The sequence below is a fragment of the Schistocerca cancellata genome, chromosome 9 (assembly GCF_023864275.1).
Source record: "Schistocerca cancellata isolate TAMUIC-IGC-003103 chromosome 9, iqSchCanc2.1, whole genome shotgun sequence".
NCBI classification, from domain to species: Eukaryota; Metazoa; Arthropoda; class Insecta; order Orthoptera; family Acrididae; genus Schistocerca; species Schistocerca cancellata.
The window spans coordinates 68,147,389-68,219,477 of NC_064634.1; the positions used below are offsets into that span (position 1 = coordinate 68,147,389).

Consider the following 72,089-nt stretch of genomic DNA (forward strand, 5'->3'; position numbering starts at 1 on the left):
CTCTATTAAAAAATTACAAACATCTGCTTTCTTGTCTCTATCGCAGTATTCTTTGCTCTTAATTTTCGATGAACATGTATAACTCGTATATATTTCGGTAAATTCGGCAATGAACTCTCTAAAGGACTGACTTGTTCTGATATTTTAAAATCCACTGTGCACACACAGGCGAGAAACTCTAGAAACTTCTGACTCAAACATGTTTCGCGCGCCAGATTTGCGTAAATCTCCTGCGCACGTGCTGCACCTTGTCTACACAGATATGATTTGAACCCTCAGATTGAGTAATTTTACTCAAACCTCCAACTTCCCCGTTTCCGCTAATCTCATACATGCGCAAATCTCCTGTTCACACTCGATGATCTGTCTGTGCCGATGCGATGTGTATTTGGACGGGCCTTTACATTTGATTTGAAACACATTTCTGGATTATCATTTATAGCGTTAATGCGTAGACCCTAAGTCATTTTAACGTTGCAGAGAAACTTACTCCTGTTTATTGTTATTATCCTTCAGAATATTAAAAATTTTTCAACTCTAAAGGGAAATGAGAAAACAAGTCAAAGGTCATCTTTACCAGAAGAGAAGTTGGCAGCGCTGCAATAGGAAATGCTGTTCGCAGTTGTTGACCTTCTGAAGGTTGTCGTAGGATTTTGCTTGAAACCGGCGTTCCGCTTGTGTACAACTTTTCGTCAGAGTATTTATTATCTGGAACGCAATAACATGTCTTTGAATAAATTGAGCATTGATAAGGTAGACCTGACGGGTAAACGAGTTTTAATGAGGTAAATTTTGATAATATATAAACCGTGTTAAATGTAAGTAGTGTCTTCACAGAATGACAGTTTACGGCATTATTTCAGGGTGGATTTCAATGTCCCTTTAAAAGAAGGGAAGATTACCAACAATCAGCGTATAGTGGCTGCATTGGACACAATAAAGTATGCCCTTGATAACAAGGCAAAGTCAGTTGTTCTCATGTCACATCTTGGACGGCCAGATGGACACAAAGATTTGAAGTACACATTACAGCCGGTAGCAGAAGAGTTGAAGAAACTTCTAGATAGGTATATCAGCCTTGTCACATTTGTAGTGTTAGATGTTGTTCGTTAGACTTCATTCCTGACGGTGTTTTCTGCAGGGATGTACAGTTCCTTAATGACTGTGTGGGGCCCGAGGTTGAAGCGGCCTGTGCGTCGCCTCCAGATGGATCTGTTATTCTTTTAGAAAATTTGCGATTTTATGTTGAGGAGGAGGGAAAAGGCGTAGACGAAGCAGGAAACAAGGTATTAAGCAGCTAATTTTCTGTAATTAGGTTTCGAATTTATTTAGCTTGTTTTGTTTTAGATATTCCACAAAGTAGTATTTAGTGGCTACAATTAATGAAGCCTTAAATTGTAGTATAGTACAGTAAGGTGAAGCAAATAGTGGGAAACATTTGTCGGTGATGAATAGGTTGTTCGAAGTAGCCATTATCAACAGTTGATCTATAGTGGGATGAAACTGTGAGAAGTAGGAAAACGACAGTCAGTGATAAACAAGACCCTTAACCCTGCTATGTACATGTAACCTGTGATGCAGATACGAATTTTAATGTGGCTCTTCAAAATGAAATTGTAAAGAAATCTCTCCCATTCATTACTAGTTAATGCAGATTGACCATCATACTTGTATGCGATTGAAAGAACATTCGTAGTTAGAAAAAATGTATTGGTTATAGATCATAAAGTAGACCTGATCAAAATGGAAGGGCTCTTTTTGTGTGAGATATGCCAAAGGATTAGTTTTAACTTAGTTATCTATTAATGTGGTTGTATCAGTTTTGAAAGCAACATTAATAGCACACTAGTCCCAAAGTATATTTCTCTGGCAGTTGCTGAGGCTTAGTTATAACCTATCATTCTATGCGTAAACAGAATATCCAAACTAACAAGCTGAAAATCAGTAGTAATGTTAAACTTTTATTGTTGTTTACGATTTGTGCAAAGTTTTTATAGGCTATGGTAACTTCCAACAAGCCTTGGGTATTGGAAATCACGCCCTCACTGTGAGCGATATACATCAGATACTATACTGTAGAGGCAGGAATTTGGGATGTTGTGTATATTGACAAATGAATGTGGTATAACATTCTTGATGGTTATGCTTTTTTAATTAAATCATGGGGCTAAGGTAGGTGGATCAATGTTTATGAATAAATTGAATGTGTGGCTGTTATTAATAAAGATTGAACCTTGGACCTCCTCCTGTGATATAATTATAAAACATCACACCACTTATTCAGCGTGCTTCAACAGTCAGGCGTTTGATATATATCACCCGTAGTGAGGGTGTGACTTCGATACCCAAGACTTCTTGTAAATTACCTACACTACAGATCCAAGTTCCATTTGCAGTTGGCAAGAATAAACTGCTAGCAGGTATTCTGACAACAAAAGAATAGGTGTGGTTTAAGAAGAGTTCTGCACTAGGCTTTGTGCAAGTGTGTGATAAGAGCTGCACTCCCTCTGTATCTGTGTTGAGATAACACCAGTCTTTATTGTAGTTGAAAGTTGTAAGTTATGTTGAAAGTAGTGAAGCAAAGTACAAATTGTGGTAAGATATAATAGCATCGTAGCATAATGTTTACAGTTATTTCATTTTGACAAATTTTAACACAATACAGACACTATGCATGCATAAATTTACTCATATATGTTACAGGTCATATACTTAGTGTATATGGCAAAGAATGCAATACGATGAACCAGCTGTGACTAGTGAACAACAATTCATCCACAGTGTTGTTATTATTATTATTATTAGGAGAATGATGTTGCATAATCTGATAGGTATGTTGTAATGATGAAAGTCCCAGGGACCCCTCCCCTCTCTGCCCCCATGGGAATATATGGAATTTATTAATATCTTCAAACATATCAAAAACTTGATATCAGACCACAGTAGAAAGACAGGGTTGCCACAAGCTCTGGAAATCAGGGAAATATCAGGGAATTTCCAATATGTCAGGGAAATATAAGGGAAATTTGAAAAAAGCACTGGAAAAATTTTGTTTTTGTCTCAGTAGATGAAATGATTTGTTTACTGAGATGCCATGCATCATTGCTGGCTGGGCCTGCCAGTCTGAAGCCTATCAGTTCTCCCTAATGTGCAGGTCCTGCCTGTCAGATCTAGTTCACCGATCTGCCTACAGGTCGGGTCTGTTTGTGTGTGGCATAATGCGGTGGATTTTCATGGTTTATCTAAGGACTCGTGACCACTCTGCTCCTCAGCAGGCCAGAGGCCATAGGCGATTGTTTTTAGGAATTGTGACACAGTCACTGCAAATACATTGTACAGTGCAGTGTTTTATAATCATTTTATTTATTCTAGTACATTTTAGCACTTTGGAAATACTGAAATTTGTATATTAAGTGTGGATGATAACAAGAAGGAAATTGTGGCCATCATTTGCAGTTTGTGTGGTATGTACTCACATACTTCTCGAAAGAAAATTCACACAATACTCGTAAAATAATAAACACAACACAGTGGGTAACAGCCAACAATAACAAACATAGTAGAACCAACATTTTATTGGTGATCACATATAGTTTTGGTTTATGCAACTCTTCCCTGCATTATACACTTCTTTCAAGAGGCTTACTTTTTTCTGAAATCAGTGAAGGTATTTTAAACCTGTCTTGCAACTCCAAGGAAACGTATATTTTCTTCACCAAACGTGTTTTGTTTTATTGGAGTAACAGGTGGCCTTAATGACTGTTGGCTTGCTTTCACCATCTAAAAACAGTTCGTTACAAAATATGTTGATGTTAGTACTTGAGATTTTTGTTGACACTGGAGAGAAATACAGAAGTGCTACATTTTTGTCAACTTATGTCATTGCTTACCTTGATATCTCAAAATTTGAGGGAAAAATGCTCAAACTTATCTGGAAATCAGGGAAATTTCAGAGTGTTTCACTTGGCCAAACTTGTGGCAACCTTGATATTAGAGGGATGTGCAGTGGATAGATTCTCATGATCCATTCGTTAGCTTCACTGACTTTATACCAAACTATTGCTTCCAAAACTAACTTAGATACCAGGCCATGCTATAGTTCAGTCTGTCATACCCTTCACTTCAAGAAAATTGCCAGCAATAATGTCCCTGCTCAAAGCAGTTACAGTAATGACAACTTCTTTACATCATAATTACTGTATTGCAGAAGACCAAAATTCTACTTGGAAATATCGTATGTATTGTTTGCTGGTTTTCTAATGAAATCCCAGTAACTGACTACATCTTCATGTCATTGTATTAATCTTTGTTTCCCTCATTGACCATACTGTTCCCTCATTGACCATACTGTGTAGTGTACCTTTTTTTCTGGATGTACTCAGTATGTTAAGATAGCTTTTGTGCTCAGAAAAACTCTAATTCACTGGTATATACTGTGAGAGATTTTGTACACAATGACAAGGAGGGTTGGACTACAGAGTGGTGTGGTGACAATCATTGTTTGAATGCTGGATAGGTGTAGATTAGCGAACAAGAATCACAGAAGACAGAATATTTACTCAACTAGTATTTCTCAAAGTGTACGAAGACTTATTGCAAATAATGCAGCAAGAATTAGTCCAGCTATAACAGTGTCAATGAGGAAGAGACTCCTTAAAATTACCACAAAAGAGGGTGCTGTAGCAGAGACCCCAATCACAGGTAACTGAGTGGCTGCTGCTGGCTGTCCTGTATCGCAGTGGCGGAGGCCACTTGTGGTACAGAATACGGGAGACATGACTCAGTGGATACTTAAACAAAAGGTGTGCCAGATTCCACCCGACCTCTGTTGGCATCAGAGGGGAAACTTGTAGCTCCGTTGCTATGACGCCTGTGATGGGCTATTAGTATATGGTACCATATCCTTCACCCACTCCCCCCGCAAACCACATCATCATCGTGTAGTATAGACGAGCGAACAACAATGGGGGGGGGGGGGGGATGCTGAATGCAGGTGACAGTGAGGAGACAGGAGTCAACACAAAGGTGCCAGGCCCTGCTGGCGCCCCAGCTTACACCCTGGGCCCACCTTGGAACAGTAGTTGAAAACCCAGGCAGAGGGTGCACACTCATATCCAGAACTGGAGCAGTAAACAAGGACAGATGTATCTCCATGGCTGCAAAGGGACTCGAGGCAGCATGAGGGGCAACTGCTGAGAAGAGAGCCCCATCCCCAGATGATGGCAGCTGTCGAGGCAGCAACAAAAGTGAAAGGGTGTCGGACGTCCACTGGCTCCGGAACCAGCACCGACGATACAGGGGGAGGAGCGGGGGGGGGGGGGGGGGTTGCTGTGTCCAGGCAGGCATGGAATGTGGAAGCACAAAGTCTGTGGCAAGTTCGTAAAATTACATGGATGAATTTGATTCTGGTGGCGTCTCAGCAATCCTCTCGGTCCTCACAGTAAAAAGAGAGAATATCCAAACAAATGTACAATGGTGCCTCACTCCCTTCTCCTCCATCTGCCGTACAATCTGTAAAAGACAGTCATGAGTCTGATGCTTTGCCTTTCTGGGCAGAGTGGGTGCCACCCACTGTGGCAGGTGCAGCAACTGAAGCAAGGTGCAGTGGTGCCATCCATCTAACAACTCCACCGGTGATGGTCCTTTGTGGCAGAGAGGCATGTAAGACAAGATCATCAACAGAGCTTGAGCTCATATGTGTGTGTGGCACAAAGATTGTCCATCTGTTGCTTAAATGTTTGTTCATAGGATTCAGCTTCACCATTGGATTGCAGATGGAATGGTTCACTCTTGATGGGCTTCGGGCTGGAGGCAGTGCAAAACTGTTCAAACTTGGCAGCAACAAATTGAGGTCAGTTGTCAGTCACAATCATTTCAGGCAATGCCTTGAACCAAAAGATCAACAAGAAGACCTGGATTGTGGAATGGGCTATAGTAGAATGCATAGGAACCACGGATGGAAAATTGCTGAAAGTATCAATGACAAGAAGCCAATATGTATTCTAGTAAGGACCCGTGAAACTCGGGTGCAATTTTTGCAAATCTGCTTGAGGTTTGGGCTATTCAGAGAACTGCAGAGGTGGGGCTGACTGATGTTCAGTCAACTGTTTAGTTTGTGCATCCAGAACATGTAGCAATCGAAGCACTTCAGGCTGGAGACACGGGGGACCACAACACATGACTGGTCATTATCGGTGTGAAGCAAAAAGACGCCTTATTATACATGGTGAAAGAAAAAATATTGACAAATGACAGAGCTACAAATCTGTCTGGCTGAACATGGCCAACCTGTGTGGACGTAGTGCAGCAGAATCTGCTGTGGCGTGGGCAACTTTCCAGTGATCAGCGAACTATTTAAAGTGTCAGTCTTCTGCACCAGTGTAGAAACAATAAGCAGAGGACTTGTTGAGTGTTGAGTCTGGACCAACAAGGAGGCGGAGAGAGCATCTTCATCCATTCTTCAAAGTGGACCGTTACCCAATCTCGTATTGCTAATTTGGCCAAAGATGAGTCCATCATTGCAGCTTCTATGCTATCAGAGTTGGGGACTGAGTGAGAAGGGCTAAAAAAAAAGGGGGGGTAGGGGTTATACTCTGTCACAGATCAAAAGTTCCTGCCAAAAAGACACAGGTGAAACTTAGTGACACCATAGACAATGGTGGGCGCATCCTTTTGAATTTGTGAATAATTACATTGAGCTCTTTTCAACAATTTTGAAGCAGAGGCAGTCAGCCTGTCAACAGCACTAAATTTATATGACAAGACTACACCGATGGTGTAAGAGGAAGCATCCACAGCCAAGACCACAGGTTTGGCTGGATCAGAAAGAACAAGGCATCAATCACTAGGCAAAGCATCTTTCAACTTCTAGAAAGCAGACTGACAGTCTTTTAACCAAACAAAAGGAACATTCTTCCTGCACAAGCAGTGCAAGGAAATTGCAATATGAGTGGCATTTGGTATAAATTGGATATAATAAACAAGTTTACATAACACAAACTGCAATTACTGCACATTGTGTGGGGGTAGTAGGTCACAGATAGCAAGCAGCTGTGATTGAAATGGGTGAATACCCTGGCAGTTAAAGATATAAGTTCCCAAGTTCAGTCTGAAAAAGCAAGCATTTGTCTCTGTTCCATTTGAGACCAGCTGCAGATAACACTTGAAACAGTGCGAAGATTGCTCATGTGTTCTTCAGGAGTGTGACCTGAGGACAGTGTCATTTAAATAATTTGAGCAAAAAGGAACATTTTGAGGCAGCTGCTCCAGAAAGTGCTGAAATATGGTAGGTGAGGAAGCACTGCCAAATGACAGTCTCAGAAATTTGTTGAGACCCACATGAATGTTAATGGCAAATTGTTGCATCTGGTTGTCTAGAAGTATTCGCAAGTAAGCTTCGTGCAAAACAGTTTTTGAAAAGTAACAACCGGCATCCAATTCATCAATCAGTTTTTCTGGGTGTGACGGGATAACTTTCAATGACTGTTTGAGGTTTGTTTTCTTAAAATCAGCACATAGCCAAAGTCTGCCAGACTTTAGAGTAACAAGAGGGGACATCTATTGACGCAGTAATGCGTGCTACGATCCCATTGTTTTCCAAAGCAGTAAGTTCCTGAGGCCTCTGTTCTTGGTAAGCCTAAGGGACAAGACGAGCTGTAACAAAATGTGGCTGTGCATTGTCCTTCATTGTGACATGGGCAACAAATTTACTGGCTTTGCCTACCCCCTGAGAAAAGAAATCATAAAATTCTGCATGTAATGTAGTAACACTGTCCTAAGGAACAAAGGAAGAAACAAAAAGTAATTTGTTCTAAATGCTTAACCCACACAAATAAAGAGAGCCTATCTACAGAACAGATAGGTGCTTCCTCAAAATTGTCTGCTGCACTTTTCCAGAGATCTTGATAGCCCGGAATCTGGAGAACCTGTTGTAAGGAAGGGTCCCGGAATCTGGAGAACCTGTTGTAAGGAAGGGTCTGGATGTTCAGTGCAAGTGGACTGAGTGGCTGCTGCTGGCTGTCCCAAATTGCGGTGGCAGGATACGCTTATTGTACAGGGCCACTGGAGGCCTGGCTGAGCAGGTGTGCAGCATTGTGCCCACGAGATCCCGCGTGACTGCTATTGGTGTCAGACGCAAACTTGAAATTCTGTTGCTGTGACGCCCATGGGGGTAGTTTGATACGTGATAACACAGTATGAAAAAATCATAACCAAAATTTTTCATTTGGGAATTATGTCAACAGTAGCAACCGTTCAGATTGCAGCAGATCGCTTGTTGAGATTGATGTTAATGTATGAATGTAATAGGAAAGTTCTGATAGACTAAATAATTTAAGAGTAAAGGAGACCTTCCACACAATAGCAGAAGCATTGTCACCACCATACACACACAAAAGAGAAAGAAAACTCAATAACGTTTAAAATGAATCTGTTCTCGGTCTAGAGTAAAAGTACAGAAAACACAAACAAGTATGTGTCCTCTCTCTCTCTCTCTCTCTCTCTCTCTCTCTCTCTCTCTCTCTATGCTGTTCAAAAGTATCCAGCCTTGTTTTTTATACTTGAAACCAACAACTGTATCGGAGCACATGTGCTCTCTAGATTTGAAGAAGTACAAAGTGCGCATGCCTGATTTTTTCATGACTGCAGAAACCAGTCACTGCCTAGCCATAGGCAAGTGAGGACATGTAAGTGGTAGTCGGCAGATTTTGCATTGTGGGCAATATGACAGAAAAAGTGGAACAACGTTGTTGCATCAAATGTTTTAAGCTAGGTGATTCTCAAGTTGAGACAATTCACTAGATCAACAAGTGTTTGAGGACGAAGCAATGGGTTCCACACAGATAGAAGAGTAGGACAACCCCTTCTCATCAGTGAACAGTGAGGCATTTTCAGATTTACCCTCAACATCTGTGTATGAGGTTGTTAGTGATCATATAAGGACCGTGGTGATACGGTACAGATTAATCATGGCCAGAGAAGTTTTTAGACAAGATTAAATTAGTTTTGGATCCATTCATTCCTTTCTAATGGAACATTTGGACGTCAGGAGGATCTCAACAAAAATTGCCAAAGTTGCTAACAACTGAGCAGGAGCAACTTTGGAGGTCACACAGAACATGCTGGATACTGTGAACAGTAATCTCAACTTAATACAGTGACCATTGGTGGTGAGCCCTGGGTTTATGGGTATGATGCAGAGACAAAGTTCCAGTCATTGCAGTGGAAGCATCTGGCATCTCTGAGACCAGAAAAAGCATGGAAAGTCTGCCGCAGTGTGAAAGTCATACTGACCTCCTTTTTTGACACCAATGACATGGTCCTTTACGAGTATATCTCATAAGGCACTAATATCTGTAAGGAGTACTACCACAGAGTTCCGCGTCGCCTTCATGGAGCATTGAGATGCAAGTGACCAGACTTGTGCGCAGCAGGCAGTTTGCTCCTTCATCACAACAATGTGCCTGCCCATCATTCTCAACTAGTTAAAAATTTTTTGACCAATCACACCATGGCTGAGGTTTGTCATTCTCTTCATTCCCCTGACCTAGCACCAAGTAGCATTTTTCTAAAGCGAAATAGACTGTGAAGGTGACCCAATTTTAGAGCAGGGAAGACATTATGAAGAACTGGATGGACCTGTGTACCACACCAAAAGAGGCTTTCTGGCAGTGGCAGCAGCATTGGGAAAGATTTGTAGAAGCTGAAGGGGGCTACTTCAAAGGTGGTTGTAGCGTCAGACAACTGTATCAGTATAAAGACTGTTCTTATAAATAAGCCTGATAGGTTTTGAAGAGCCTTGTGTTTAGACCTTGTAGCTACCAACAGTCCTGACCTTATTGATGGTATCAGAATGGAGGCAGGGATTAGTGATCATGACGCCATCACAGTGATGATGGTTACTAATGTTAACAAATCAGTCAAGAAGGCAAGGAAAGTATTTTTGCTAGAAAGAGCAGATAAGCAGTTGCTAGCGTCCCACTTACAGTGGCTGAAAATCGTTTTGTTCCAGTATGATAGAAGTAGAGGAAAAGTTTAAACAGACTGTAAGTTGCGCTCTGGAGAAGTGTGCAATGAGTAAGCAGATTAAGTATGGAGAAGACCCACTGTGGTTTAATAACAAACTTCGAAAAGTGCTGAGGAAGCAAAGATGATTGCACTCATGGTTCAAAAGAGAACACACAAATTATGACTGGCAAAAGTTAGCAGAGATTCATGTGATTAAAAAGATAAATGCACGACGCGTGCAACCAGTGTCACTGCCATACTTTAGCAAAGGAACTAGCCAAGAACCCGAGAAAATATTGGTCCTACGTAAAATGGCTAAGAGGGTCAAAGACTTCCAACCACTCTCTTGTTGACAGATCTGGTGTGGTGATAGAAAATAGCAAAAGGAAAGCTGGAGTTTTAAATTTCACATTTGAGAAATTGAGGATTGTACAGACATAGTGCCATCTTAACATCGCACAGACTCCCATATGGCTCATGTAGTAATACGCCTCCCTGGCGTAGAGAAGCAACTGACAGAGTTGAAAACAAGTCACCAGGTCTGGATGGAATCCCACTTCGCTGTTACAAAAAGTACTCTGTGGCATTGGTCCTGTACTTAGCTTGCATTTAATGTGAATCTCTTGCGAAGCTCAAAGTCTCAAGTGACTGGAAAAAACTTGATGATTCTTGTATATAAGAAGGGTAAAAAAAATGGACTCGAGTAATTACAGACCAATACCCTCAACTTCAGTGTATTGCAGAACTCTTGAACATGCACCAAGTTTAATACATTTCCTTGAGACGGAAGAACTTCTGTCCACTTTCAGAAAGGATCACTCGTGCAGAATTTGGCTTGCTTTTTCTCACTTGATATACTGTGAACTATGGATGAAGGGCAGCAGGTGGATTCCATATTTCTAGATTTCCAAAAAGTATTTTGACATGGTGCCCCACTGCAGGCTGTTAATGAAATTATGAGCATACAGAATAGGTTCCTAGATCTGCGAGTGAATTGAAGACTTGTGAAATAATAGGACCTAATACATTTTCCTCAACATCGAGTGTTAGATTAATAGATTTGATAGATGAAATAGTGAAAGTAGCAGAGTATGAAACAGGGTAAAATACAAGGCCTTGTAGGAATCCTTTGATATCACAAGAGATATTCAGCGTAATTGATGAAAGGTGAGAATGCAAAAATCAGCAAATGAAGCAAGTGAAAGAATATAAATGTGTAAAAAAAAAAAAAAAAAAAAAAAAAAGATTGACAGTAAGTACAAAATGGCTAAACAGGAATGGCTAGAGGCAGAATGTAAGGATTTGGAAGCATTTATCACTAGGCAAAAGGTAGTAGATGCCACCTACAGGAAAATTAGAGACATTGGAGAAAAGAGAGGCAGCTGTATGAATATCAGGAGCTCAGGTGGAAAACCAGTACTAAACAGAGAAGGGAATGGTGGAAGGTGTATAGGGAGGTGCTATACAAGGGAAATGACTTGAAGGCAATATTTTGGAAAGGGAAGAGGAAGATGACATGGGAGATATGATACTGTGAGAATAATTTGACAGAGTAGTCAGATACCTCATTCAGAACAAGGCTGTGAAAGTAGACAACATTCTGTTAGAGCTGCTGATAGCCTTGGCAAAGCCAGCCATGACCAAACTGTTCCATCTGGTGTGCAAGATGTTAGATATGGGCAAAATACCTTTGGACTTCAAGAAGAATTTCATTTTAATAAGTCGTGATCGCAAAGTAGTAGTACAAATTCTTTACAGAAGAGCAGAAATACTGGTAGGAATTGACCACAGGTGAGATCAGTTTGAATTCCATAGAAATGTAGGAACATGCAAGGCAGTACTACCCTATGACTTACATTAGAAGATGGGTTAAAGCCTACATTTATAGCTTTTGAACACTTAGGGAAAGTTTTTGACAATGTTGATTGGGAAACACTCTTTGAAATTCTGAAGATAGCAGCACTAAAAATAGAGTGCAACGCAATTTACAGTTTGTACAGAAACCAGATGACAGTCTTAGAGTCCAGGGGCAACAGTTAGTTGGAACAGAGAACACTTACACAATACCAAAGAAAGCCTCATTAACAAAGAGGCTCATTACTTCCTGTGAGAGAAGTTTGGATTGCGTTCCGTGTAACCCAGTTAATGTTTAGTAGTGATGACCCTAGCGGGAGAACCCTCTGCAGGTCCTGGGGTTAGAATAGGCCCGAGGTATTCCTGCCTGTTGTAAGAGGCGACTAAAAGGAGTGTCTCACTTTTTGGCCCTAGGTGTTCCGGTCCCATATTATGGTTTGACTTTCCAAATTCTACAGAAGTGCGGCCCATATGGGGAAGGACGCCGTATGTGGTGCACGAGTTATCCATAGTGCCCTTAGATATGATCTCCTGAACCTCTCGTCATGGTTTTGCATCTCCACCTGCGATTCAACTATTTGGGTGAGGACACTTTCCGGGGTATGTCATCTTCTTCCATTGTCTCCCATCCTGTTGCCCCCATAACAATATTGGCTTTCTCTGCACCCAATATCCAGCATGGTAGTAAATCCGTTGTGGTGGGGCCACCATGTACCCATTTGGTGGTAGCCCCCTGACAACACAGGGATCGCACTGCTGATGCCTGTGCTGTAAACTCCTCACATATGCCAAGGAGCAGATGCTGGTCTTCCTGGGGCATCAGGACTCCCAGCAACGGTCATCATGCCAGTTGCCCTTGGCTGTGGCTGGGGGCCGCCCATGGGAAGAGCCCCTGATGAAAGTGGGTGTCATCAGGTCAGATGACCCGCATTGAAGTGGACTAAGTCATTTCTTGCTTGTGACCGTATGGCACCAGCAGTCTCTAAGAAGGGCAAGATTGAATACAATGCCAACAGGTATGGCCCTAAATTGTTTCCCTCCCTCGCTACACCATGGGAGGAACGTAGGGCTACAGAACGGAGAGAGCCATATTCGCCTCGGTTTTTAGTCTGTAGCATAACTGATGAGGACCCTTTCCTACCTACAAAGCCTCAATTTTTCGTTGAACACCTCGAGGATAAGTTTGGAGAAGTGACAGCGCTGTCAAAGATGCAAAATGGCACAGTCTTGATTCAGACAGCAACCCAGCCCAATCCTGAGCATTACTCGCCTGTGAAAAGCTGAGTGATATTCCATAAAAGCCTCAACATGGTCCAGGGGATCATTTTCAACTACATCTACATCTGCACTCCACAAACCACCTGACGGTGTGTGTCAGAGGGTACCTTGTGTACCTCTATCGGTTCTCCCTTCTATTCCAGTCTCATATGGTTCGTGCAAAGAAAGATTGTTGGTATGCCTTTGTGTGGGCTCTAATCTCTCTGATTTTATCCCCGTGGTCTCTTCGCAATACATACGTAGGAGGGAGGAATATACTGCTTGACTCCTTGGTGAAGGTATGTTTTCGAAACTTCAACAAAAGCCCGTACCGAGCTACTGAGTGTCTCTCTTGCAGAATCTTCCACTGGAGTTTATCTATCACCTCTGTAACGCTTTCGTGATTACTAAATGATCCTGTAACGAAGTGCGCTGCTTTCGATTGAATCTTCTCTATCTCTTCTATCAACCCTATTTGGTACGGCTCCCACACCTGTGAGAAGTATTCAAGCAGTGGGCGAACAAGTGCACTGTAACCTACTTCCTTTGTTTTTGGACTGCATTTCCTTAGGATTCTTCCAATGCATCTGTCTGGAATCTGCTTTATTGACGATTAATTTTATATGTTTGTTCCATTTTCGATCACTCCTAATGCCTACTCCCAGATAATTTATGAAATTAACTGCTTCCAGTTGCTGACCTACTATATTGTAGCTAAACGATAAAGGATCTATCTTTCCATGTATTTGCAGCACATTTCACTTGTCTACATTGAGATTAAATTTCCATTCCCTGCACCACGCGTCAATTCGTTGCAGATCCTCCTGCATTTCAGTACAATTTTACATTGTTACAACCTCTCAATATACTACAGCATCATCCGCAAAAAGTTTCAGAGAACTTCTGATGTTATCCACAAGGTCATTTATACAGCAATGGTCCTACGACACTCCCATACGGCACACCTGAAATCACTCTTACTTTGGAAGACTTCTCTCCATTGAGAATGACATGCTTCATTCTGTTATCTAGGGACTCTTCAATCCAATCACACAATTGGTCTGATCATCCATATGCTCTTATTTTGTTCATTAAACGACTGTGGGGAACTGTATCGAACGCCTTGTGGAAGTCAAGAAACACGGCATCTACCTGGGAACCTGTGTCTATGGCCCTCAGAGTCTCGTGGACGAATAGCGCGAGCTGGGTTTCACATGACCGTCTTTTTCGAAACCCATGCTGATTCCTACAGAGTAGATTTCTAGTCTCCAGAAAAGTCATTATACTCGAACATAATACGTGTTCCAAAATTCTACAACTGATCGATGTTAGAGATATAGGTCTATAGTTCTGCACATCCATTCGATGTCCCTCCTTGAAAATGGGGATGACCTGTGCCCTTTTCCAATCCTTTGGAACACTACGCCCTTCTAGAGACCTACGGTACACTGCTGCAAGAAGGGGGGACAAATTCCTTCGCGTACTCTGTGTAAAATCGAATTGGTATCCCATCAGGTCCAGCAGCCTTTCCTCTTTTGAGCGATTTTAATTGTTTTTATATCCCTCTGTCCTCTATTTTGATATCTACCTTTTTGTCATCTGTGCTACAATCTAGAGAAGAAACTACAGTGCAGTCTTCTTCTGTGAAACAGCTTTGGAAAAAGACATTTAGTATTTCGGCCTTTAGTCTGTCATCCTCTGTTTCAGTACCATTTTGGTCACAGAGTGTCTGGACATTTTGTTTTGATCCACCTACCGCTTTGACATAAGATCAAAATTTCTTAGGATTTTCTACCAAATCAGAACATAGAACTGTACTTTTTAATTCATTGAACACCTCTCGCATAGCCCTCCTCACACTACATTTCGCTTCGTGTAATTTTTGTTTGTCTGCAAGGCTTTGGCTATGTTTATGTTTGCTGTGAAGTTCCCTTTGCTTCTGTAGCAGGTTTCTAACTCGGTTACTTCCGTAGCAGTTTTCTGACTCGGTTGTTGTACCACGGTGGCTCTTCTCCACCTCTTACGATCTTGCTTGGCACATACTCATCTAATGCATGTTGTACGATGGTTTTGAACTTTGTCCACTGATCCTGTACTTGAGAACACTTTCGTGTTGAGCTGTCAAGTGCTCTGAAATCTGCTTTTCGTCACTTTTGCTAAACAGAAAAATCTTCCTACCTTTTTTAATATCTCTATTTACGGCTGAAATCATCGATGCTGTATCTGCTTTATGATCGCTGATTCCCTGTTCTGCATTAACTGTTTCAAATAGTTCGGGTCTGTTTGTCACCAGAAGGTCTTATATGTTATCGCTATGAGTCGGTTCTCTGTTTAACTGCTCAAGGTAGTTACCAGATAATGCACTTAAAAACTAATTTCACTTGATTCTTCGTCCCTGCCACCTGTTATAAGCGTTTGAGTCTCCCAGTCTGTATCTGGTAAATTAAAATCTCCACCCAGAACTATAACATGGTCGAGAAATCTACTCGAAATGTTTTCCAAATTTTCCTTCAGGTGTTCTGCCACAATAGCTGTTGAGCCAGGGGGCCTACAGAGACATCCAATTACTATGTTTAAGCCTGCTTTAACAGTGACCTTCACCCAAATTATTTCACATTTCGGATCTCTGTCAATTTCCTTGTATACTATGGCACTTTTTATCAGTATAAAAATGCCTCCCCCTTCACTGTCCAGCCTGTCTCTGCGGTATACATTCCAATCTGAGTTTAGAATTTCATTACTGTTTACATCTGGTTTCAGCCAACTTTCCATCACTAGTACTATGTGGGCACTGTGACCGTTTATTAATGAGAGCAGTTCTGGCACCTTTCTATAAATGCTCCTGCAGTGTACTATTACCACATTAATATTGTCATTCCCTGTTGCGTTTTTCCTACTGCTGCCTTGTCGCATCTCAGGAGGCGTCTTGTCGGGCCTAGGGAGGGAATTCTCTAACCTAAAAAACTCGCATGTGCATTCCACACGTACTCTGCTACCCTTATAGCAGCTTTCTGCATGTAGTGCACGCCTGACCTATTCAGGGTGACCCTACATTTCTCCATCCGATAGCGGAGGTCGAGAAATTTGCACCCCAGATCTCTGCAGAATTGTCTGAGCCTCTGGTTTAAGCCTTCCACTCGGCTCCAAACCAGAGGACCGCGATTGGTTCTGGAAATGACACTACAAATAGTTAGCTCAGATTCCATCCCATGAGCGAGGCTTTCCACCTTCACCAACTCCGCGAACTGCCTGTATGAACTGAGGATGATCTCTGAACCCAGATGGCAGGAGTCATTAGTGCTGACATGAGCAACAATTTGCAGTTGGGTGCACCCAGTGCTCTCTATTGCCACTGGCAGGGCCTCCTCCACATCTTGGATGAGACCCCCTGGCAAGCAGACAGTAAACACCGGCCTTCTTCCCCGACCTTTCTGCTATTTCCCTAAGGGGCTCCATCACCCACCTAACGTTGGAGCTCCCAATAACTAATAAACCCCTCCCCCCGTGTGCCTGCTCGGACCTTGCTGAAGGAGCAGCGACATGTCCACTCACAGGCAGAGTGGGCGATGCCACACGACCAGCCTCCACATTGACCCTCCGCCTCGTGCGGCGTGAACGCTGTTGAACCCGCCACTTCCCTTGGGGAGAGGGTGGCCCAACCGAACCTGGTACCCATGAAGATGTCTCGACAGCAGGGACAGTGGGTGAAGCATGTAACACCGGGGGTGTACCATGCGATGCACCAGACTCCCCACTGCCGCTACACTCAGAGGCAGCAGCCTGAAGACAGCTGACCGCGGCCATCAGCACGTTCAGCTGTTCTCGAACAGTGGCCAGCTCCTCCTGCGTCTGTACACAGCAGTCACACATCCTATCCATCCTAAGAAATCAACAAATTACTGTAGAGTATTAAGTAATCAACTTTTAACTAGACTGCTGATTCACTAAAGGCGACTGATAGCTGACCAAACTGTGGTTACTAGACACTTCTTGTTGGAAACAATGAAAATAAGCACTAACTGTCTCTGCACTGTATTCAAAACACATGAAATATACGGAACAATATTACTAGTATTCGAAAATTAAAGCGTCCTAAAAGCAAAAACACACGGAAAAAGAAGTGACAAGTAAGAAAAACACAGTTAATACTTAAATTTACATAGCTTGCTGCACAGCAGCTGTGAAGCAGACGGCAGTTAAGACGACATTTTCCATCGCAATCTCCTCTTGCAGTCTGACAACGAGCTCCGTGCCAATCTAGAACGGTGGGGTCTTCATTTCATCCAGTGCATTTACAGTGGACCTGATGCCTTCATCTTGGCCTTTGAAGGTGATTCATTGCCTGAAAAAAGGTCAAGGTGATGGTTTACCTCTGTGACTTTAAAACACTACGTCCCTCCCCATGTGCAGTGCTTTAAGTGCTGGAAGTTCGGACACATGTCTTCCCGCTGCACTTCCAGCACCACATGTCAAGACAGCGAACATCCACTGCACCCAGATACTCCATGTGCGCCACCTCCCACTTGAATCAACTGTGGAGAGCACCACTCGCCCCGCTCATCAGACTGCCCAGTACTCCAAAAGGAGCGGAAAATCATGGAGTACAAGCCTTGGACCGTTTGACTTATACAGAGGCTAAACGTATATTTGAAAGATTATACCCCATTCGGTTAACATCGACATATGCTGTAGCTACGTCACTGTCGCTGTCCCAAGTGCCAGTGGTTCCCTCCAGGCCACCAGAATATATCCGCCCCCTTGTTGGCAGGGGACAAGCTTCCTCTGTTGCTCCCAAAGCAGCTACTTTGGGAGCAAGCCGCCCTTCCCCCCCCCCCCCCCCCCCCCTCCCCAATGCAGGGGACATAGATGCCCTCCCCCCTGCTGGAGAAGCAACAGTATCCTTTCGGCGGGAGGGGTCCTTTGGAGCCATCTCTCCCAAGGTCTCCACTAATACCTCAGTGGACACTAGTCAGTCGCTCAAGGAGCCAAAAGCTGCTGGATGAAGAGCTTCACGGTCTTCCTCCATGCCTGAAGCTGTTTCGGATAAATCTTCCCAGCAAGCCTCTAAAGAGAAGCGAGCAAGTAAGCAAACTAAGTAGTAGTCTGCTAAGAAACAGGACCCTCTGGTGGCCCCAACGCCACCACTATCTATCAATTCTGCATCTGAGGATGCAGTGGAGATCTTAGTGTCCCCTGTGGACCTGGATATCACTGATGCCTCATCCACTTTAGAAATGGCTACAAATACTCACTCGGTGGCAGCAGGTAACCCTAGGGCATAACATGCCACCTTGGATGCTTCTTGCCTTCCCAGCCTCACGGTAATGCCATCTTCCAGTGGAATTGTGGTGTTTTTATCCACCACCTGGCTGAGCTACGGCAACTCTTAAGCTTTACACCTGCTTTCTGCATTGCGCTCCTGGAAACCTATTTCCCGGCAATGTGGACCCCTGCCCTTCATGGCTCTAAGGGATACTACAGGAACCATAGTAACTATAATTGAGTGTAAGGTGGAGTTTGCATCTATGTCCTGAACTTGGTATGCAGTGAACCTGTGCCCTTTCAAACCTCTCTTGAAGCTGTGACTGTCAGGATAAGGACGACACAGGAAATAACTGTCTGCAGTGTATATCTTCCTCCAGATGTTGCAGTACCCCTAATGTATATCTTGGTGCAGTACCCCTGAACACATTGGCTGCACTGATTAACTCCCTAAACCTTTCCTACTTTTGGGAGATTTGATCGCCCATAACTCCTTGTGGGGTGGCACTGTGCTTACTGGCCGAGGCAGATATGTCTAAAATTTACTGTCACAACTCGACATCTGCCCCTTAAATACAGGTGCCCCCAAACATTACAGTATGGCACATGGCACATGTTCGGCCGTTGATCTCTCGGTTTGAAGTCCTGGCCTTCTCCCATCTGTCCATTGGAGAGCACTACAAACTCCTGATACCAAATGCAAACCATCACACTGCCATCTGCACATCCATTCTTCTTATGCAACTTTTTTGCTTCACATGTGGCATAGGTTCAAAGGCTTCAGAAATTTTTGTGCGCTTCATAAAGATGATTCAAGAGAGCTGCGGCAGTAGCTTGCGAACTGTGGTTTTTCAGATTGCAATCTCTGTAAAGGCTACGTTGTGATGTCCAGTAGCTGGTCGGAAAAGAATCACACTTATAGCATGTTTGTCTGCTACCATATTGTTGTGCACAATGAACAATACATGCCTATTTGTACAAGTGGAAACATTCGAACAAAAGCAAAATGATTCAGTTTTCGCTCAGGCATGTGACTTCATTGTTTTCAGTGAGAGAAATAGGATACACAGGTGAATGTGAGAGGGAAGCATTTACAGACAAGTACATATAGGTATTGCCCTGCAACATGAAATAATCTCCACCCACACTGGCAACCCATGGGCAATATGTTGGCAACTACTTTGAACATCAGCAATGTTGCCCAGCTATCCTGCAGAAGTGCTGTCTATTGGAGCCACATTGCAGCATTGTTGGCAGGATCACTATTACTGCAAAATACTGCCATAAAATATAGTTCATCTAAATGCACCTTTGATTTAATAGCCAGGGTGCAACAGACCTTAATGTTGAATATCTAATGTGCCCACTATGATACTGCACAATAGTCATCCTATTGTAAAATCTGCTCAGTACTGTGTACTGCTGACCCATCAGTGATTAAGTACAATCAGTGAAATGAAGAGTGACATCTGAGGGAGTAAGCAAGTTATTTTATCAGCTAATTGACAAATACTGCTGGCACTATGTAAATGAAAGGCCACAGAGAAATTTGTATAATGAATGTGCTTAATTATGTCATTGAAAAGATTCTGGAGCATAGTAGCAGATGCTTGATAGTGATGTCATTTAGATGAGGTGGTTGTCAGTAATGCATCTGAATTTTGGAGAGGAGAGATTGAGCCAAAAGCATTGCTTGGCTCTTGGCATCCACCTATTCCCAGTGTAAAAGTTTTTTTACAAACTAGGTTCTTGCTTTTCCTGCCTTGGTGCTCTTCTGTTTCATACTTCAGTTTTCGGACTTTGTCACTGGTTTGATACAGTATATATTTTTATCTCTTTGATTTTGGCTTCGTTTCAAATCTTTTCTTTCTATAGCCTTGAGTTAATGTTTGCAGTCTAATTTTTTTCCATTACCTGCCATGATGTTTGAGCTACAAATTTTCAGTTCGTGCGTCGAAATTAGTGTTTCTGCTGTTACAGATTATTAATAGTTCTGAGCCATAACAAAAACACTTAAGCTATGCTGGATGGCTTCCACAGCCACTTGGCCTATGGTGTATTCTTTTCTTTGGCAGTTACTTCTTATTTGTCTTTCCTTCTACTGGAATAACTGTCTTGAAAATTCCAAAACATCATGTTTATTATGTTTTCTGTTTGTTTCTGTCTGCCTTTTCTCTCTTATGAGAGTTGTAAAGTGCTCTTAATATTATGAGAATGCAGGCTTTCTCAGTGAATCTTGGTGCTAAAGTATCGATTTGACAGCCGAGTCAATATGTCATTCTGTGGCAACCTTTAAGCAAGTTTCTTACTTCCCATCTTCAGGCAAGGTATTGGGTTCATGTCTCATCTGCATCTTCATATCTGCTGGACCACGGGCTTCTCTCCATCCTCAGTGCTGGTTGGGCAATCAAATGCATGCAGAATCGGCACTGCAGCACGTGATTTTTTTTGGGGGGGGGGGGGGGTTGCGGGTGGCGTTTCCCAGTATCTCATGTTGGTTTGGCCTGTTTATTCCATCAGTTGCCACTGTCATGCCTCCATCAGTGCACTCTCCTCATATTCTTGCTAATGTTGTGTCCCATGCGGTGCCGAGTTGGAAGCCACTATCCCGGTTGACCAAGTTATCGTTGACTCGTATCTCCACCACCTCTTTATAGTCCCAGAAACCTTTCTCTTTACATAGCATCTTGGTTTTTTGAAATTGAAATGTGCGTTCTTCTCTGAGGCTGCGCTCTGCTATCGCAGATTTTTCCTTTTGTCTGCGGATAGCGCTTCTCACATGTTTGAAGATGCGTTGTGTGATGCAACACTGTGTCTGTCTGATATATTGTTTTCCACATTCACAAGAGATGCTGTAAACACCCAGTGTTCTTAGACCGAAGTTGTCCTTCATTGAGTCCAGCATATTGCTGACTTTTTATCTTGTTCTTCTCCAGTATCCTGGTAATCTTTGCTGTGGGCGGCCCTGCACACTGGAGGAACTCCAAGCCCTTGAAGGTCCTTCTTGAGAGCGTGTCTAATCTGTGTTTCAGTAGCCATTCTTCTGGAAGATTTTCTTCAGGTGCTGCATCTCAATAGGTAGACTGTCCTTTTCGCACATGTCATGAGTTCTGCGGACAAGGGTAGTGAGAATAGGTTTCCATTTTGTTGGGTGATGGTAGCTGTTGGCATTGAGGAAGGTCCGTGTGTGCGTGCGCGCTTTTGTAGATGTGTCCTGGTGTGCCATCTGTTTTCTTTTTTATTAGAACATCGAGGAAGGATAGGCACCCATTTTCTTCTAATTCCATTGTGAACGTGATATTCTTGTGTATGTTGTTCAGATGGTCGAGAAGTTCGAAGTTCTTTTGGGGTGTCCTCGCCATGTGGCCAGACTGCAAATGTCTCGTCCACTGACCAATAAGACCTTGGGTTTAAGGCATGCTGTTTCCTAAACGATATCCTCGAAGTACTTCATGTACAGGTTCGTGATACATGGTGCCAGTGGGGATCCCATAGTGACTCTATCCACCTATTGGTAAAACTTGCACTCAGATTGGAAATACTTGGTTGTGAGTGCGTGGCTGAATAATTCCACTCTGTCTTCATCAAAATTATTCTCAAGCAGTTTCAAGGAGTCCTCTAACAGTACCCTCGTGAAGAAGGATGTGACGCCAAAGATGACCGTAATATCATTTTTGTAAAGACACCACTCCTTGAGTGTCTTAACAAGCTCTGTGGAATTCTGGATGTGGTGGGGACATTTACCCACGACACAAGAGGCTTGAATAGTTGTGCCAGGTATTTGGCTATACCATAGGTAGGAGAATTAATTAGTCTACTATCAGGTGTAGTGGTACCTCCCTCTTTTGTATCTTGGGGAGCCCATATAACTGTTTTGGAATCGGAGAACAGCTGTGACTAGAAAGACCATTGGTCTTCTCAACAACTCATGTCTGAACCAGGACCTGGTAAAAAGGCTTTACCCCAGAGCTCTGGTTCCACCAGTTATATTTGCTCCCCAGATACACAAGAGTGGAGGTACCGCTACCTCTGTTGGTATACACAATAAATTCTCTTACCTATGGTACAGCCAAACATCTGACACAACTACTCAAGCCCTCATGCGTAAATGTCTCCACCACATCCAGAATTCCATGGAGATTGTTAAGACACTCAAGGAGTGGCTTCTTGACAAAAATGCAGTTTTGACGTCACATCTCTCTCGACAGGGGTACCGCTAGAGGACTTGTTGAAACTACTTGGGAATCATTTTGATGAAGACACAGTGGAATTATTTCGCCATGTGCTCACAACCACATATTTCCAATGTGGGGGCAAGTTTTACCAACACGTGGATGGAGTTGCTGTGGGATCCCCTCTGGCACCATGTATCGCCAATCTGTATATGGAATACTTCGAGGAATTTGCCTTGGAAAAAGCACATCTTAAACCCAAGGTCTTTTATCGGTACATGGATGATACTTTCACAGTTTGGCTGCTTGGCTAGGACACCTAAAAGAGCTTCTCAACCATCTGAATAGCATACATTAGAGCATTAAGTTCACAATGGAATTAGAAGAAAATGTGTGCTTACCTTTCCTTGATGTCCTAATAAAGAAGAAAACAGACGGCACTCAGGGACACTTGATCTACACACATGGACTTGTACCTCAACACCAACAACTACTATCACCCAGCAAAGTGGAAATCTGTGCCCACTACCCTTGTTCACAGAGCTCATGACATATGCTACAAGGACAGTCTACCTACTGAGATACAGTACCTGAAGCAAACCTTCCAGAGGAATGGCTACACTGAAACTCAGATTAGACGCGCTCTCAAGATGTGCAAGGAGGACCTTCAGGAAGAAAAGGACAACAAGGGCCTGGTGTTCCTCCAGCATGCAGGGCCACAATGCCACAGATTACCAGGATACTGAAGAACAAGATCAAAACCATCTCCCATCCTCCAGCAAAAACCAGGAATATGCTGGGCTCAATGAAGGGCAGCTTGGATCTAAGAACACTGTGTGTCTATGGCATCTCCTGTGAATGTGGAAAACAATATATTGGACACATGCAGCATTGCACTATACAATGCATTTCTGCACCTCTGAGAAGCATTATCCTCAGACAAAAAGAAAAATCCATGGTAGTGGAGCACAACCTCACTGAAGAACATAAGTTACAATTTGAACAAAGATGCTGTGTAGAGCAAAAGATTTCTGGGACTCTGTTATTAAAGAGGCAGTGGAGGTGTGTGTTAATAACCTGGTCAACCGGGATGGTGGCTTCCAACTCAGCACCAAGTGAGACACAAAATTACCAACAATACGACAAGAGCCTGCTGATGGAGGCAGGATGGTGGTGGCTGATGGAACAAACAGGCTGCACTGAGACGAGTCGCCAGGACCCAGCGATTGTGGCTGCCCCGCACCACAGATTCCACTCGCGCCTGATTAACCTGGCTGGTACCAAGGATGCAGAGAAGCCCATTGTCTGGCAGATATAAAGACCCAGATGAGACGTGAACCCCACGAACCCCACACTTCGCCTGAAGATAAGTAAGAAACATGCTAAAACATTGCTGGAGAATGATGCATTGACTCAGCTGTCAACCTGAGATTATTTTGTCATTGCTCTTAATGTATTTCATGTGGAAGTCTATTTAGTGAATGGAGACACACGTTTGGAATGAATATTTTCATCTTGAAAAACAGAGCTGAGCTGACCACTGTTTCACTGAATAAGATATTGATCACAATGTAATAAGTGTTGTCTGATTCTGTTATTTTGTCTGGTCTCACATTTCATTACCTGGTGACATAAACATGATGTAATGTGCATTATGCACTAATTTAACTAAGAAAATACCTGCAGAAAATGGCATTTGCTGTGACATAAACTCATTGTATTGTTACTTCACAACCTTATTAGTATGTGGCAACATTGCGTGGTTTCAGTACACTCACATTATGTGTGTCAATGCTGCACAGATAGTGGTTGACTTTTTTAATATTTTTATTTATTATTTTTTAAATATTTTTATTAATTATTTTTTAATATTTTTATGTATTTATTTTTTTCCCAGGAACATTAGTTGTAACTAAGTAGAGCAGCTAAGATCTCCGTAACTTCACTCTATGCAGTACAGCATATGATTGTAGTTTACCTGCCCTTTATAATTGAAAATTGTGTGTCATTGGTGCCATTGCATTCTGTTACAACATTTAGAAATGCTACTAATTGCAGCATATTTTGTGAAACAATATCTTGAGATAAGAAAACTATGCTACTGCATTTTAGCGACAGTGTCCTGACTGGAGGTTTATTTTATTATTGTGTTGGTAGATTGACTTGTTTCATGAATAAATCTTTTGATTGGAGTAATAATGATGTAATTGTTTGTTTGCAGATCAAAGCCTCCCCAGAAGATGTTGCAAAGTTCAGAGAATCTTTGAGGAAACTGGGTGATGTTTATGTAAATGATGCATTTGGAACAGCACACAGAGCGCACAGTTCTATGATGGGAGAAGGGTTCGATCAGAGAGCATCTGGCTTTCTGTTGAAGAAAGAGCTGGCGTACTTTGCTAAAGCCCTCGATAACCCAGAACGGTAACTGAAATCTGTGATTCACAAATGGTTTTTAAATATTTACTCATAGTTGAAATTGACGAGTGTGCTTCTACATAGTTTTTCAATTTCAGCCCCTTCTTAGCAATTCTGGGAGGTGCAAAGGTAGCAGACAAAATCCAACTAATAGAAAATTTGCTTGATAAAGTAAATGAGATGATAATTGGAGGTGGTATGGCTTACACATTCCTGAAAGTCTTGAAGGGAATGCAGGTAATAATGTTGATCATTTCGATTGTCACAGTAAGGCCAAAATGTAAAATACTACTCTCTTACTTTGTGTTTGTGCAGTTTTCTATCTTAGCTACAACAGATTCTTTGCTCAGAGCACTTTGGCTCATTATATTGTGTCTGTTCTTTGTAATACAATATAGTAAACTGTCTGCAATAGTGTGATAGACTAGAATGTCCTAGAATATTATGAGGAGAAAAACTACTTCAACATGAAGTTTCTAGAAGAAAGTAAATTCCTAATTTTGCCATCAGCAACTCAGTATTCAAAGTCAGTGATGTACCCAAGACAGTAATGAGTGTATAGCATATTAAGTAAATGAAATCAAATGAGCAAAGTGAGAGTGCAATAGAAAAATTACGTATGTTTTTCTAACTGTTACGTGACAGATATGTTGTTCAAATTCCATTATAATTTATTTCTGGATTCTCTTATCAATGTTGAGATGGATCCTCTGATCATTAGTATTCCAAAAAGGCCCTTTGAGACACATTTTTTGCTGGAGTCAAACCTTTATATATGAAAATTAAACTTCATCTACACAGTTCAGTGAATATTATCCAAATTAAGTTTGTTCTACAAGAACTCTGTTATCATGATTTCTAACACACAGCTACAGTACTTTACAAACATCAATTGCAAGACTCCCATCTGTTGGCTATGACTGACTAACACAGTATACACAGTGTCACACTTTGTTTCGTTAGTTTGTCCATGTTTTGATGATGCTGATTCTGCAACTGTTGTTCAATTAACGAAAAGCCAGTCCAGTTATTTAAATAGTGCTTTATTAAGTACACAACCAGTTTTGACCTTCATGTTAGGCTATTTCGATGAACCCTCTGCCAGTCACTTAAATGTGATTTGCAGTTTATCCATGTAGATATTATCAAGTGTATCTAAAACTGCCAAATGTTATATAATATGATGGGTCTGTAGATGCTTCTTGTATAATAGGATATGTGATAGTACTTACATATGTACACTCAGTTCAGAAAGAATAAACAACTTACATTATTCTGTAGAGAAGCTACATAAAATGATAAAAACAGTAAATCGAGTGGATTTAAAAATGTTTCATGCCTAATGAGATCACAAGAAAAATGGGCATGTTGTAATTATAAAAACTGTACAGTCAGATACATTAAAACTGTTAACATGCTTTAGCTTAAAAAGAGTTAAATACTGGCACGTTTCAGAATTGTAAGTGTGTATTTTTCAAATAAAAAGCTGAAAGTAATTATTTGGAATTAATAAAAATGTAATATAGTTGCAGTGAACTAGGTATCAAAGTCGAGCGTAAAGGTATGATCTCTAATGAGTAAAATTTAAACCACCAGTAACTGTTGTGGGCTGTAGTCCAGTCCAATAGTTAATGTTACAGACAAACCTAACAACTTTTTTGGGAAAAATAACTCAATGAAGTACTAAAACATAATTATACCTTCCAAAACAGTTACTCTGTACAAACAACTAAGAACTTACAGAAACAATTACACACATTTGTGTAACTGCTAACACTCTGTATAGGAAGAATTCATGCTAATATTTCTGTGAACAAACAATAACTTACTAAAACTAGTTTGCTGATGCACAAGACACTTTCTGTGGGACAATCATAGAAATTACAGAGTTATTTGAAATCATACTACAGTACTAATCACGCTACAGTACTATTACTTTGTTTTGAGACAAGATCTTCCTTCAAAAGATGCATTAGATGTGGGATCTCTGTTGGCAGGTATACTGGCAAATATTTTTGTCAACAATGCTGAAATTAACACTTGTATAGTGTGCTACTTATGTGTTGATGACATTCTTGTCTTAGTCCATGGCTCATAAGAAATTGACCAATTCGCAAATGCATTTAGTCAAATGCACAATCATATTACTTTCACGGTCGAGCACCAGTGAAAAAACACTAATCATTTCCTAGATCTTTCCGTCACTGACTGAACGCAGACATGTTTTTAGCATTTATCATAAACCTTTATCTCCTGATGCTGTTATTCCAGCTGCATCTTGTCGTATTGCTCAATATAAAATGGCCTTTTTTCATTCAGCAATCAACAGACTGCTTAAATTGCCTCTACATACCAAGGAAGTTGAATTAATTTGGCTGGTTGCAAAATATAGCACAGAATAATGGCTATTGTAGCATGGTTGTTAATAAATGTAAAATTTGACTAGTGTAGAAATGAATCAGTTGATAAAAAATGAGGTATTACATTAAAACAAATTGTATTGTTGCTCTTCAGTGACCAGGTCTCATAAAGACTAAGTAATTTAATATATATATATATATATATATATATATATATATATAAAAAGAAAGATGATGAGACTTACCAAACAAAAGCGCTGGCAGGTCGATAGACACACAAACATACACACAAAATCTAGCTTTCGCAACCAATGATGCTGATTCTGCAACTGTTGTTCAATTAACGAAAAGCCAGTCCAGTTATTTAAATAGTGCTTTATTAAGTACACAACCAGTTTGTTATATATATATATATAATAGAGGGAAACATTCCACGTCGGAAAAATATATCTAAAAAGAAAGATGATGAGACTTACCAAACAAAAGCGCTGGCAGGTCGATAGAGACACAAACATACACACAAAATTCTAGCTTTCGCAACCAGCGGTTGCCTCGTCAGGAAAGAGGGAAGGAGAAGGAAAGACAAAAGGATATGGGTTTTAAGGGAGAGGGTAAGGAGTCATTCCAATCCCGGGAGCGGAAAGACTTATCTTAGGGGGAAAAAAGGACAGGTATATATACACACACACACACACACACACACATATCCATTCACACATACAAGACACAAGCAGACAATGTACAAATTACGCACAAATCTCAACTGTCACTTTTATGCCTTTTAATACACGTCATTAACACATGTGGTGTATACCAAAATAGTAGCAGTGTACAAAATTCACTGCTGTGACTCTAAGGCAATTTACATCAGGCATACTGGAAGAAATTTCAAAATGTGATATGAGGAACAGGTGGCACTAAAAAGAAAAACATAGGAAGTAAATGCATGTTTGCAGCTCACCTTATACAAAATAGTCACAAGGTACACTGTATATATATATATATATATATATATATATATATATTAGAGGGAAACATTCCACGTGGGAAAAATGTATTTAAAAAGAAAGATGATGAGACTTACCAAACAAAAGCGCTGGCAGGTCGATAGACACACAAACAAACACAAACATACACACAAAAATCTAGCTTTCGCAACCAACGGTTGCCTCGTCAGGAAAGAGGGAAGGAGAAGGGAAGACAAAAGGATATGGGTTTTAAGGGAGAGGGTAAGGAGTCATTCCAATCCCGGGAGCGGAAAGACTTACCTTAGGGGGAAAAAAGGACAGGTATACACTCGCACACACACACATATCGATCCGCATATACACAGACACAAGCAGACTCATCTTTCTTTTTATATATATATATATATATATATATATATATACGGTTATAATAGAAGGAAACATTCCACGAAGGAAAAATATATTTAAAAACAAAGATGATGTGACTTACCAAATGAAAGTGCTGGCAGGTCGACCTGCCAGCACTTTCATTTGGTAAGTCACATCATCTTTGTTTTTATATATATATATATATATATATATATATATATATATATATATATATATATATATATATATATATATATATATATATATATATATATATATATATATCCTTTCGTCTTTCCCTCTCCTTCCCTCTTTCCTGATGAGGCAACAGTTTGTTGCGAAAGCTTGAATTTTGTGTGTATGTTTGTGTTCGTTTGTGTGTCTGTCGACCTGCCAGCACTTTCATTTGGTAAGTCACATCTACTTTGTTTTTATATATATATATTAAAAAAAAAAAAACTCTTGTAATCCTTCATACAGGGAAGAGGGAGAAATTTACACTCACCTGAAAAAAGCCAAGAAAAAGATGCTTAATGAGCAGTGCACATTAAAGAGCATCAATTTCTTAGATATCTTCCACCCAGTTACTGACAACTTCCTTTAAAGATTTTGTACTTGACTTGTGGTCCTTGTTCATTGCAACTATTTTACACTTTCATTAATCCCAAATAATTGTTTCAGCACTTTATTTGGAAAAATATGCAATTGTGAAACATGTCAAAATATAATACTTTTTAAGCTAAATCATGTTAACAGTTTTAATGTATCAAGTTGTACAGTTTTCATAATTACGATATACCCATTTTTCTCATGACATTTGGTGTGAAACTTTCCGAAATCCGCTTGACTTTTACTGTTTTTATCATTTGACATTGCTTTCCTGCAACAAAATGTAAGTTGTCTATTATTTCTGATGATGTACTGTACGACTGAGCAACCAGGACATTATGACCATTGAACTACTATTGATATAAATCCCTCCAGTTGATGGCAGCAGTGTCACCTGGCAAGGAATGGCTGCTAGTCAGACACACACACAATGCCTGTAGTATCAGTGAGTGTGCTCTCTGTGTGTAGAATAGGGAAGGCGCTTGATCTATGAGAGTATGACTGAGGGCAGATTTTGGTGGCCCAAAGGCTTGGCATGGCATTTCAGAAGCTACATGACTTTTGGATGTTCAAGGAGTGCTGCGGTGAGTGCCTTAACATGTGCCGAAACTAAGGTGAAACCACATCCAGATGTTGTGGGATTGGGCAGCCACCTCTCATTACAGATGCTAGACAGGCTGCAAACTTTGGTGGAATTAACATCAGCCTTCAATGGTGGGCAGAGTAAAAGTGTGTCTAAACACACAGTGCACCAAACACTGTAACAATGGACTTCTGCAGCTGACTACCCATGCATGTGCCAATGTTAACACCACGACATCGATAACTATGACTGAAATGGGCACGTGACCATTGACACTGGACAGCGTGTTGCATAGTCTGATGAATCCCGATACATTCATCATCATGCCATTGGGAGATGACGAATCTGTCATCTTCAAGGGGAACAGCTCCTCGATACATATACTGCTGGACAGAGACAAGCTGGCGGCAGCTCCATTATGCTCTGGGGCACATTCGTGTAGGCATCCATGGGTCTGATGGAGCTCGTGCAAGATACCACGATGGCAAGTAGTATTGTACATCGGTTGCAGACCACGGACACTCTGTCATAATGATGATGTTTCCAGACAGTAGTGGCATTATTCAACAAAATAGTGCACCATGTCACGTGGCCAGTAGTATGAGTGGTTCAAGGAACACAGTGGTGAGTTCAAATTGATGTGCTGAGTACCCAGCTTGCCAGATTTGAACCTGATCAAACACATCTGGGATGTGACTGAATGTGGCATCAGAGCTCATCACCCCACTCCCAATAATTTACAGGAATTAGATGACTTGTGTGTGCAGATTTGTGTATAAGTATTCTCTCTCATCCCCTGTTAAAAAATATCTATATCCCCATGACAGTATTTATTAACATTTTATAAGTTTCAGATACACATAATAATGGCCTGATACAAAGGTTGAAACCAGTTAATGTACTTAACAAAGTTCTATACATTTTGTTTTGTGCTCCATTATTCTTTCAATGTATGGACCATAACAGTCCAGTTGAACAGGAAAGCAAAGGAAATGTTAAGGATCTTTAGACGTTACTATATCTTACTATATTATATGCCAAAGTTTGCTCTCAAGGATTACACACGCAGCTGAATTTTTACTAGCAAAATACGTTGACTTTTATTAAATTTCAGTTATGTTTTATGAAATTAGTTGTCAGTTACTGTCTTGTTTTAAAAATGGTTCAAATGGCTCTGAGCACTATGGGACTCAACTTCTGAGGTCATTAGTCCCCTAGAACTTAGAACTAGTTAAACCTAACTAACCTAAGGACATCACACACATCCATGCCCTAGGCAGGATTCGAACCTGCGACCGTAGCGATCTCGCGGTTCCAGACTGCAGGGCCTAGAACTGCACGGCCACTTCGGCCGGCTGTCTTGTTTCAGAAAGTGATAATTTTAGTTTGACTCTGTAGACATTGATGTGATCAGTTTCATAAATATGTTTTGAACTTTATTGTAGTAATTACAATAGCTCAAAATAAATATTTAAAGTTCATTCAGTTTCCCATTTTTGAATAAAATGTGGAAAAATTGACAAATCTTCATTGCAAAACAGATTTTGATTGACAGTATCACTCACACATGAAATAATAAAGACCTCACATCTCAGCTACTGTAGTGAACCAACCAGTACTGCATGTTACAAAAAGCTGTATCAAACTGTCAAATATTCCTGATACAATATTATGAAAAGGATAGTTGCTGCCCACCATATAGCAGAGATGCTGAATCGCAGATAGGCACAACAAAAAGACTGTCACAAAATGAGCTTTCAGTTAACAAGGCCTTTGTCGCCACACGTAATGCTTTATGAGTGGAATTCTGTCAGCATCCTGATATATCTACATCTACATGATTACTCTGCTATCCACAATAAAGAGCCTGGCAGAGGGTTGAATGAACAACCTTCCAGCTGTCTCTCTACCATTCCACTCTTGAACAACACTTGGGAAAAATGAGCACTTAAATTTTTCTGTGGAAGCCATGATTTCTCTTATTTTATCGTGATGATCATTTCTTCCCTATGTAGGTGGGTGCCAAAAAAATGTTTTCGCAATCGGAGGAGAAAACTGGTGATTGAAATTTCATGAGAAGATCACGTCGCAACGAAAGACGCCTTTGTTTTAAAGATTGCCTCTCCAATTCACGTATCATGTCTGTGACACTATCTCCCCTATTTCATGATAATAAAAAACGAGCTGCCCTTCTTTGTACTTTTTCGATGTCATCCATCAGTCCCACCTGATGCGGATCCCACACCGCTCAGCAATACTCCAGAATAGGGCGGACAAGCGTGGTGTAAGCAGTTTCTTTAGTAGACCTGTTGCACCTTCTAAGTGTTCTGCCAATGAATCGCAGTCTTCAGTTTGCTCTACCCACAATATTATCTATGTGATCGTTCCAATTTAGGTTAATGTGCTACAATTATTAAAACATGATACTGAAAAAAAAACTAAGAGAAGGGAAAAAAAGGCCTACGTAGTCTGCTAGCTTTTGGACGGATCTTCTCCAAAGCTATAAAAGGTTGCAATTGTGTGGGATAGGGCAGTGCCACCAGTGAGCTCATTTTGTCCGCAGGTAAGGGGAGGTCTGCAGAGCACTCACTGACAAGGAGTAGATTAATGGATTGGAAAGGAAAAGGGGGGGGGGGTTGCACCTACAACAGAAGGAAAGGGAGACTGTGAAGATGTGGTTAGGAGTGTAGGATGAGTGAAATTAGGGTAATCATGAGCCAAGTTGGCACAGATTGAGGCCAGGAGGATTACAGAACCAAATGGTGTTTTGCAACAGTAAGTCCTATCTACAGAATTCAGAGAAGTTGGGTGTTGATGAGTGGGCTTTATACTAGGTCCAGGTTGTGAAGCAGCCATTGAAATTGAGCCTGGTGTTCTCAACACCATGTTCAGCAACTGGGTTGCTAAGTGTTGGTGAGTTTGATGGTGGCCCTTCGTTCAGGTTGTCAGCTGCTTGGTGGTGATGCCCACATAAAATCCTGTGCACAATTGACAGAGTAGCTGGTATGACATGACTGCTTTCAAGTATGGCCCTACCTCTGGTAGAATAGGATAATCCTGTCACAAGGCTGGAGGAGGATATAGTGGGTGGGCAGGTGGATCAGACATATCTTGCTCTTGGGCCTTCCACAGAGGTTTCAACCACTGGGAAGAGATTCATAGTGGGTATGGCATAAGCATGGACAAGGATGTTGCATAGATTAGGTGGGCAGTGGATTACCACTTTCAGAGGGGTAGGAAGGACTGTGAATTGGATGTTCTTTCTGGACATGATGACACAGTGAAAGCTCTGGCAAAAGATATGATCCAGTTGTTATAGGCTGGTAAGATACTTTACAGAGTGCTCTTTCACAGCAGGTTTCTGGGGGTTGCTATAGGATAATGGCTGCAGGAAGTCATCTGCAGACTAGGTTTGAGGTATCATCCTTGGCTATGAAGGCCGTAGTGAGGCCTTCAGCATACTGGGCCAAGGAATTTTTCTTACTACAGATGCACTGGGTGGCTGACTATATGGGAGTGAGTTTTTGTTGCAGAAAGGATGACAACTATCAAAGTGCAGAGGCTGTTGTGGTTAGTGGGCTTGATATGGGCAGAGGTATGGCTGTAGTTATGAGAGAATGAGGTAAACATCCAGGAAAATACGAGGTGTGGCTAGAAAAAAACCGGACTAGTACTGGTGAAACAATAAAACGAATGCAATAAGGCTGAAAGTCGCGTGGCCTGTCACGTGACTCTCGCTCCGCCTACTGCTCGAGTTTCATCTGCCTCCTGCACTCAGTCTGCCCGTGGCGTCTGTTTTAAGTAGTTGACGTTTTGTCTGTGCGTCGGAAAATGTTGAGTGTACAGAAAGAACAGCGTGTTAACATCACATTTTGTTTCAAACTAGGAAAATCTGCAAGTGAAACGTTTGTAATGTTACAACAAGTGTACGGCGATGATTGTTTATCGCGAACACAAGTGTTTGACTGGTTTAAACGATTTAAAGGTGGCCGTGAAGACACCAGTGATGACACTCGCACTGGCAGACCATTGTCAGCAAAAACTGATGCAAACATTGAAAAAATCGGTAAACTTGTTCGACAAGATCGCCGTTTAACAATCAGAGCAGTGTCTGAGTTAACAGGAGTTGACAAGGAAAGTGTTAGGCAGATTCTTCATGAAAGTTTCAACATGAACAAAGTGTGTTAAAAAATGGTTCCAAAGTGTCTCACAATTGAACAGAAGGAACGCCGAAGAATGATTTGTTCTGACATCCTGGAAAACATTGAAAGTGATCCCACCTTCTTACAAAATGTTATTACTTGCGATGAATCGTGGTTTTTTACTTACGATCCCGAAACTAAACGCCAATTGATGCATTGGAAAACTCCTGGTTCTCCATGACAAAAAAAAGCACGAATGTCAAAATCTAAATTCAAGGCAATGATGATTGTTTTTTTTTGACATCAAAGGGATTGTGCACATTGATTGGGTACCAGAGGGACAAACAGTGAATCAGCATTACTACATTAGCGTCCTGGCTACCCTACGTGAGCGAGTACGGAGAAAACGGAACGATTTGTGGAGAAAAAAGTCATGGATCCTTCACCAATACAATGCCCCAGCTCACAGTGCATTGTCAGTGAAGACGTTTTTGGCAAAACACAACATTCCCATCTTAGATCATCCACCCTACTCACCTGATTTGGCCCCCTGTGACTTTTTTCTTTTCCCTAAAGTCAAGTCAGCTTTGAAAGGAACTAGATTTGAGACTGTTGAAGCAGTAAAAGAAAAAGCGACGGAAGTAATGTATGGACATACCGAAAATGATCTGCAGCATTGCTGTGAACACTAGAAAATTCGTATGGAGCGGTGTAGAGACCGAGGAGGAGAGTACATTGAAGGAGATAACATGAAATTGTAAATAATTGTAAATAAATGTTTTTTCCAGCATCAGTCCGGTTTTTTTCTAGCCGCACCTCGTAGTATGTGGGCCTGAGGAGAACCAGGTGAAACAAATGAGAGAGAGAAAGTATTAAGGCTGTGGAAGAATGAGGTTAGGGTGACTTTTTCCTGTAAGCAGATCACAAAGATATTGGCAATGAATCTGAATCATACAGGTGTTTAAGGTTTTGAGTGGTTAGGGACATTTCTTCTTGATTGCTGAGTGGTACAGGATGGTCCTCGTGCCTATCCAGCAGATTTCTTTTTATATCCTCCCCTCAAAGGAAAAGAAGTTATCGATAACTCATTAACTAATATCTAAAAGTTTAAAAATAAACATACACTTAAGAAAACAGTAGTGCCAAATGAAAGCTGAATTTAATGTATGCTTTGTGTAGATAGTAACAATTCCATCAATTTTACTGCAGTACTGTATTACTTCAATTATATCAAATATTCCATAACTTTCTGAAGGGTGGGCATCATTGTAACTTACCACATATGTAGACACTTTGAAAAGGTGTTGCTCACTGTGGCTAACTACATTTTTCAATTTACCCTTCAGGGTTGGTAATGGTCTCAACTAACCAACTAATTGATGACTATTAAGTTTCACTAGATGGTAGGCAACTCACAGTGAAGTACTTTCGCCACGTTTTTATGACACGAGTTGATATTTCATGCATTGTTGGTGTTCATGGAAGTGTCATGCATTTCTCTCTGTAGTTCCTCTTTTATACAGCTGTTTTTGATAGTAATTGTAATATTTGTGTGTTGATCCTCCATAAATCTACATGCAGTACAAGGTGGAATCCAAAATTTTTGGGACTGGTGCTGCCATTTGGAAAATAGGAGTAGTAGATCTTTGCATTGCTAGGTGGCAAGAGCTACATATTTGATGAGTCAGTGTGTGGAGTGGCATTCAGCTGGGAGGACGTGTTGCATGTCCACAGTGATTTCCGTAATACTCTGTGTCTGGTGTGTGGCGAGTTTACAATGGATCTGTGAACAGAATAGCGCTTGTGTATCAAATTCTGTGTGTATCTCGGGAAAAGTGCTACTGGGACCCTTGCAATGATTCAGCAAGTGTTTGGGGGACAGAGCATGAACCGTAAATGTCTGTCTGAGTGACATAGTTGGTTCAGGGCGGGCCGTACAGATGTCGAAGATGATGCTCACACTGGAAGGCCCGTTAGCTGCACAGCGCCAGACATTGTTGCCAAACTTTAAAAATTGGTTCAGACGGATCAGCATCGAACCATTCAAGGCCTTGCAGGTGAAGTGAGTGTTGGTTATGTCAATAAATGTTGACTGATGAATTGGGCATGCATCGTGTCACCGCAAAATTTGTGCCAAGGATCTTGACTGCTGATCAGAAGGCACAGCATGTTGAAGTGTGCACGGACCTTCGTCAGACTGCATATGATGATCCAACCTTCTTGTCACAGGTTATCACCAGTGACAAGAGCTGGATTTACGGTTACGACCCAGAGACAAAGCAACAATCACCCCAGTGGATGAGCCCAGGCTCTCAAAAGACCCAAAAAAGTGAGACAGGTGAAGAGCATGATCATCGTTTTCTTTGATACCAGGGGAATTGTGCACAAAGAATTTGTCCCACCCAACCAAACAGTGAATTCTGCTTAATCATCATCATCATCATCATCATCATTTAAGACTGATTATGCCTTTCAGCGTTCAGTCTGGAGCATAGCCCCCCTTATACAGTTCCTCCATGATCCCTTGTTCAGTGCTAACATTGGTGCCTCTTCTGATGTTAAACCTATTACTTCAAAATCATTCTTAACTGAATCCAGGTACCTTCTCCTCGGTCTGCCCCGACTCCTCCTACCCTCTACTGCTGAATCCATGAGTCTCTTGGGTAACCTTGCTTCTCCCATGCATGTAACATGACCCCACCATCTAAGCCTGTTCGCCCTGACTGCTACATCTATAGAGTTCATTCCCAGTTTTTCTTTGATTTCCTCATTGTGGACACCCTCCTGCCATTGTTCCCATCTACTAGTACCTGCAATCATCCTAGCTACTTTCATATCCGTAACCTCAACCTTGTTGATAAGGTAACCTGAATCCACCCAGCTTTCGCTCCCATACAACAAAGTTGGTCGAAAGATTGAACGGTGCACAGATAACTTAGTCTTGGTACTGACTTCCTTCTTGCAGAAGAGAGTAGATCGTAGCTGAGCGCTCACTGCATTAGCTTTGCTACACCTCGCTTCCAGTTCTTTCACTATGTTGCCATCCTGTGAGAATATGCATCCTAAGTACTTGAAACCATCCACCTGTTCTAACTTTGTTCCTCCTATTTGGCACTCAATCCGTTTATATTTCTTTCCCACTGACATTACTTTCGTTTTGGAGATGCTAATCTTCATACCATAGTCCTTACATTTCTGATCTAGCTCTGAAATATTACTTTGCAAACTTTCAATCGAATCTGCCATCACAACTAAGTCATCCGCATATGCAAGACTGCTTATTTTGTGTTCACATATCTTAATCTCACCCAGCCAGTCTATTGTTTTCAACATATGATCCATAAATAATATGAACAACAGTGGAGACAGGTTGCAGCCTTGTCTTACCCCTGAAACTACTCTGAACCATGAACTCAATTTACCGTCAACTCTAACTGCTGCCTGACTATCCATGTAAAGACCTTTAATTGCTTGCAAAAGTTTGCCTCTTATTCCATAATCTTGTAGAACAGACAATAACTTCCTCCTAGGAACCCGGTCATATGCCTTTTCTAGATCTATAAGGCATAGATACAATTCCCTGTTCCACTCATAACACTTCTCCATTATTTGCCGTAAGCTAAAAATCTGGTCCTGACAACCTCTAAGAGGCCTAAACCCACACTGATTTTCATCCAATTGGTCCTCAACTAATACTCGCACTTTCCTTTCAACAATACCTGCGAAGATTTTACCCACAACGCTGATTAAAGAGATACCTCTGTAGTTGTTACAATCTTTTCTGTTTCCATGTTTAAAGATTGGTGTGATTACTGCTTTTGTCCAGTCTGATGGAACCTGTCCCGACTCCCAGGCCATTTCAATTATCCTGTGTAGCCATTTAAGACCTGATATTCCACTGTATTTGATGAGTTCTGACTTAATTTCATCCACCCCAGCTGCTTTATTGCACTGCAATCTATTGACCATTTTTTCCACTTCCTCAAATGTGATCCTATTTCCATCATCATTCCCATCCCATTCTACCTCGAAATCTGAAACATTACTGATCGCATTTTCACCTACATTGAGCAACTCTTCAAAATATTCCCTCCATCTGCCCAAGGCATCCACAGGATTCACCAGCAGTTTTCCTGACCTGTCCAAAATACTTGTCATTTCCTTCTTACCTCCTTTTCGAAGACTGCTAATTACACTCCAGAATGGTTTTCCAGCAGCTTGACCCGTAGTCTCCAACCTATTTCCAAAGTCTTCCCACGATTTCTTCTTGGATGCTGCAATTATCTGTTTGGCTTTGTTTCTTTCTTCAACATAACTTTCTCTGTCTACCTGGGTTCTGGAATGTAGCCATTTTTGATACGCCTTCTTTTTACTTTTACAGGCTGCCTTGACTGTATCATTCCACCAAGCTGTTTGCTTCATCCTACTTTTACACACCACTGTTCCAAGACATTCTTTAGCCACTTCTAGTATTGTGTCCCTGTACCTTGTCCATTCCTTTTCCAATGACTGTAATTGACTACATTCAACTAACTGGTACCTTTCTGAGATCGCTGTTATGTACTTGTGCCTGATTTCCTTATCCTGAAGTTTCTCCCCTCTTATCCTCCTACATATGGACATGACCTCCTGCACTTTCGGCCTCACAATCCCAATTTCACTGCAGATTAAATAATGATCAGTGTTATCAAAGAATCCCCTGAATACATGTGTGTCCCTCACAGCCTTCCTGAATTCCTGATCTGTTATTATATAGTCAATGACAGATCTGGTTCCCCTGCCTTCCCAAGTATACCGGTGAATGTTCTTATGTTTAAAAAAGGAGTTTGTGATTACTAAGCCCATACTGGCACAGAAATCCAAGAGTTGTTTCCCGTTCCTGTTGGCCTCCATATCCTCTCCAAATTTACCCATAACCTTTTCATACCCTTCTGTTTGATTTCCAATCCTGGCGTTAAAATCACCCATGAGCAGAACACTGTCCTTGTCCTTTACTCTAACAACTACATCACCGAGTGCCTCATAAAAACTATCCATCTTATCTTGATCTGTCCCTTCACAATGCGAATATACTGACACAATCCTAATTTTCTTGCTAGACACTGTCAAATCTATCCACATCAGTCGTTCGTTTACATACCTTATTGCAACTACGCTGGGTTCCATTTCTTTCCTGATGTAAAGCCCTACACCCCATTGTGCTATTCCTGCTTTGACTCCTGACAGGTAGACCTTGTATTCTCCCACTTCCTCTTCTTTCTCACTCCTTACCCGAATGTCACTAACAGCTAAAACATCCAGCCGCATCTTACTTGCAGCCTCTGCCAGCTCTACCTTCTTCCCAGAGTAGCCCCCATTGATATTAATAGCTCCCCATCTCATTACCATTTGTTTGCCAAGTCGTATATTAGGAGTCCCTGGTTTGTCAGTTAGAGGTGGGACTCCGTCACCTCCAAAGGTCCGAGGCATTTTGCTCTGATTATTGCCAGCATCATATTTAAAGTACCAGGGAAGCAGGTTGCTAGCCTTACTTGCCCTGAGTCCCATTGGGTTTTACCCCTAACGGCTGAGGGACTAACCGGTGGATTTGGTAGTCTTTGCCGTATGAGCACAAAGGTGACCACGACTCAGAATATGTCCGAGATGCCCAGCCTTATTCCAAAGTAACTGGTATCCCGACTGCCGGGACCACTTACTTGGCCACTCATACGTTGCCCGTGGTTCATGAACTAGGACATGACTACAGTAACCCACACCTGCTTACTGCTGTGATGTTTTGTGACAGCGATTACAGCCCGAACTTTGGCGACAAGGGAACTGGCTGCTGCATCACAACATGCCCTGTCATACATCCTTGCTCACCAGGACCTTTTTGGCAAAAAACAACATGGTGGTTGTACCCCCACTAACCGCACTCGCCAGATTTGGCACCTTGTGACTTCGCACTATTCCCAAAACTGAAACTCACGTTGAAAGGCCATTGGTTCGACACTCTAGAGAGGATTCGAGAAGCATCGCTGGTGGTGGAAACACCCTCAAAGAACAGGACCACCAGAAAACTTTTGACCAGTGGCAGAAGTGCTGGGACCGGTGTGTACGTGCGGATGGGAACTACTTAGAGGGTGATGGTGACCATTAGTCCAAAGGTAAGGTTTTCAACAGATGGCAGCACCACTCCAAAAATTTTGGATAGCACCTCATATTACTTTTTATTCAAATAGAATTTTCTATACTTCAGACAGATTCCTGTGTGGTTAGTGTGCTAATCTGTTCTTTTTCTCCGTTCAGTATGTTTCACCAAAAAAGAAAAACAGAGGAAGACTGTTACCAAATATTTCTTGATGAAATTCTTTCTAGTGACAACAGTGTAGACTTACTTGACTTAGTTCTTTCTACTCTCATGTGGCACATTTTAGAGCTCTCCATCTGACCCTGTTTGTTGCCATCTTCTTGATGTTACTCCAGGAGTGGTCAACGACTGCCACCCCAGCTTCAACAGTCCTACGCCAGATCGACCTTGGTCTGCCTCTCCTCCTTGCTCCTTGTGGGTTCCATTCTAAAGCCTGCTTTGGAATACGCTGCTGGCCTCTTCTCAGGGTGTGTCCAGTCCACCTCCATTTCCTTTCTTTTATGGGTATCTTGGCTTTCCATAGTTGGGTGTGTTGCCATAATTCCTGGTTTGAGATAATATTTGGCCAGTGTACTTCCAGTATAGTCCTCAAACATTTGTTTATTAAGGTTTGTATTCCTGTTTTAATTTGTGCTGTCACCTTCCACGTCTCACACCAGTGAAAGAGAACAGATTTTACATGTGAGTCAAAGATTTTAAGCTTTACCGTCAACAATATTTCACAAGGTGTCCAAACTGGTCGGAGCTTTTGCCTTTTTGATCCTACTTTTGACGTCTTCTGTCGCCCCTCCAATTTTGGAAACAATATTTCCCAGATAACAAAAGCTCTCCATCTGCTCAATCTCCTTTTCTTTCACGGCTAGTACATTCTTGTTCTTACTGTTCGTCCTAAGCTCTTTAGCCTTAGCCGTGTTTATTTTTAATCCAACTCTCTGAGCTTCTGTTTCCAATTCCTTAAACTTCTCACTCATATCCTTGAAAGTGTCGGACAGAAGGCAGATGTTGTGCGCAAAGTCCAGGTCCTCCAGGCGATCATTTAGAGTCCACTGTATACTTCTCCTTTTCTCTCAGGTTACCTTATTCATGATACCATCTAATGTCAGAAAAAACAGCAGTGGCGAAAGCAAACGACCCTGCCCTACTCCATAATTTAAACTGACTGGTGCTCCATCATGTTTCACCTGGCAAGTATATTCTCGGTACATCATCTTAACGATAGTGATGATCTTTGGAGGTACTCCGTAACTGTGCATTGTTTTCCAGATGGCTTCACGCCGTACCCTATTAAAGGCTTTTTCAAAGTCAACAAAAGCCAGATACAAAGGAGACCAGTATTCCATAGAGTGCTTAATAATGATCCTCAAGGTGTTGATTTGGTCTGTGCATGATCTGCTTTCTCTGAAACCAGCCTGTTATTTCCTGAGCTTACTATCCATGGGCACTCTGAGACAGTTTAAAACAATCCTTGAAAATACTTTGATGGGTATTGCCAAAAGTGTGAGGCCACACGAGTTGTTGGACTTCTTCAGAGCTCCTTTCTTGGGCAACTTGATCAGGATTCCCTTCCTCCAATCTTTTGGGGTGGTGTCTGTATTCTAGAATTTCTTGGAACAGGGGCAGTAACATATCTGCTCTTACTTCATAGTCTGCCTTCAGGATTTGTGCCACAACACTGTCTACACCAGGTTCCTTGTTATTCTTGCAGCCTTAATGAGCCTTGATAATTTTGCTCTTCCTGAGAAGATGAGTATTGATTTGCAGTGCAGGTGTTTCCTGTTGGTCTAGTTTCTCCTGCTCTTGTTCTTCTTGATGGATCAGGGTAATATTGAATACCTCACTGAAACATTCCTTCCATTGATTTAGCTCCTCCTCACTGTTGGTCAACAGTTCACCCTCTTTAGACTTCACTGGCTTACTTTCGTTAATGCTTTTCTGGGACAGCTGTTTGGTTATGATATATAGCTCTTTAGAAATGCCCTTTCTGCTGCCTCTTGAGCTTTCTGCAAGCTGTTCTACCCAATTTCTTCTATCAGTTCTTGTGCTTCTCTTCACTTGCTGATGAACTTCATTGTACCTTGCCCTCAGGCGTTGTTTTTCTTAATTGTCCCTACACTGGGATGATCAAATATCCATGGCTTCCTTCTGGTGTTCTGGAATCCTAATACCTTCTCACTGAAATTTAGGAAGGTTTTCGTGATTTTATTCCACTTCCTCTCCACTTGTGTACTAGCCTTTTCCTCACTTTGATCCTCCACCTCCAACTGACTATATCGGTTTTTCAACTCCAGCACAAACTCTCTTTCTAACATTCATATTTTGAAGTTTTCTAATATTGAGTCTTTTCTGCCTGCAGTTTGCATCTTGATGACAAATAGCAGCAATCTTTAACCACTTCAGCTGTTACAAGATGGTGGTCACTTCTGCAGTCAGCACCTCTTCTGTTTCGCATGTCCAGAACGCCTCCAGATCTGGCTAATTGCAAAATGATCGACCTGATTTTGTGTCGTGCCATCTTGTGAGAGCCATGTTATTTTATGGCAACATTTGTGTGGGAACACCGATCCTCCAATAACCAGCCTGTTGTTTAGGCACATATCAATAAAACGCCCGTAGTTATTTTGGACTCCAGCACCGTGTTTTCCCATAACTTTATCTAACCCTTTATTTTCACAATCAGTGTTGGCATTGAGGTCTCCCATCACAATTTTTATGTCTTTCTTTTTGATCCTGGCTAGAACCTCTCCCAATTGTCCATAGAAGTTGTCCTTTACTTGGGTGTCTGCATGTTGTGTGGGTGCATAACACTGCACAAGATATATATTTCTTACTCAGCTCTTGAATTGTACTGTAATAATATGATCTGAGATTAGCTTTCACTCTAATAAGCTTCTCCTTGTTAGCTTTCACTCTAATAAGCTTCTCCTTGCTTCTCTTGTCAGTAGTATACTCACTTCATTTTCATGGTCTTCTTTCCTCTTTCCCTGAATACGGAGGTGTCTTCCTGTCTCTCAACCCGAATTCCCCAAAACCATTCTATCACATTTCGCTCAGTCCAAGTATCACCAATTTGTATCATTCCATCTCCCTAGATACTTGTTCAAGATTTCCTTACTCAAACATCATTCTTACATTCCAAAACCTCATTCTTGTTCTTGTTTTCAAGCCAAAGGTCGTCAACAAGGTGTCCATCTGGTTTGATCTCTTAGATCTTTCAGTAATGGTATAAAATTTTTGCAAGGCAGAGTTGTTAGCCCCATGCCCAACTCACAACCTGGAGGACCAGGATTTGTATTAGATTTACTCCCCTAGGGAAGCTGGCTTCACTACACCTCAGTAGAGACCAATCTGGCTTGGGTGACCCTGCCAGTAGCTATGCTAAAGCTAGCACAGCTCTCAACTTCACGGAAGCACGCAAGCCCTCCCACCTGGCACTGAAGGTGCCTATTACAAGACAGTGTCCCCTGGGAGGGGACAACAGTGTTTACAGTGGTGAAAATGATGACAATGACCCAACATTCACTTTTGTTGAGAGATGTAAAATCAATTGGCTCCAGTAGTAATTTCAGTGGCTGCTGCTTCATCCTTTGTATACAAATATAATTTGTCATCTCATATCAAGGCACACTAGCCATTCATAGAAGAAAGTGTTTGCCATGAAAGCAGTAAACATCAGCTTATTCACTCGTTTAAAAAGTTTGCAGTTCAAGAAAAAACCTGTCCAAACTGTGTGGATATGTTCAGTGTGCAAAGTACCTTCCTGCCTGAGAGCAGGTGAGAACTGCTTCAAGAGATACCACACAAATTAAAAGGAAGTTATACCAAAGTTGAACCACCAACTATTGAACTTGTATACTGTAATGGGGTGATGGTTAGCTGCAATGACTACATATAAAGCTCATAGTTTATTGTTGTTGAGGTTGATTTTTACAAGTCTACTGTAGAAAACATACCACAATAATAAAACTAAAACTTTACAAATGGATCAAATTGGAAAAATGTAAATTATTGTTCATGCCCCTTTAGGATAAATTTTTGTAGTGTTTACCTGCCTCTCAGAAAGTTAAGTGATTTCATTATACACTGTAAATTATCTGTTCCTTAATCTAACAGTTATGCCTTTTTCATTTATATTTCCAGCTATAATTTGTTCTTTACATACATAGAATGGGTGGTTTGGGTTTGTATATGACAAAGTTACATAGTAAAACAAAAATAAAAAATTGTCAAGAAAACTTAATTTGATCAGTGAAACTATCAAGAATGAATTAAAGGGCAGTACACCTTCACTGTAAACTTTGAAGGTACCAGTTTCAATGTTACATTACATTGTTGTCATGCCACTCGAAAAAGTAGAGCGAATGAAATCCAATTGTGTGTGGTCATTGAAGGAGCCATAATAAGATATTCGGTGTCTACAGATCTCTAATATAAACAACATGATTGCTTTGTGCACTTACTGACACTTCACTGGCCCTTGCAATATTAATTCATTTTACATGCTGCAATTATGTCTTCCTCTTCTTCACTCTGCTCCACCACCAATCTCTGTGAAACTCATGTCCAATGAAAAAGTGGTTGTTGGCACCCACTGGGTTCCCAGCCAGTGCATTGCTTCCTCTTCCACATGCCAGCTTCTTTCATCTCCTCCTCTATGGTTGCTTCTGACACTGTTACTTAGTCTCTCTATGCTGAAGAGTTTGATGTGTACAGGGTGATTGGGTTAAGGTTAGTTACAATCACCTGCATGTACCTTCTGGTAAAGGCCAGGACCAGAGAGGGGTGACTGCCTGAGTTTGTACCTTCTCAGTTGCCAATTGATGACTCTACTTGGTGTCTAGGGAATGTGACCTGAGATGTGTACAATCTCCTAAGGCAGAATAGTATACCTGTGTGGAATCACCCACTCCCACCCAGAAGGCAGGAGTACTCTATTGGAAATGCTGGCAATTGTGGAGATCAAACTGAAATGAGTACACCAAACCTATTCAACATCCGCCCAACAAATAGAAATTGAATGAAACAAAGGAAATGATTAATTTTTCCAGTTGAACCTCTCACTACCTAATAGTATCACACATGGAAGGCAGGTAGAGTTCAGTTAAAGTAAATCAGTTCATCATTTGCCAAGGAGTGTACTCAACTGCTAGCCCAGTGATGTCATGTTCTCACATACACAATGGATCTTTACTAATAGAGGCAGCCATTGCCTTTCAGGATCAAAAATTGCTGAAATTTATACTCCTCCATGAATATATTGTTTGTGTAGAGACTTATCATATACTAAATTATGTGTATGGAGTTAAAACTGTCTGCCTGTCCAATACAACCTGATGCGTTGCTACTAGCAGCAACCTTTCAGTCATATTTGCATGTCCTGTAAAAATGCAGCCAAATGTGTAACTTGAGGCAAAGACGCACATGAGGGAGATGTGTATCACTCTCTGCAATAACTGTACAGGAGACCATGCCACTTTGTTCCGCGAATGGCCCGTGTACCTTGATGAGTGGGCTGGGTGAGGAAAAAGGTCTTCCATTCTGCTGCCCAGAAAATATTTGCTGTCAGAAAGCCTTCTGTACCATGATCGTACAGTTAAAGCTTTATTGTTGCTATGTTATGGCTAAAAAGGGGATGGCCACACGGACCTAAAGCCTCCGTTTTAGTGCTGCAGTTGTAAAATCTCGGAGTACTTAAAGTGGCATCTTTGTCTACCACTACTGTACCCGCAAAACATGCTAAGAAACCTTCACTCTCATGATCCATACAAAATAATGGAAACTTAAGATGAAGTGCTCCAGAGACAGTTTTTTGCTTCTCTCTCACCAGCACAAGACCATTTCCCCTTTGCCCAACTTGAGATCCTTCTCGATGCAACACTGCAATGAAACATTGCCTGGCCAACTTCTACTGATCTGTGAAGAAATAATAGTGCAGGATACTCCTGCTCTGAATCCAGCAGTCCAACACATGTGAAACCAGGTTCTATGAAGCTACCATCACTAACAAAATAGGCATCTCTCCTCCTTAAATATAAATGTCCTTAGTCGGAATGCATGCATCAAATTGTGGAAGGCAGAACGGCAGCTACCATTACATCACAATCCCTAGATTTACACATGCAAGAAACGAAAATATGCATTCAAGTCCACTTTGATCTTTTACACTACAACCTGATACATTATACCCTCCTTACCGAGGAGGAAGCTCCAGCTCATGGGGATGTGATGCTCATTCAGTACAATGTCCATACTCAGATCATTCCTTTTAACACCCAGTTACAAGCTGTTTGTGTCAGATTTCCATTCGTGGAACCATGGCAAAGATACTGCAGCTTGTAGTTAATTTACATGTAAGACCATTTGCCACTTTCCAAAGCAGACTAGGGGCCGGCGAACAAAATTCAGCACCAGTGAGGATCAAGTAAAGTGCCTTGTGAATGTTACTGTCTCTGCCACTGAACATTCCTTATCCCGAATGTCTTCCACCAGCGATGAACCTCAATGTCCTGATGAATCAAGGAATCTCAAGATGCTGTTTGCACATGGAGACATGTTCTCCTTGTCTTTGAATGCCATACCATGATAGAAAACTGTATCTGTTATAAACAAATGCAGGCAAAGGGTGTCAAATAATCGTAGGTAGTTAGCAAAAAAGTCTCTTGTATCTCTTTTGTAAATTCTTTTAACCATTTTACACCGTTGGCTGTTGTTGGAGATAGACATAGTTGTGTTGCTGGCAAGGAGGCCATCTTCCAATAGCCTGCCCAGCCACTGCAAATGATTTCGTTGCTGTTGATATATCCAAACACCTTGAGTCAGTACTTCAGAGATTTTGAGTTACCATCCTGCCTTCCTTACCAATAATTTCTACCAGATAATGGACCAAGTGATGAAAGGGCAGCTGGTATGGTGACTTGAGTCTCAGAAATTGCAAGCAAACATCCAGTGTGACTTTTATAGGTATATCTCTAGTTAACCATCTTGTCACCTTGTCAACCTACAGCATGGATGACTTTCTGCAGAATCGCCAGATTGTGACTGTATTTCTTTTATTTATAAACAGTCAGAGAGACATTCTGTTGGATGGGAATCCTCTGTACAATGCGAAGATGGGCCATATGAGAGTGCCTGCATGATTTTATACAGAAGTTATTCAAAGACTGGGTTTTTAATGTATGAGAGAAATTGTTTCAAATGGACACTTACCAGGAGAACTGTGTACCTCTGGGCTCCACTCTGATGTAACCTTACTTGCTGTAGCAGTCAACACCATTATCAACTGTCTCCTCTCTTTGACAGTTAAGCAATCTATTGCAGCTCTCTATGGACTTGTTTGCTCAGGCAGCAACTTCAGCACAGTTTTGACCACCTCTACTCATGCAGAATAGACAAGGCTTCCACATTTCCACCCAAAAAGTTTATATGAATTTTTTACAGTGAAAGTAGTTTATTTCACACTCTCGTATCTCAGACGTACTGCTCTTCCAGTTATCAAAACACAATATTCTTGGGTTAACACTTGATAGAAAACTTGGTCTTCTCGTACATCCTACCTGGCAGCACAGTGTGTCCATTCTTTGAATGTCAAGTGGTACCTGATTGGGAGCGGAGATGGTTTTGTGGAATTGTGGTTTATTCTTCTTGTGATGTACATTTGCTATCCATTTGGTTTGCATACGGGAACTTGTCAAAAATTTATAATACAGTTACAATGATTTTTGCATTAATAAATAACAGCACTAAATAAATAATGACACTATAATGATATTTCTTGGGGTATGTAACACATTGCATCCAGCTTAAATTTGCAGTTTGTTTTGCTTGAATTCATCCACTGAGTAATAACATTTCAAGGTCAGTGCCTCATATACTTTTCTTGTATTGAGGTCCATATGATTTGCATCATGTGAATCTTAGATATGTTTAGATTCAACCATTTAACTGAAATCAAGTTTCTAAGGTTCTGAGGGTACTGATCACAGATTTGAGAATTTCTTCTGAATCCAGATTTTCATCTAAGACAGAAGTAGCATCTGCAAATAGAACTGATGGGAGACTGTTTTTAATAAGTCATTAACATATGAGAGAGAGGACTAGGCCTAATTTGTGGCCTTTTGGTACATCCTGAGTTTTTTTCAGTCAGAATTATAATTTGCCCCATTTAAAGAGTTGCTAACTCTTTGCTTTATGTTTGATAAGTATGATTTAAGCTATTGTAGGGTAATCTGCTTAATTTTTTCTGTTGTCGTCTTCAGTATGAAGATTGGTTTAATGCAGCTCCTTCACCTCTGAACGACTACTACAGCTGAACATGTTTAATGTGTTCATCATAATAATTTATATACAGTGTGCAAAGTATTTGGAAACTGTAGGAAAGATGTACATGAGAACTACATGGGTGGAAACCATCTCCATTGCTGCAGATCCTGTGTCCCTGCACTTCCCCTGGTCTGAACTTCTGCTTGTTGCCTTCCCACTCCTACTTTTCCTTTTCTGTCATTTTCTGCACCATTTCTTCCCTTACCAGACCTAGTACTTACCTGTTACTTTCTGTTTCACAGATTGGGAACTCATTGTATGATGAAGATGGTGCAAACATTGTAAAAGATCTTGTAGCCAAGGCTGAGAAGAACAAAGTATTAATACACCTGCCGGTAGACTTTGTAACTGCAGATAAGTTCGCTGAAGATGCACAAGTTGGAGCTGCTACACTGGAAGAAGGCATTCCTGATGGTTGGATGGGACTAGATGTTGGTCCAAAAAGTATTGTTCTCTTCAAACAGCCTATAGGAAGGGCTAAAGTTATAGTGTGGAATGGGTGAGAACTATTTTCTTGATGAAACTGTCACTAAAGTTTTTTGTTTACACATGCATCTGTACTATACTATTTTCACTTCTGGTACTTCTAGTAGTCAGTGCTACCAGCAGATACATGTTCAGTAGTGAAACTCAGACATTGGTGAGATTTTGATGTGGGGTGAAGGGACAGGTGTGATTTATGGGGCAGATGAACATGATATAGTGGAGATTTGGAGGGTGAAAAAGCAGTTAAGGAATGGTTCTGTAGATCCTTTATACAGGAATAAAAATATTAAAGCTAATCCACATAACATTTTTCCATAACTTTAATACACAAACTAGAACTATGACCTTAAAACAAGAAATTTTAAACCGTGTTCAGTATTCTCTACAGCGTTCTCTCCGCATTTGTTGAGAGGCTTAGTACATCATTCCATTCTCCTTCTAGTTATAATTCTTCTTTCAGACCACTATAATAAACAAAATCTGACCTCTTGCTGCTCTTACAGGCATTTTGCTCTCACAGCAAATACTGAATCACACAATATCTTGGCATGGATTGAAAGTAGACACATAATAAGAACATTGATTTACATTATACAAGCACCCAAATCTTGCTCATGAAAAGTAACTGAATATTGCAGTGATGTAGTGATGCTTTTTCAGCCCAGCAGGTGTGTTTGAATTTGACAACTTTTCTAAGGGAACAAAAGCAATGATGGATGCTGTTGTGGAAGCTACAGGAAGAGGCTGCATCACAATCATTGGCGGTGGTGACACTGCCACGTGTTGTGCCAAATGGGACACTGAAGACAAAGTCAGCCATGTAAGCACAGGTGGTGGTGCTAGCCTTGAGTTGCTGGAAGGTAAGTGTGAAAGAACAATAAAAGTTGTGACCCTTTCATTACCATGCTTACTTTCAGTCATCTTTATAATCTCTGTGCGTTTTAGATGGCCACATACGTAACCTGTTTCATTCTTTAAAAATTTAAAATCTTTTTGTGTCTTCTTTAAATCATCACTTAAATGGTTATAAACCACAGTGTGAAAGTGTACTTAAATAAGTATCACTTCTGAATAATTGCATCAGTACGCTCAGTCCAACAAAAAACAAAATACTAAGATATTTTCTTGCAGCCAAAGTTGACCGGTTTGCACAAGAAATAAGTTCAATTAACTTTCTAAAAAAAGTTATATTCTGTTCTTAACCCAAACAGAAAGGAAATGAAGTGTCTAATGTCATCTAAGGTTACAATTATTGTTTCAGGCAATAAAATGTAAAAAATAGGATAAATATTAAAAAATATTTGTGGGAGATTTGTCATATGCTGGCAGAAGTGGCAGAGGTCGTACGTTAGTAGAATTTGCAGAGAACAACATGGTGACACTTTCTTCTAGAAGAAAGCAAATATAACATGAACCTAGAAGTGACATTGACTATATTTTACCAAACAAAGAAATTGTTCAGAATGAGACTGTCCTAAATAAGCAGAATGCACAATTTTCACAGCTGGTATTTGTGACATTACTGATATTTGTTTTCATGGGCATTAGACCACAATCCAGTGAACATTTCTCTGCCGAATGTTTATTTTGTCTTTCAATGCTGTGGACGTCAGAGGGTTTAATGACTCTGAAAACAGTTAAGACTTTTAAAAGCTCAGCAAGCCAAACTGTTTAAAGGTATCAACACATCACCTCGGTCAATTCGTGATTTCACCAGACTGCTGCCTAAGACAAGGAGTCATGCTAATGAATGCTAAGGAACTCATTATGGGAAGAGTTGGCTCTCTTTATTTCACACTAAGGCGCACAACTTCTACAATTTCACTTCTTCTACTTGTCACAGATAAAATCAGTGAAGTACTCAGGAAACACTGTACTGATACAGCGTTTAAATCAGCGAGAAAGGTGCACGAATATTTGGACTCTACAAAGGCCCACCACTTGTCACATCAGGAGTATGTAAAATCCTTTACACTTACGGCCAAGTGTACATAGGAACTACAAAAATAAGCATTAATACCCCCCTTTAAGGTACATGAGATCAGTTGTCACCTGGACAGGACAGATAAATCAGCAGTAAGCAGATAATAAACGAGGACCAGGAAACCACCAAATTCGTTTCTCTGACACTGTAGTTTTAGCAAGATCTAATAGTTACCACACTAGAATGTGCAGAGTGCCCATAGAAATACAGGATCATAGAAAGAATTTCAAAAGAAAAGGAGAATTGAAATTAGATGAGTTGTGTATCTTAATGCTAAATAAAACTCAGTGCCAACTCTTTCCCACTACAAGGTCCATGGCATAAGTCAGTGTGACTGCGATCTTAGGCAGTGCTCTGACGATGTCATGAACCAAACATTGTGTTGTGTTGATAGCTGTAAATAGTTCAGCTTTCTAAGTTAATTACTCTTGAACTGCTTTGAGTCACTAAAGCCTGTGATGATGTTGTCAGCATTGGAAGACGAAACGTTAGGCAGATGCTTTGGACCACAGCCTAATGCCCATAAAACGAATATCAACAGTGTCCTAAATAATGTTTAAGTTGCAAGGGTCAGACTAGTAAGGCACAGAGTAATAGTAGATACGAAGCTAGAGTTAGTTTTCAGCCAAAAAATCAGAAATATATGGTATGCTAACCTAAGAGTAACAGAATTAGGTAGTGCAGTGATTTTATACATTGGATTCTCATTTAGAAGGGCTGTGTACCCGTACAACCATCCACATTTAGATTTTTCATGTATTTCGTAAGTCACTTTACATAAATTACGAGAGGATACCTTTGAAAAACACAAGGATGTTTCCATGTCCCATTCTTCCCCATCATTTTCAAATTGCCTGTCTGTTGATAGAACTGAAAACTTTTGTCACTTAAGTTAGAGAAGTGTACCAGATTAAATTGAGCAACAAGTTAAGTATCTTGGAAAATATCAGTTACATACTTAAAGAAAGAGGTGATTAATTTATGTAGCAAAAGGATTGAAAACAATAATAATATGAAAAAAATTAAAACATTCAATAAATGTTTGGGCAGTACCAAGATAAATGTGAAATATACACTGTTAATGAGGAAAATGACATTTCTAGAAATGATGCCAGTCACTATGTCACTACAAGTCATTAAAGCTGGAGGCAAGTACTAAAGGAACATACAAAACTGTTTACAGAATTTCTGTGAAATCCCCAAAACGGTAACAGTGCTGTAATTGCTCTGCTGCTTTCCGAGAACAGACATGGATAAGACATAAAAATCTACAAGCTTCTGTGTAATGTAGTTGTCTTCAATGAGAAGACTGGTTTTGCTGCAGCTCTCCACACTAGTCTGTCCTGTGCAACACTCTATACATCTTTGCATAACTACTGCAATTTGAACCTGCTTACCGGGTTCATGCATTTATCCCCCACACTTTCCTCCATCACTAAATCCATGATTCTTTGTTGCCTTGTAACAAGTTATCATTTCTCCTAATCAAGTAGTCATAAATTTTTCTTCCCAATATGATTCAGTACATCATTATTTATTTGATCTACACATTTAATCTGCAGCGGTCTTCTGCAACACCACATTTCAAATTATTCTTTTCTCTTTTTGTGTGCACTTTTTATCAGCCATGTTTCACTTCCGTACAAAGGTTACATGCCTGACAAATACCTTCAGCGAAGTTTCAAAGGGAATGTTTGCCAACTGTGGAATGAAATGAAATGGGGTAGAGTAATACATTGTAAAGTGAATGGGGAGCTTTAAGGAATGAAATAGTGCAGACAACAGATGATCAAATGGGCAAAAATACAAAGACCACTAGACATCCTTGGGAAATGCATATTGCAATTTAATTGATAAAGGGAGAGAACTTAAAATTCCAGCAAATGAAACCGGCCAGAGAGAATAAAAAAATGAGATCAACTAGAACTGCAAAATGGCAAAGCTGAAATGGCTAGAGAAGAAATGCAGAACTGTAAAAGCAGCAATGACTATGGGAAAGGTAACATTCATCCGAAGAGTTCAGAGACTGATTTTCTTTCTGGCATAAAAATGTCAGCACAGTAACTAAAGCTGCAGCTTGAGGAAACAACTGTAAAAATGGGTATACATTTGACCAATTGGTTGAGAGCTGTCAGTGTTACGTAGTGGATACGTATGGTTGTAGTATGTCAGTGTTTTCGTTGTTGCAAATCGCAGCGGAGTAATGGACAGAAAATCTCTAAATTAAGTGTTCCAGGCTATGACTTGATTAGAATGCAGAACATGGACAGTTCTTTGGAGAAAGGAAATCACAGATATCGAGACTTAGTCTTATCCATATGAACCTAACACAAAATGATGAAGCTCAGAATACATCTCTGATGGGTCACTAAGATGATGATAGTGTGAATGTGACTTGTCAGTTGAACCTCATACCAAAGGAGGACTTTACTGAAGTTTCACATGGTTGTTTTCCAGTGGAGAGAGGCTATGCAAAGCTCCTGAAGCATTAAAATCACCATCTTATCTTTTCCTCTGTTTTCTGTTAACCCAGTCTTAAAACTTTGGGGATTGACGTGTTATATACTGCCCATAGGAAAATAAAGGTATATTTGGAGAGAAGGAAAATGGCTATATGAATATCAAGAGGTCAGATGGCAAACCAGTACTAAGCAGTTGAGAGATAGCGTGAAAGATGGGAGGGAGAAGGCAATATTGCAGAAAGGCAAGAAGGAAGTAGATGAAGATTGGATGTGGGGAGATATGACACTGCAAGAAGAATTTGCCAGTGCACTGAAAAATTAACTGAAACAAGGCACATGGAACAGGAAATTACTCAGAATTATTGAGATCCTTGGGAGCGCCAGTCATAGCGATTACACCATCTGGTGTGCAAGGTATCTGAGACAAGTGAAATAACCTGATAATGCTAGAAGAATGCAATAATTACAGTTCCAAAGAAGACAGCTGGTGGCAGGTGTGAATATTACTAAAATATTAGCTTAATAAGGCATGGCTGCAAAATACTGACTTGGATTATTTGTAGGAGAATGGAAAAGTTTGTAGGAACCAAGCTTGGGTAAGATCAGTCTGGGTTCCTGAGAAATTTACGAACACATGAGGTAGTACTGAGCCTGTTATTTACCTTATAGTGCACTTAAAAAAACATGTTCTTGTTTCTCACCATTCAACTTGGCTTAATTTACCTTCATTTCTTCAGTCTCAGCATTTTTTTCTCAGTAACTCAAGCTCTTATTAATTCTTGCACAGTGTTTTGTCAGTAGTATCTGTCTTGCTTATTACTCCATCTTCCACCTTTAAGCTCTCAGGTATTCAAATCTCGGGCTTCAGGGCGACTTTTCTGTAATTTTCCCTTTTCCTGAATCTCGCCAGTCCTTTTCCCTCATCGCTGTTCCTTATTTTTCAACCCTTCCATCAGGAAGAGGAGCCACTGGCTCCGAAAGGTTGCACATATCATTAACTTGTGTATGTGTTTCTCCTGCTGCCATTTGGTGAATAGATGTTTTTGTCTTTCCTATTATATTTTCAAAAATTTATTCTTGCTGTTGATATACTAAGCCTCAATTATGCATTTATGAGGCTTTCATTTCTCTTTACAGGTAAAGTTCTCCCTGGTGTAGCTGCTCTTTCAGATGCGTAACTTTGTAAACTGCCAGGTATTATATGGATGGATATTAATGTCTGTGACTGACTGGATATGTCTGTCATAAAGTGAGTTACATGAGCAGTCTTAACTGTTGTCATAAATTGTTCTTCATAGGAGCATATACAATGACCTTTAAATGTTCAAAAAGAATCCTAAAAGAGAATCTTAGTGTATGTGTTGTGTTTGTGTCAAATTTTAAGTTATTAAATAAAACTGATGTTATAGAAATAAATGAAATAACCATCTTTAGACACACTTCAATTGCACCTTTCCCTGTATGTGTAAGTTGTTACAAATAACTTAAAATTAGCAGAAACTGCATTTGTACTGAGTGTTATAAACATTAGTTGAATATGTTGAAACCTATTATATAAGGGCAATTAATATGGATTGCTTGCATTTTTTTAAAAATTAAAAATGAGTTGAGCTCTTTAAAATATAAAAATGAATACCATATTACAACCCACAAATTGTAAGAAGTTATGAATACAGACAGGAAAAAATCTCTTTATTTTATGGCCAATTTTGGTGTTATTTTTGCAGAATTTTGGTATTAGTTCCTGGTTTATTTTTGAAGTACCATATACTTTTTATTTAGTTTTATTTCATTGTTTTACAGTGTTATGCTGAAAATGATAAAAAAAACCTATCAGTTACTTCATAATTATTTGCACTCTATCACATTTAATTACGTTACTGAAAAGAAAGTAAATTAATTAATGACTAAATCTAATCAATTAAAGAAGAAAGTAATTCTGCAACTGTGCACTTGATAGTTTTGAAAAAGATAGCATTGCCATAGCATCAAAGTTATCTTCTGAGACTTTATGCTGTTGATCTGTCAGTATTTCATTACAGTTTGAAAAACAGCCATAACAGACTCTTGACAGTGCCCACATTTTGTACTGGCATGGACATGCTTTCCCACTAAATTGTGAGAGACTTTAGACTTGTTTAGAATATGTGGCTGAGACCTCCCATTCCAGTTACACAAAAGACTTTGCCATATCAGCATAAGACACTTCATCATTATTGTGCTGTGATGGAAACAAGAACCTAGTGCTTTGATCATTAGGGTTGTTAGCCTTGTTTTTTAAGGTGCAACCCATTGGGTTTCAATTTTTTTCTTTACCTCAGCCTGACATATTCATCCCTCTGTATGCCTCAAACTTGATGGTTTCATCATAACTCCTTTTTCAACAATAATGAAACAAACTAACATGGCATAGAAGTAATAGTTTTGTATGGTGATTCGAAGTAATAGTTTTGTATGGTGATTCACATTTCCCAATATTTTTTTGAAATAAATTGTGCAAAAGAAGATGCATTTTTGAAAGATTTATAATGTGGTGCATCAGTTAAACTTTAAATTTTAAAGTATGTAAACATAAATAGAAAAACCACCAAATACAGAATGTGTCCTGTGCTATGAGTAGTTAACAGAAGCAAATGGAGTAGACACAATGTTCAGTTATTTATTTGAAAACCTGATTTGTAATAGTTGGTGTTTGCTTTTATATGTATACTTATGAACTACGAAAATATGGAGTTGATGGATTGTATTGCAGATGTCTGAAAAACACTTCATTTTTTAAAAAAAATTGTTCAAATGGCTCTGAGCACTATGGGACTCAACTGCTGAGGTCATTAGTCCCCTAGAACTTAGAACTAGTTAAACCTAACTAACCTAAGGACATCACAAACATCCATGCCCGAGGCAGGATTCGAACCTGCGACCGTAGCGGTCTTGCGGTTTCAGACTGCAGCGCCTTTAACCGCACGGCCACTGCCGGCTTTCATTTTTTTTTTTTTTTTTTTTTTTTTTTTAATTATTTGTTGTGCATAAGTGTCTGGGAAATGTGACATCTAAAACTGATATGGGAATGGAGTTCATTATAAGTAGGGTATTTTTGCTTCAGATTACATCTAGAGCCATAGTTCTGTATGTGGTAAACTATCATTTTAATATCACCTGTAAGTTCACATCCTTGAGAAAATGATAAAAAACCAGTCAACTGTCAATACCTATCAGTTACTGATGTTGGTAAACTGCTGCCCTCAAATTTACAACATCCTTACACTAGAATGTAAAACTTGGGAAATTTCACATTGTTTCATAAACTGCTGATTTTTTGTTACAATGGAAAAACTCTTGGTTTCACATTATTGCTAATGCAAAATTTTCGTCTCTCCAGTTACGAAGGCTGCATGTCAGGTAACTACGTTTGTTTTGTGCAAAGCAGCTCACTAAGACTTATAACAGTTCTCTGTCCAATTATTTGTTGCCAAATGGAAAACAGTGTTAATCTTGAGCCTCCTATATGAAGACAAAGGTTAGTGGTAAGAAACTTTTGTGAACAATAGCTCTGCTCTACAAATAAGCAGAAATACTGAAAAAGTAAAACATTCTTGAAAAGCAGTTGCAAAATTTGAGTAATTCAGAATTAAGACAGATTAGGAGACCTGTTATACATTTAGACAACATTTGTGCATTTGTGACACCTAGTGTATTGTGATTTGTGGAAGAAGACTGAAAGTTCTTTCACTGTATTGTGTGTGTGTGTTTTTTTTTTAGTGGGCTATTGCGGACTATGGGTTTTCACTAAGTGTATTGGTAAAAATTAAACCTGTGGCAAATTAAGAGATTATCAAAATTATATGAACTATGCAAACATCATTAAGGAGGGGCTCTGACTCAAGATTCAAATGCTTGGTATGCCCCTTATCATTACATTAAACATTATCCTGAGTCACTTTGCTTCATAAATATTTAGGCTGGTAGGCTTAATATACACAGAATTGAGGTGGTCATCACATAGGTAAATCAACATAAAGAATGGGAGCATATAATGTGGTAAAGGTGAAAGAGAATTTTGTCAGAGGAGAGAATTCAAACGATTACTGAAGACTGAATATGGAAAAAAAAGAAAGATCAATTTTTGTCTAAAAGTAAAACCTACAAGGCTTCAAGGATGCTCGCTCAAAATAGTTTGTGCTCTTCTTGCAAGACATCAGTACTTACTGTAGGGAGCTGCGGCACCCTGTGGTAGTAGCAAAAGGATCATGACCAGTGTTTTGTGAGCTGCTTCAGCAGATGAGCAGAATTATGCCAAGGTGCTGTATTTAACATATTCAGTTCTCAGTTTTATGAAACCAATGTGTGTTACATTAATCCTGCATTGTACTTCCAAAATATTTCCAACCAACTTCCATTTAAATATCTTACTAGTCCTGGTGCTATTTTATCCTGCTCTCAGTAGGGACAGTATCTTCAGAATGTGGAGTAATCCCAAGTGTACCACAGGGAGAGAGATATTGGGTCCACTTTGGTTGTTGTTGTATATAAGTGATTTGCTTCCGTAGAACCAAAAAGGAAAAAAAAATTATTTTTGCTGAAAATTCAAGTATTATTATCAAGCCCAGTGGAAAACATCAACACTTGGAAATGTAACTTATATTTTCTTGAAAATTAATAACTATTTCCATGCAAATGGACTGTTGCTGAACTTGCATGAAACACAATACAGTAACTCTGTATTGCACAAGGGCTGACAACATTTAGAAATAATACTTGAGGGTAATCATTAAATCAGACAAAATATTTTAGTTGCGTAGGTGTAGGTGTAGATGTATGAAACAGGCGAAATACCCTCAGACTTCAAGAATAATAATTCCAATCCCAAAGAAAGCAGGTGTTGACAGATGTGAGAATTACCGAACAATCAGCTTAATAAGCCACAGCTGCAAAATACTAACACAAATTCTTTACAGACAAATGGAAAAACTAGTAGAAGCCGACCTCGGGGAAGATCAGTTTGGATTCCGTAGAAATACTGGAACACGTGACGCAATACTGACCTTACGACTTATCTTAGAAGAAAGATTAAGGAAAGGCAAACCTACGTTTATAGCATTTGTAGACTTAGAGAAAGCTTTTGACAATGTTGACTGGAATACTCTTTCAAATTCTAAAGGTGGCAGGGGTAAAATACAGGGAGCGAAAGGCTATCTACAATTTGTACAGAAACCAGATGGCAGTTATAAGAGTCGAGGGGCATGAAAGGGAAGCAGTGGTTGGGAAAGGAGTAAGACAGGGTTGTAGCCTCTCCCCGATGTTATTCAATCTGTATATTGAGCAAGCAGTAAAGGAAACAAAAGAAAAATTCGGAGTAGGTATTAAAATCCATGGAGAAGAAATAAAAACTTTGAGGTTCGCCGATGACATTGTAATTCTGTCAGAGACAGCAAAGGACTTGGAAGAGCAGTTGAACGGAATGGATGGTGTCTTGAAGGGAGGATATAAGATGAACATCAACAAAAGCAAAACGAGGATAATGGAAAGTAGTCGAATTAAGTCGGGTGATGTTGAGGGTATTAGATTAGGAAATGACACCTAAAGTAGTAAAGGAGTTTTGCTATTTGGGGAGCAAAAAACTGATGATGGTTGAAGTAGAGAGGATATAAAATGTAGACTGGCAATGGCAAGGAAAGCGTTTCTGAAGAAGAGAAATTTGTTAACATCAAGTATAGATTTAAGTGTCAGGAAGTCATTTCTGAAAGTATTTGTATGGAGTGTAGCCATGTATGGAAGTGAAACATGGACGATAAATAGTTTGGACAAGAAGAGAATAGAAGCTTTCGAAATGTGGTGCTACAGAAGAATGCCGAAGATTAGATGGGTAGATCGCATAACTAATAAGGGGGTACTGAATAGGATTGGGGAGAAGAGGAGTTTGTGGCACAACTTGACCAGAAGAAGGGATCGTTTGGTAGGACATGTTCTGAGGCATCAAGGGATCACCAATTTAGTATTGGAGGGCAGCGTGGAGGGTAAAAATCGTAGGGGGAGACCAAGAGATGAATACACTAAGCAGATTCAGAAGGATGTAGGTTGCAGTAGGTACTGGGAGATGAAGAAGCTTGCACAGGATAGAGTAGCATGGAGAGCTGCATCAAACCAGTCTCAGGACTGAAGACCACAACAACAACAGGTGTTTCTGTTTGTAAGTACCTGAACAATGAGACACTGCAGTATGGCTGTCTCCTAGCTGAGGATATGGGCATATTATAAAGACAGTTCCATATCTCATTCGGCTACAGCTAAGCAGTCATCAGTGGCTATGAAGCCAGCATTAAGAGTGCTTCCCCGCGCGTGTGTGTTTATTGACTAAGACTGTGGCCAAAAGCTATATGTAAGTGTCTTTTAATTGTTCCTGTCTGAAACATGACATGTCTCCTTTACGGTAAGTAGCAATCTGTCTTTTTCTACAGTGTATGAAGAGATTGGATCGGTGGGTGTGATGGTTGCAGTGCACTTTTTGCTTTCAGAGTTCATCATTCAGGATCAGTTATGGGTGGGGTACAGGGACAGTCAAAGAGCTAAAGATATTAAGCATTAAAGGGTAAAAATCAAACATATAAACAGTATACTTTACCTTAGTGCATTAGGTAAAACTAATATCGCAACCATATTAAGTTTTGCCTATTGTGACAACACTGTGAAACAGCCTGTTTATTTTTGTAGTATTGTAGCACATTGATAAAATTTTGCATGAGCCACCACTGCTGCCAACTCCAAAAGTTGCATCTGTCATTGCAAAGGTGAGTCACCCCTACAGCAATACATCAGCCAAGGTAAAACGAGAAAGCACCACAATAATCGGATCATGTAAGCACTCCTCCTCAACTGGAGACACAGGCAAACACACAAACTCAGCTAAGTCTCGTGACTGCCCCAAAATCCCCCCCTAAAAAAATAAATACATAGTACAAGGAAGCCAAAAGTCTGCACAGAAAACATAGTCACATCTGACTGGGGGATAACTGATGACCAAGAAGACTACTCATCGGAGGATGAAATGGTCTTCAAAGTATACTGCAATTAACAAAGAAAGCTGACAGAAATCACTGTAAGTTTCTTCCATCCCAAGGGCAAAAAAAGAAAGCCCCTTGTAACAAATTTAATTTTATTTCTATAGTGATCTGAGGCATTATATTTGTCAAGTGTTACATATGAAACAAATTATTAGCTTTTGTGGCATTACATATCAGTATTTTAATATTACCAATAGTTATAAACCATCCACAACATTAAAGGAAAGTTTAAACACTGAAAAATGCAGGAAGGAATGTTAAAATATAACGAGAAGGGTAGTTGCTACTCAACATACAGCAGCCATACAATGGGGAAGGCACAACAAAAAGACTGCCACATGGTAGCTTTTGGCCAACAAGGCCTTTGTCAAACTTAGCCAAAACGCGCGCGCGCGCCCATACACACACACACACACACAAACACACACACAAACACACACACACACACACACACAGAGAGAGAGAGAGAGAGAGAGAGAGAGAGAGAGAGAGAGTGTCTGGGTGTGTGTGTGTGTTGTCTAACTTTGACAAAGGCCTTGTTGGCTGAAAGCTAATTGTGTGACAGTCTTTTTGTTGTGCCTTTCTGCGACTCAGCATCTCCGCTGTACAGTGAGTAGCAACTATTCTTTTCATTATACTGTTAAAGGAAAGTTTGTGTTATAGTACTGCTCACTGATGTTACATGCTAATTCTTCCAATACAGTAATAAACACGAGTCATGCCATATTCTAGGCCTTAATTAAAAATTCATCAGTTTCATAAAAGTAAATCTGGTAGCTCACTCATACACAGAGGTGAGTCATTAAAGACTTTGATACATTTTTTAAATTATGTATGGTATGTGGTAAAGTGGCAGACAACTAGGATTTTGTCACTTATCACTTTTTTCATCTCTGGCAATGTTAGTTGATGCAAAAAATGCTGAGTTGCACATTGGTTCAGAATCAATGTTGAACAGTAGGTACTCTTACAACTGGCTTCATTAGGCAGTTCGAAGGCCATAGGAAGGCAGCAGCATACCTCGTCCAACAGGACCAGGTCTAGTGAAGCACTATGGTGTTAAAAGCAACCTTGGGATTGATGAATGCTGTGTGCATTACACACAAGAAGATATAATGATGGTGGAACATAATCTTTAGTTTTTTGAATCTACGTCTACAATGACCTCTTGGTGCCAGGCTGCAAATTATCCTCATTGCCTTACTTTGTAATTTAAGTACCTTTGTCCCCCCCTCCCACCTTTTGTATGGTCCCGTAGAATGGTTCCATGTGCTACGACTCGATGTGTTCTTGTCTTCAGGCTGAAGGATTCTTTGCTGCAGCTCCCCTTTCTAGTCTATCCCATTCATGCCTCTTTAGCTCAGTGTAACTACTGGAACTTACAGCTGTTCGAATATACTTACCATACTCGTACCATGTCTCCCTCTACAATTTTTATCCCCCTTCCCCATACTTCCCTCCATTCCTTGTTGCTGTCATATCAAGTGATAGTTTCTTTTAGAAAATTATGCCACATACTGTATTTCTTTTCCCCAGTTCATTTCAGAACCACCACATTTGTTATTTGATGTATCCATCTAATATTTAGTGTTTGTCTATAGAACCACCCCATCCCCATGAACCATGGACCTTGCCGTTGGTGGGGAGGCTAGCGTGCCTCAACGATACAGATAGCTGTACCGTAGGTGCAACCACAATGGAGGGGTATCTGTTGAGAGGCCAGACAAACGTGTGGTTCCTGAAGAGGGGCAGTAGCCTTTTCAGTAGTTGAAGGGGGATGATTGACTGACCTGGCCTTGTAACACTAACCAAAATGGCCTTGCTGTGCTGGTACTGCAAACAGCTGAAAGCAAGGGGAAACTACAGCCGTAATTTTTCCCGAGGGCATGCAGCTTTACTGTATGGTTAAATGATGACGTCCTCTTAAGTAAAATATTCCGGAGGTAAAATAGTACCCCATTCAAATCTCGTGGCGGGGACTACTCAGGCGGACGTTGTTATCAGGAGAAAGAACACTGGCGTTCTATGGATCGGAGCGTGGAATGTCAGATCCCTTAATTGGGCAGGTAGGATAGAAAATTTAAAAAGGGAAATGGATAGGTTAAAGTTAGATATAGTGGGAATTAGTGAAGTTTGGTGGCAGGAGGAACAAGACTTTTGGTCAGGTGAATACAGGATTATAAATACAAATTCAAATAGGGGTAATGCAGGAGTAGGTTTAATAATGAATAAAAAAATAGGAGTGCGGGTAAGCTACTACAAACAGCATAGTGAAAGCATTATTGTGGCCAAGATACACGAAGCCCACGCCTACTACAGTAGTACAAGTTTATATGCCAACTAGCAGATGATGAAGAAATTGAGGAAATGTATGATGAGATAAAAGAAATTATTCAGGTAGTGAAGGGATATGAAAATTTAATAGTCATGGGTGACTGGAATTTGACAGAAGGAAAAGGAAGAGAAGGAAACATAGTAGGTGAATATGGATTGGGGCTAAGAAATGCAAGAGGAAGCTGCCTGGTAGAATTTTGCACAGAGCATAACTTAATCATAGCTAACACTTGGTTCAAGAATCATGAAAGAAGGTTGTATACATGGAAGAATCCTGGAGATACTAGAAGGTTTCAGATATTTTATATAATGGTAAGACAGAGATTTAGGAACCAGATTTTAAATTGTAAGACATTTCCAGGGGCAGATGTGGACTCTGACCACAATCTATTGGTTATGAACTATAGATTAAAACTGAAGAAATTGCGAAAAAGTGGGAATTTAAGGAGATGGGACTTGGATAAACTGAAAGAACCAGAGGTTGTACAGAGTTTCAGGAAGAGCATAAGGGAACAATTGACAGGAATGGGGGAAACAAATACAGTAGAGGAAGAATGGGTAGCTCTGAAGAATGAAATAGTGAAGGCAGCAGAGGATTAAGTAGGTAAAAGACAAGGGTTAGTAGAAATCCTTGGGTAACAGAAGAGATACTGAATTTAATTGATGAAAGGAGAAAATACAAAAATGCAGTAATTGAAGCAGGCAAAAAGGAATACAAACATCTCAAAAATGAGATCGACAGGAAGTGCAAAATGGCTAAGCAGGGATGGTTAGAGGACAAATGTAAGGATGTAGAGGCTTATCTCACGAGAGGTACAGGAAAATTAAAGAGACCTTTGGAGAAAAGAGAACCACTTGCATGAATATCAAGAGCTCAGATGGAAACCCAGTTCTAAGCAAAGAAGGGAAAGCAGAAAGATGGAAGGAGTATACAGAGGGTCTATACAAGGGCGATGTACTTGAGGACAATATTATGGAAATGGAAGAGGATGTAGATGAAGATGAAATGGGAGATATGATACTGCGTGAAGAGTTTGATAGAGCACTGAAAGACCTGAGTCGAAACAAGGATCCGGGAGTAGACAACATTCCATTAGAACTACTGACAGCCTTGGGAGAGCTAGTCCTGACAAAACTCTACCATCTGGTGAGCAAGATGTATGAGACAGGCGAAATTCCCTCGGACTTCAAGAAGAATATAATAATTCCAATCCATAAGAAAGCATGTGTTGACAGATGTGAAAATTACCGAACTATCAGTTTAATAAGTCACGGCTGCAAAATACTAACGCAAATTCTTTACAGACGAATGGAAAAACTGTTAGAAGCCGATCTCGAGGAAGATCAGTTTCGATTCCACAGAAATGTTGGAACACGTGAGGCAAAATTGACCGTATGACTTATCTTAGAAGAAAGATTAAGGAAAGGCAAACCTACGTTTCTAGCATTTGTACACTTAGAGAAAGCTTTTGACAATGTTGACTGGAATACTCTTGCAAATTCTGAAGGTGGCAGGGGTAAAATACAGGGAGCGAAAGGCTATTTACAATTTGTACAGAAAGCAGACGGCAGTTATAAGAGTCGAGGGGTATGAAAGGGAAGCAGTGGTTGGGAAGGGAGTGAGACAGGGTTGTAGCCTCTCCCCGATGCTGTTCAATCTGTATATTGAGCAAGCAATAAAGGAAACAAAAGAAAAGTTCGGAGTAGGTATTAAAATCCATGGAGAAGAAATAAAAACTTTGAGGTTCCCCGATGACATTGTAATTCTGTCAGAGACAGCAAAGGACTTGGAAGAGCAGTTGAACGGAATGGACAGTGTCTTGAAAGGAGGGTATAAGATGAACATCAACAAAAGCAAAACGAGGATAATGGAAAGTAGTCGAATTAAGTCGGGTGATGCTGAGGGAATTAGATTTGGAAATGAGACGCTTAAAGTAGTAAATGAGTTTTGATATTTGGGGAGCAAAATAACTGATGATGGTTGAAGTAGAGAGGATATAAAATGTAGACTGGCAATGGCAAGGAAAGCGTTTCTGAAGAAGAGAAATTTGTTAACATCGAGTATAGATTTAAATGTCAGGAAGTAGTTTCTGAAAGTATTTGTATGGAGTGTAGCCACGTATAGAAGTGAAACATGGACAATAAATAGTTTGGACAGGAAGAGAATAGAAGCTTTCGAAATGTGGTGCTACAGAAGAATGCTGAAGATTAGATGGGTAGATCACATAACTAATGAGGAGGTATTGAACAGAATTGAGGAGAAGAGGAGTTTGTGGCACAACTTGCCCAGAAGAAGGGATCGGTTGGTAGGACATATTCTGAGGCATCAAGGGATCACCAATTTAGTACTGGAAGGCAGCGGGGAGGGTAAAAATGGTAGAGGGAGACCAAGAGATGAATACACTAAGCAGATTCAAAAGTATGTAGGCTGCAGTAGGTACTGGGAGATGAAGAAGCATGCACAGGATAGAGTAGCATGGAGAGCTGCATCAAACCAGTCTCAGGACTGAAGACAACAACAACATCATTTAAAAATCTTCTATTGTCGTCTTGCCTGAACTGATGAACATCCACATTTCACTTTCATACAAAGCTACACTTTAGACAGATATATTCAGAAAATACTTCGCAATGATTAAATTGATATTAGATGTTAACAAATTCTTTTTCAGGAATGTTTTTCTTGCTATTGCCAGTCTGTATTTAAAACCCCTCTACTTCAGAAATTGTCAGTTGTTCTGCTGCCAAATAGCAAAAATAATCTACTACTTTTACTGTTTAATTTTCTACCCTAATTTCCTCAGTATTGCTCAATTTAATTCAACTACATTCAATTACCCTTGTTTTCCTTTGTTGGCGTTCAAAATACAATCTATTTTCAAGACACTACTCCATCAACTGCTCTTTAAAGTTTTTAGTTCTTTTTACTGAACTTTAATTCCCTTTTGAAATTGTTGCTTGGTCTCCATTACTGGCTTGTTTGAAACATATTTCCACTGCTTCCTCTTGTATTTTATGTCAATTTGCCATGGGACTTCTTAGTGCCAAGCAAAACAAAATGCATTGGTTGACAAGGAGAGAAAATAAGTGATGTCCAAACCCTAACCAACAACGTACAGTAAACAGACTGCCTGTATCAGGAAGGCTAACAGGTGTGGATGAGTCTATTGAATAGTCATACTGCACATCCTTGACCTGTTAAACTTGCCTGATTTTACGTACAGTGCAGCTTCTAGTAGATCGCGTCCACATATGAACTCTCATAATGGGTGATTCCAAGACAGTAACACTTTGTGAGAAGTTTGTACAACTGTAAATGAATAGCAGACAAATCTGGTGAAATCGTACTACATTGGTGAGGTCCAGTGTCATTCCATCTTGTAGATGTAAATTAGTTACATCAGTTGCACAAAGTTAACAATTGTGTTAATCAGAATTTGTGCAGCCCATGTGACCGTAACTCCTTCTCGACATACCACCAATACAAACAGAAAAGTTACTCGTGCCTGAAATTAAAATTCTACTCTACCACAGCTCTGCTATGCTACGTGGCATATGAGTTAAGCTTTCTGCCACTGTGCAGGAATTCAAACTGCAACTCCAGTATAGCTTAGGATATGTTGGCAATAAATAAACCCAAATTCTCAAAGAGATACAAATAAACCAAGCCTAACACTGCTACCATTTTATCATCGACGACGATAAAATCGAAGCACAAACATACTGGAATAGTCAAAGCATTCTACTTATGAGAAAAGTTGTTAGAAAATCAAGAAATTATATATATCTATATAATTTCTTGATTTTACAAATGTCTGCTTATGGGTGTGTGGGCGAGTGTATACCTGTCCTTTTTTCCCCCCTATGGTAAGTCTTTCCGCTCCTGGGATTGGAATGACTCCTTACCCTCTCCCTTAAAACCCACATCCTTTCATCTTTCCCTCTCCTTCCTTCTTTCCTGACGAAGCAACCGTGGGTTGCGAAAGATTATATATATATATATATATATATATATATATATATATATATATATATAGAGGGAAACATTCCACGTAGGAAAAATATATTTAAAAAGAAAGATGATGAGACTTACCAAACAAAAGCACTGGCAGGTCGATAGACACACAAACAAACACAAACATACACACTAAATTCTAGCTTTCGCAACCAACGGTTGCCTCGTCAGGAAAGAGGGAAGGAGAAGGAAAGACAAAAGGATATGGGTTTTAAGGGAGAGGGTAAGGAGTCATTCCAATCCCGGGAGCGGAAAGACTTACCTTAGGGGGAAAAAAGGACAGGTATACACTCGCGCAACACACACACACACACATATCCATCCACACATACATATATATTTTTCCTACGTGGAATGTTTCCCTCTATTATATTCATATCATTAATTTGAACCCAACAATCACTTTTGTTATTGTTATTGTTATTGTTATTGTTATTGTCACTGTCCATTATAATTATCCGGGCTGTTATGCCGTGGTCGGTTGATGAATGCTGTGGTGATTCCCAACGTTTCGTCTCCGACTGCGGGAGACATCTTCAAGGGGGTCCGTAGCTTGATGGAAGGTCCAACACACACACTGGCTCGCTACTGACAGTAGCGAGCCAGTGTGTGTGTTGGACCTTCCATCAAGCTACGGACCCCCTTGAAGATGTCTCCCGCAGTCGGAGACGAAACGTTGGGAATCACCACAGCATTCATCAACCGACCACGGCATAACAGCCCGGATAATTTTATAATGGACATGATATTTCCGGCCGTGAAAGTTTACATTTTAGTATTGTCACTGTTACATTTCGTAGTCTTTTCTGTCATCTTATTTCCTCCTCCTGTTTTTGCCAGCAGTTTTACTTTCTATTCACCTTCTCCTTTTTTACCGTAATCCAGTATACAATTTTATCCCGCCGATATATACTCAATAATACGTAGTAATACGTAACCCACTTCCAAACCACAACCAAAAAAATTTTTTTTTCCGCTTTCAACACTACCGCTGCTATAAAATCCACCGTTTCCAGTTCACAAACAGTTCCTTTCAGCTATTAAACAACCTTTTCGGCTAGTTTTAATATCTTTTGCTTTATTTCCATTTCCGTTTTTCTCACATCATCGATCATTTTTAGCCGCTTCCCACAGGTTTTAACGTCATTATTTCTTCATCAGACAATTGTTAGCTTCATTTCCATAATCTGCCACCACCAAACCACCCTTTTAATACATCCTCACGTAGTTTTTTCGAAATTTTCCCGTATTTCTCCACCCTTTAACGTGTTTTGGCGGCAACACAACCACCTAACCTTTATGCACATCATTATCTACCTACACAAGTTCACCACAGGATCAACATAGCCCAGCTCTAACCAACCCTTTTTCGCCTTTTTTCACACCAGATCTCCATTTGCTTTCTAGTTTTACTTTTATCTCTCCCCATATATTTTTATATTTATTTTCATTTTCATTTCAGCCTCGTGTTCCACTTTCCACCTTCTAGTACCATGTCACCCTCACAACACCTCCACAATGACCCCATTAAGTTTTATTTACATTCCCTCCGCAAACATGCCTTCGCCCTAGCCAGATTACACTCCCATATTTTATTTTCTCAGGCTTGTCTGACATTGGCATCACCCCCAAAGGCCTCACACTTAAAGTTCCCATCTCTGGCTGCAACCCTTCTTTCCATCAGTCCCTATACCAGTTCCAAACCGAACAATCCATTGCCCTCACCCACCTAATCCTTCACCTACACATCCACTCAGCCAATCAACACACCCATCAACTCCTGTCCCTAATAAAAGTCCTCAATCTTTCCTCTCCCACATCCACACCGGTTGTTCAGAGCATCCTCCTACAGGCCAACCGCAAATTAGAACAGCATGCCACCCTCCACCTTAAAAAACTATCCAATCTCCTGGTTTCCCACCTCCGGAAAGGCAACTCACTCACCCTTCACAACCTTTCCAGCAAACCTCAACCTCCTCTCATTGCACACAAACCCAGTCTCTCCCATCTACTCAATCTCCCACTTCCAGCTCCACTCCCTCCAAAACCTCAAAATTCCAATCAACACAATCTAGAACCACAACACCCCAATTCAGTAGTTAACCTCTCCTCCAAACCTCTCTCCCAATCCGAAACCTCTGTCCTATCCAAAGGCCTCACCTTCAGCCCCACTCCCAGATTTAACCAAACAGCCCTTGTCAAAGATTTACTGTCCTACACCCGTACTCTCTGCTGGAAATATCACTATGCCACGAAGAAAAATGATCCTAATCCTACTCCTAATGATCCAACTCCCCAAGATACTATCCAAATTGAACCCTGCCTGGAACAGTTCCGTCCTCCATCACAGCGGGACCCACCTCCTCTTCCTCAAAATCACCCTCTCCTAACCTTCCAGGAATTTCTGACTTCCAGCCTTGCCTCTCAATCCTTCTTAAAAAACCTTAATCCTACTCCCAACATCACCACTGCTGAAGCCCAGGCTATCCGTGATCTGAAGGCTGACCAATCCATCGTCATTCTTCCGGCGGACAAGGGTTCCACGACTGTGGTACTTGATCGTCGGGAGTATGTGGCTGAGGGACTGCGTCAGCTTTCAGACAACACTACTTACAAAGTTTGCCATGGTAACCCCATTCCTGATGTCCAGGCGGAGCTTCAAGGAATCCTCAGAACCTTAGGCCCCCTACAAAACCTTTCACCTGACTCCATCAACCTCCTGACCCCACCAACACCCCGCACCCCTACCTTCTACCTTCTTCCCAAAATTCACAAACCCAATCATCCCGGCCGTCCCATTGTAGCTGGTTACCAAGCCCCCACAGAACGCATCTCTGCCTACGTAGATCAACACCTTCAACCCATTACATGCAGTCTCCCATCCTTCATCAAAGACACCAACCACTTTCTCGAACGCCTGGAATCCCTACTCAGTCTGTTACCCCCGGAAACCATCCTTGTAACCATTGATGCCACTTCCTTATACACAAATATTCCGCATGTCCAGGGCCTCGCTGCGATGGAGCACTTCCTTTCACGCCGATCACCTGGCGCCCTACCTAAAACCTCTTTCCTCATTACCTTAGCCAGCTGCATCCTGACCCACAACTTCTTCACTTTCGAAGGCCAGACATACCAACAATTAAAGGGAACAGCCGTGGGTACCAGGATGGCCCCCCCGTACGCCAACCTGTTCATGGGTCGCTTAGAGGAAGCCTTCTTGGTTACCCAGGCCTGCCAGCCCAAAGTTTGGTACAGATTTATTGACGACATTTTCATGATCTGGACTCACAGTGAAGAAGAACTCCAGAATTTCCTCTCCAACCTCAACTCCTTAGGTTCCATCAGATTCACCTGGTCCTACTCTAAATCCCATGCCACTTTCCTTGACGTTGACCTCCACCTGTCCAATGGCCAGCTTCACACGTCCGTCCACATCAAACCCACCAACAAGCAACAGTACCTCCATTATGACAGCTGCCACCCATTCCACATCAAACGGTCCCTTCCCTACAGCCTAGGTCTTCGTGGCAAACGAATCTGCTCCAGTCCAGAATCCTTGAACCATTACACCAACAACCTGAAAACAGCTTTTGCATCCCGTAACTACCCTCCCGACCTGGTACAGAAGCAAATAACCAGAGCCACTTCCTCATCTCCTCAAACCCGGAACCTTCCACAGAAGAACCCCAAAAGTGCCCCACTTGTGACAGGATACTTTCCGGGACTGGATCAGATTCTGAATGTGGCTCTCCAGCAGGGATACGACTTCCTCAAATCCTGCCCTGAAATGAGATCCATCCTTCATGAAATCCTCCCCACTCCACCTAGAGTGTCTTTCCGCCGTCCACCTAACCTTCGTAACCTCTTAGTTCATCCCTATGAAATCCCCAAACCACCTTCCCTACCCTCTGGCTCCTACCCTTGTAACCGCCCCCGATGTAAAACCTGTCCCATGCACCCTCCCACCACCACCTACTCCAGTCCTGTAACCCGGAAGGTGTACACGATCAAAGGCAGAGCCACGTGTGAAAGCACCCACGTGATTTACCAACTGACCTGCCTACACTGTGAAGCGTTCTATGTGGGAATGATCAGCAACAAACTGTCCATTCGCATGAATGGACACAAGCAGAGAGTGTTTGTTGGTAATGAGGATCACCCTGTGGCTAAACATGCCTTGGTGCACGGCCAGCACATTTTGACACAGTGTTACACCGTCCGGGTTATCTGGATACTTCCCACTAACACCAACCTGTCAGAACTCCGGAGATGGGAACTTGCCCTTCAGCCTATCCTCTCTTCCCGCTATCCGCCAGGCCTCAATCTCTGCTAATTTCAATTTGCCGCCGCTCATACCTCACCTGTCTTTCATCATCATCTTCCCCTCTGTATTTCCGCCACGACTGACATCTCTGCCCAAACTCTTTGCCTTTACAAATGTCTGCTTGTGTCAGTGTATATGCGGATGGATATGTGTGTGTGTGCGAGTGTATACCTGTCCTTTTTTCCCCCTAAGGTAAGTCTTTCCGCTCCCGGGACTGGAATGACTCCATACCCTCTCCGTTTGAACCCAAATCCTTTCGTCTTTCCCTCTCCTTCCCTCTTTCCTGATGAAGCAACCGTTGGTTGCGAAAGCTAGAATTTTGTGTGTATGTTTGTGTGTCTATCGACCTGCCAGCGCTTTTGTTTGGTAAGTCTCATCAATGGAAATTAACATTTTGGGCAATAAAAATCAAATCAGTATTGCTATTAGAGAATGATACTATCTTAACCAACAGTACACAAGTAGCTGATGTTTTTAACAACTATTTCTTAAGTGTCGGTGAAAAAAAATTGGTGAGAATAATTCAAAAGAAAAAGCCAAGCAGTATATGGAAGAGTCTGTTGGAGTAGATAACATCTATAATAAGATATTAAAACAATGTGGATCAGTAACAGGTTAAAATGTGCCACTGTCAAGCCTCTCTACAAAAAGAAAAAGATACCACAGATGTCAATTAATATCCTTGCTTACAGCATTTTCAAAAATCATTAAAGTAATGCACTCAAGAGTGGTTGGCCATCACAGTTCGTCTTTCAAAAAATGCTGTTCCACTGAGACAGCAGTATACAATTTCACTGTCCACACAAGAGTCTTTAAATAGTAAAATGTCACCAATAGGAATTTTGTGACTTACTGAAAGCATTTGATTGTGTGAAGCATGACATTGTTACAGAAATTGCAATTCTATGGTATAAAGGGAACAGCATATGAGTGGTTTAACTTATATCTGCAGAACAGAATGTAAAAAGTTTCTTTATATGG

General features: G+C 40.7%; 1 protein-coding gene across 1 annotated transcript; it reads left to right on the forward strand.

The window, feature by feature from the left end:
- Window positions 1-605: 605 nt before the first annotated feature.
- On the forward strand, window positions 606-54,803 carry LOC126100498 (phosphoglycerate kinase). Its single transcript, XM_049911109.1, has 8 exons — window positions 606-785; window positions 864-1,067; window positions 1,142-1,286; window positions 24,772-24,971; window positions 25,064-25,202; window positions 48,685-48,941; window positions 49,589-49,788; window positions 54,512-54,803. Exons 1-8 carry the CDS (start codon window positions 610-612, stop codon window positions 54,550-54,552), a joined length of 1,362 nt encoding a protein of 453 aa, XP_049767066.1. The 5' UTR covers window positions 606-609; the 3' UTR covers window positions 54,553-54,803.
- Window positions 54,804-72,089: the final 17,286 nt, after the last annotated feature.

Excerpts from the sequence above, each read along its gene's own strand:
- LOC126100498 (XM_049911109.1), top strand. The coding sequence starts at position 610 with ATGCTGTTCGCAGTTGTTGACCTTCTGAAGGTTGTCGTAGGATTTTGC. Across the intron at positions 786-863 it reads GGTAAACGAGTTTTAATGAG|GGTGGATTTCAATGTCCCTT; the intron begins GTAAATTTTGAT and ends GCATTATTTCAG. Across the intron at positions 48,942-49,588 it reads AAAGTTATAGTGTGGAATGG|CCCAGCAGGTGTGTTTGAAT; the intron begins GTGAGAACTATT and ends ATGCTTTTTCAG.